Genomic DNA, 72089 nt, shown 5'->3' with positions numbered 1-72089 from the left:
CTGGATCTCCCGTGATCCCTTGGTTCCTTGGCTAAGGCAACAGCACTTTCACTATCACAGAAAATTTCCATTGGCTCTTTAATAGCTGGTACAACTCCAAGGTCTCCAATGAAGTTCCTCAGCCATAAAGCCTGCTTTGCCACTTCGCTAGCTGCAATATACTCTGATTCACAAGTAGAATCTGCCACTGTCTCTTTCTTGGAACTCTTCCAAGAAATTGCTCCTCCATTTAGGGTAAAGACCCAGCCCGACTGAGAGCGGAAGTTATCCATATCAGTCTGGAAGCTAGCATCACTATACCCTACAACTCTCAAGTCATCACTCCCACCGAGGGTAAGAACCCAGTCCTTAGTCCTTCGTAGGTACTTGAGAATATTCTTTACCGCAGTCCAGTGTGCCTTGCCAGGGTTCCCCTGAAACCTGCTAACCATGCTCAGGGCAAAAGCTACATCAGGTCGAGTACACGTCATAGCATACATGATCGATCCTACAGCCGAAGCATAAGGTACTCGACTCATTTCTGCTATCTCAGCCTCAGTTCTAGGGCTTTGTGTCTTACTCAACTTGGCGCTACTCTGGATGGGAAACTCTCCTTTCTTGGAGTCTTGCATTCCGAATCTCTTCAGCACCTTATCCAAGTAGGTACTTTGACTAAGTCCAATTAGTCTTTTACTCCGATCTCTCAAGATCCTTATCCCTAAAATATAGGCAGCTTCACCAAGATCCTTCATAGCGAAACACTTTCCAAGCCAGGACTTTACTTCCTGCAGGGTTGGAATGTCGTTTCCTATGAGTAGTATGTCATCCACATACAATACCAAGAAGCTAACTATACTCCCACTAGCCTTGACATACACACAAGATTCATCTTCATTCCTAGAAAAGCCAAATTCCTTGACCTTTTCATCAAAGCAAAGATTCCATCTGCGAGGTGCTTGCTTTAATCCATAAATGGATTTCTCAAGCTTACACACTCTATTGGGGTACTTGTTGTTGACAAAACCCTCTGGCTGACTCATGTAAACATCTTCAGCCAACTTTCCATTAAGGAAAGCGGTTTTGACATCCATTTGCCAAATTTCGTAGTCATGAAATGCGGCTATGGCTAACAGAACCCGAATAGACTTAATCTTGGCTACCGGAGAAAAGGTCTCATCATAATCCACTCCAGGAATTTGAGAGAAGCCCTTTGCAACCAGTCTAGCCTTATAAGTGTGTACTTTACCATCCATGTCGGTCTTCTTCTTGAAGACCCATTTGCACCCTACAGTCTTTCGACCTGGTACATTCTCAACCAAGTTCCAAATTGATTGTCATACATGGATTGTATCTCGCTATCCATAGCCTCTTTCCATTTAGCAGACTCGGGGCCTGCCATGGCTTCCTCGTAGCTGTTAGGGTCATCTTGACTTACTAGTGTCCCATCACTAATAAGTGTCTCACCTTCTGCAGTAATATGGAATCCATAGTAATGCTCAGGTGCACTCCTAACTCTCGTGGAACGCCTCAGAGGTACAGATTCGTCAATTGGCTCAACAAGAGTTTCCTCCTCAAGTTGAGGGCTAGAGTTTGAAGTTCCTTCACCACTTGACTCTTGAATTTCTTCAAGATCAACTTGCCTCCCACTGTCTCCTTGGCTTATAAACTCTCTTTCTCGAAAGACTCCTCTTCTTGCTACAAAGACCACATTGTCACTAGGTCTGTAGAAGAGGTAACCAAAGGATTGCTGTGGGTAGCCGATGAAAATACACCTCTCGCTTCGGGGTTCGAGCTTATCATGAGTCTCGCGTCTCACGAAAGCCTCGCATCCCCAAATCTTGATGTGGTCTAGTTTAGGTACTTTACCAGTCCACATCTCGTGAGGAGTTTTGGCAACTTTCTTTGTAGGGACTAGATTAAGGATATGGGCGGCAGTCTCTAAGGCATACCCCCAGAATGAGATTGGTAGCGAAGCTCGACACATCATGGAACGAACCATGTCCAACAAGGTTCGATTACGCCTCTCAACCACACCATTCAACTGCGGTGTCCTAGGAGTTGTCAATTGTGAGACAATCCCACATTCCTTTAAATAGTCGAGGAAATCTGAACTAAGATACTCACCACCCCGATCGGATCGAAGCATCTTAATGTTCCTACCCAATTGATTCTCGACTTTCTGTTTAAATTCCTTAAACTTCTTGAAAGTCTCTGACTTATGCTTGATTAAGTAGACATATCCATATCTACTGTAATCATCAGTAAAAGTCAAATAATAACGATTAGCATCTCTTGTGGCATGTTTGAATGGTCCACACACATCCGTGTGTATAAGGTCTAACAAACCTTCACCCCTTTCACACGAGCCTGTGAAGGGTGACTTTGTCATTTTTCCAAGTAAGCATGATTCGCAACTATCATTTGACTTTAGGTCAAACGACTCCAAGACTCCATCTTTTTGGAGTTGGCCTATGCGTTTCTTGCTTATATGTCCAAGACGACAATGCCATAATGATGCTTTATCCAAGTTATTATTATTAGTAGAATCAATACACAAAACATTATTTCCTAAGTTATCTACAATAGATACAACTTCATACACACCATCACAAGGTAATGCTTTAAAATAAAGTACATTATTAAAGAAAGAATTAATCGAACCAACTTCATTATCAAATGAAAAGGTGAAACCTTGTTTGTACAATGCATGAAAGGAAATAATATTTCTTGCCATTTCTGGCGAATAACAACATTTATTCAAATCTAAATTTAACCCACTACTTAGCGATAAAGTATAAACTCCAATCTTGGTGACAGGTGTAACTTTCCTATTCCCCATGATTAAGTTTATTCTTCCTTGCTCCACATTCTCACTTCTTCCTAGTCCCTGCAAGTCACAACAAATATGAATACTGCAACCGGTATCAAGGACCCAAGATTTCGAATGGGGTGAGTTATTAGAAATGATAGTGTAAATACCTGCATGGTTGGGTTTGACTTTCCCATTCTTCACATCTTGCTGGTACTTTGGGCAGTTCCGCTTCCAATGAGCTTTTTCATGACAATAGAAGCATTCAGCCTCTTTTGGGTCAGAAGAAGGAGTAATGAAACCTTTCTTGGTTCCACTTGAAGAAGAGCCATCAAGGGTCCGAGCCTTGGTACCCTTCGAAGATCTCTTTCTCTTCCTCCCTCGACTTTGCCCGATTGCCAAGACCGGAGTTGAGTCTGGAGTAGGAGTGATAGCAACCGACTTCCCCTTAAGACCTGTTTCTGCGGTCTTGAGAAGTCCCTGAAGTTTGCTGAGGGTGACCTCTTCCTTGTTCATGTGATATGTCATGAGGAATTGATCATAGCACGATGGTAAGGAGTGCAAAATGATATCTATTGCAAGCTCCTCGGGGAAGTTCACATTGAGCTTCAGCAAACGATCCACATACCTTTGCATTTTCTGCATGTGGCTCGTGACGGACTCTCCGTCCTTCATCATGGTTGTTATCATGCAGCAGATGACTTCGTACCTCTCTTGTCGTGCACTTTGATGGTATCTTTCCATCAAATCTTGGTGCATTTCATAAGGGTAGAAATCTTCATAAGATTTTTGGAGTTCAGCTGTCATTGTGGCCAACATGATGCAAGCCACCTTGGTTGCATCTCTTTCATGAGTATGAAAGTCAGCGATCTCCTGGGGAGTTGCAGTGGACTCGTCAATTTCCTTAAGCTCCTTGTCAAGGACATATTCTTTGTCCTCGTAGCGGGTAATCATCCTGATGTTTCTGATCCATTTGTTGAAGTTGGATCCATCAAAGGTGACTTTCCCACACAAACTCATAAGAGTAAAGGAGCCATTAGGATTCGAGCCAGAAGCATGATTTGAAGACATCTAAAGAGAAGAACAAGTTTAGTTTAGATTTAAGAGAGTCCTTAATAAAACACCCAAATGTAATATTAAGGCTAGGATCCAATCACAATATAATATATCTTAGAAGAGGTATGCCGTAATCTAAGCTATACCATATTTGAAAGGTAGGTGAATGACGATTCACCAATTTCCACCATGAAAACCGAAATATTAGATATTTAGTTTTTATTGGTTTTAGAAATTCCTAGATTCTTTGAGATCCAATGAACTTTTCAAAGGCATGTTTCAATCTCGGGAGTGCCCTCCAGGTTTTGTGACTGGGATGCCGAGGATCACAAAACGAGGTGTGAAGTAACCATGCAAATCACTTGGTACCCTTAAAGTTTATCACTCAATCGATGTGCCGGTAAACCACACACGCTCCACCGATACTATAATAAACCTTAAGTCACCCTTTACCTACCTTGTTAAGTCCAAGTTAGTGTGCCGGTTAACCACACACGCTCCACCAACGACTTAGACAAAGTGTAAAGTGTAATTTCATGGATTAGCACCTTATTCACATTTTTCCTAAAGTAACTAAGATTGGGAATTTAATAGACATTTAGTTACTTTATTATATTCATCATACTTTGAATGAGAATTTATAAGTCCTTGTCTTACCCGTTCGGCTAACGACCCTCCACCAGTCAAGCAAGCGGTGGGTGAGAATATACACCCATTAAGTCACCATTTTATAGGCAACAACCTTATACCCACCTTGTAGACCGGCTTCATGAATGAGGCGTACTAGCGGTAAGACGACTTTATTCTTATACATATATATATAATTATTAAATCATCATAATATAAGTATAAGGGTTGAATTTTAACTTTTAAAATTCTAGGGGTTGGAACTTAAAGTTTTAACTTAACTTTACTTGTTCCAAAACTTGAGGGCAAGTTTTGTAACTTTCAAAAATTTTCATTTCTTGTAACTTATGAGTTTAATAGAGTAATAAAATGAAGACTCTTCATTTTTCTAACTCTTGTGTTTTCTTAATGGTTTTAACTCAAGTGTCTCTTGGTTTTCCATAACTTAAGGATAAGTTATGGACTCCATTAAAACACATTATGATCAAGAATTAAACTACCAAATAGGTTACAAATAATTCCTATGATCATCTAAAACATCATAAGAACAAGAACATGAATATGAACACAATCAAAAATTACATAAAACTTTGTAATTTCTGATAACTAGTTGTTGTAAATGAATTAGCAAAGACATTACACCACCAAAAATATGTTTTCAATTACCAAAACAGTTTAGGGTAATGTTTCTAATTCATTTTCCAGCAACTGAATCGAAATTATGCACTCATTCGACCCTACTCACCGAGTGCATAAACTGACTCGCTGAGTTGGTTGAAGATACCCATGGACTCGACGAGTCCCCCCTATAGACTCGACGAGTCCATTCGCAGACAGCAAAATTTCCGATTCTGTTTTCAACTTTTAAGCACAAATAAGAGCAAACAAGCCTAGGCTCTGATACCACTGATGGGTTTTGAGCATTCTAACACTTCCTAAGTGTACATGCAACCCTAATAACCTTGGATCTATGTTTGTCTAATTGTCATGCAAAGTTGAATTCCAAGGTTATATTCCTATCTAGCATACATCGGGAACAATTTTAACATAAAGCATAGATAGAATAACTTACCTTGTTGTTGTTTGTGTTCCTTGAAACCTTGTGAGCCTAGCACCACAAGTGTGATGCCTCAAATGCTTCACACAACACCAAATGCTCTTGGAAGAACTTATGAGAGAATACTCACTTCTTCAAAATCGGCCAAGCCCTCTTGATTCTTAGTGTAGCCGATTTTTGGTGGAGAATATGTTACTTATATAGTGTTGACACATCTAGGGTTAAACCCTAATGTGTCATGACTCTTTATTTCCATGACCCATGGGTTTGTAACTCCCTTGGAGCATCCTATGGGTGGAACCCAACTTGATAGTCCATGGAGCCTTTTAGCCCACTATACAAGATATGGATGATTTACATAATCAACCCATATATTTAATTAGTTACCTTTTGATCACTTAATTAATTCTAAATTAATTCTTGATCAAACTAATCAAATAATATTATTAATATATTAGAACTTATAATATATTAATAATCTCCAAGTGTTATTTCTCTCATTTAGTCTATCCAATTGCATGGTGCCATGCAACCCAAATGGACCATGTCGGGTCGGGTGAAGTACATACCAGAAATAGTTATGGACTTAGACACCTTATCCAACAATCACTTCCATGGCTTGATTTGTATCCGAAGTCTCCTGGAAGGAGACCTGGAAGGAGAGCATGAATTTGCGTATAGATCTATACTGGATTGACTATCCTACATCTTGTTGCTCGCTACAGTGGGACCTGTAGGTCTACGGGTGCCAAATGTCATTACTTCCAACGTCTTTCATCATCGTGTTTTTATTCAATAGTATGGTATAATCAAATCACATTATACCTTTAGAAATAATCGATTTAAGGTAGTTAGTATAGCAGTAGTTACTATAATACAACACTACAATACTATCTTATTTTCCCATTGCATTCACTTTGTGATCTTCTCACATGATCGGTAATGTATAAACTATATTTTGTTAATGATAGCCATATTTGTGAAAATTACACACTTTTACAAGAAACGAACATACAAAACAGTAGGGCCTTGGTAGACTCTTTCAAAAGAATGCTTACAAACATTTTGATACACTAAAATGCTTATCAACTTACCAGCTTTAAAGTTGATAAACTCTTTCAAAAGAACTTGTATTCTCTGGTCATCAATAGACAGGTACCGATTCCAGCTTTTGAGAAGATGGAGCACATTCAAGACTCATCTTTTATTTTTGGTGTCTTATAAACTATACATAACACTTGTATTAAAATATATTATAAACTATACATAACACTTGTATTAAAATACATTATTAATGCGATGGTTGATGTTGTTTGCTTGTTTACTATTATTTTGTGCTGTGATATTGTACATGACGTCCTCCGCCCCAGAAGGTTTTCCGGCGTTTTAGTTTTGGGGTGTGACACACACACACACACACACATATATATATATATATATATATATATATATATATATATATATATATATATATATATCCTATGTGTTAGGCAATGGCTAGTTCGACATTTGAGTACAAGGATAATTTCCTACATGCCTCGTGGTGAGTCTTCTCACTATACTATGAGTGGTGATCTATGTCTGACCAGAGTATCATATATGTTTATATTGAGGGTTGTGATATCCTACATTATTTCTTTGTGATTTATGTCGTATATTATGTTGAGCTTATAGAGTTAGGATCGGAGGGTCCATCAAGGTTGTGGGACAGGATGGTCCCACTAAGTCACATTGATCGCAGGTTCTTATAGTGATATAGCCTCGAGTGGCTAATGAGCTGTGTGTGTGGTATTTTGGGGAACTCACTAAGCTTCGTGCTTACCGCATTATGTGTTATGTGTTTCAGGTTTTTATCAGAATCGCGGGAAGGCGCCAACTTGATTGTATATACCAGAGAAGGAGCTATATTTTGAGGATCTTGGATTTTTATCTAAATGATTATGGATTTGTATTTGGAAGATCAAATAAATAGGATTTTTGTAAAAGGTGTTGTGAGAATTATGTAGTTTTAAATCAAATTTTTGTTTGAAAATTTACTGTGTTACAAGTTGGTATCTGATGCTTGGTTTGAGGGATTCGAATACACCTTCTGGTAAGTCTATACTCAAACTGAGGATTTGAGAAATATTTTCAAAAAGAAAAGATTTTTCTAAAACGAGTAAGAGTTTGTTAGAGAAAAACAAGAAGGAGCAGAGTGTACAATCAGCCAGAGCCTGAACGGTTATTTCTCATAATACCCTTACTTATTTGTATTATGAGTTACTATTGAGATATTAGGGATGCATGTTAGATGATAGGTTAGGTATTTCATATGTTAGGGCTAGAGTTTCTTGATTTTCGATGCCTTAGCATAGGAATTGTTGATGTCTGTGATGTGCTTTGAGTATGTGCGCAGTAAGAGTATCTAGCAAGAATCTTTTAGAGAGTGCTTTGAGTAGAGGAGTAATCTAGGAGAGATACCTAGATGAGCATTAGAGGAGTCGACTGAGGCAGTAGTTAGATACATGCGAGAGGTAGGGTTCTTGAGTTTGTTGATACCTTTTGGGTGTGTAATGAGCAAATAGAGTTGTTGCCTAGAGTGGTATTAGGTGCTGGTGGAAATTATTTGATGTCTGAATGTTGTTTGCTTCGTGCTTGGTGGAAATCTTGATGATGAGAGTTAGCTACTAAGTGAATATGATGATATTAAGGAGGTAGATGTCAGGCATCGTAAGTAGTTCTTCAGCAGCTGATGGCAGAGAAGTGTGAGAACCATGGAAGAGCGTAGGAAGCGACCTTAGTCAGATGAGTATGTTGTTAGAGTAGAATATTCTCTAGGGAGCGACCAAGTTTATTAGTTTTGGTGATCGAGAAGGTTGAGTAGCTACTTAGGAAATCTAGGACGATTCGTGTAGAAAGTATGGGTAGATGTGGCAGGTTGTATGTGTCACACCCCGCTAAAACGGAAACACGAGGCGTGGCAGTATCAAGGGTTTCATAGTTGGTGAGTTCACAAGTTTATAAATGGGTTTGAAATCTTTTACAAGAAATTACAATGAAAATAGAAATACAACACATGCGAATGCTTCTAAAAGTGAAGTGTCCCTAAGTGCCACTTACTCGATAATTCCTGAAAAAGCATGTAAAACGAGCGTCAACTATAAAAATAGTTGGTGAGTTCACAAGTTTATAAAATCGAGCTTGAAATAAGGCCTTTCAAAAATACAAGTACATTGCTTTAATGAGAAACAAAGTTGATTGCTATTAATGAATACAAGTTTATTGCTATAACGAGAAACGAGTTTGTATGTCTATGAGCAAACAATGAGTCTCAACCAAACCTATGACTGAAGCTCTATCAAGATCTATGCTTATCGTTCCATAGATGAATATGGTATCATGCACTCTAACAATAGAGTGCGTGAGGAGTTGTCAATTCCTAATAACGCTATCCATAATGACCTTTCGCTCAAAGAGTTAATAGTTAGAGATAAGGGAAGGGCCTTAGTACGATAAGTTCTCATGTTTCGTGTTGCATAGACATACACAGAGAGACATAGCAATACAATAGCAATCATGTTTGATACAAATCAATTTAAATACAACATGTAAATAATAGTTTTTCCGGACATGCTTTTTGTAACAACCCGAAATTTCCGCTTCATTTCAATGTAACTTTTTCATAAATCAACTCGCGCAACCGATCGTCGTTCCGATTTCCGATTTCCGATTTCTCCGTTTAATTAAGTCATTAATTAGTACGCATCTAAAATGACTTAATGGGTGTCTTCATACATTTAGAAAATCAATTTAACACCCAACTTTAGTGATCGGAATAATTCAAAAATTTACCGTAGCGGGTTACGGTAACTTAATCGGGTACGACCAAAAACCCCGTCTAACGCCGGTATCGGGTAAAATTCCACCGTGTCCAAGAGTTAAACACTATATAAACGTGTTTAGGACTTCATTTGAAGCCTTTGGTCAAATTATCACTAAACATTACCCACCTCTCTCCTAATCCAAGTTTAAGAGATCAAAACTCAAAATTAAGGCTTCTAATCTCTAAGGTACCTTCCTAACCTTAATTTCTATCATATTTGGCATCCAAATTCGAGTTCAAATCTTGAAAGAGGCCAACATTCATGAGTTTACGGCCATGGAACATTCATGGGCCGTAAACTCACATTTCAAGGGTTTTTAAGCCCTAAAACCCTTCCTTTGCATAGTTGGACACTAGATATGGCTTAAGGGCTTAAAGGGATGAACTTATAACATGTAGAACATGGATTTAGAAGGACAAAAGTGAGTTTACGGCCAAGGAACTCTCTTGGGCCGTAAACTCATATACAAGGGGTATTTAAGCCAATTAACCCTTCCAAAACCTAGTTGGGACTTAGACATAAACCTTGGACTTGCTAATCTAGACTTGGAACACTTTAAACTTGATTTTTGAGTAATAAAGAAGAGTTTACGGCCAAGACACTCTCTTGGGCCGTAAACTCCTCTAAAAGGGTGATTTAAGGCCTTTAAACATGTTCAAATGCTTCCAAACTCAATATATGGCTTTGTGGTAAAATCTAGATGCATCTAAAAATGGTTTAAAGGATTGAAACACAACAAAAGTATGATTTATGAGAGTTTACGGCCTAGGAGCATACTCTTTGGCCGTAAACTCATAAAACAATGTTTAAGATGCATCCAACACACCCAATTGGCTTGTATAAAATTCTAGAATCACATGTGATTGTTTTAAGCACCAAAAACTATCTTTTTCAAGGGTAAAAGAGAGTTTACAGCCCTAGAACATTCCTCTAGGCCGTAAACTCCAACAAAGGTCTTAATTGATGTTCTAAATTCATAACAAAGCTTAGAAAATTAGTTTGAATCACATGTGATTGCCCTAAGTAGCTTAAATCAATTTTTCTTAGCCATTGTGAGTTTACGGCCGTAAACTCTATGAGTGTGGCCGTAAACTCATGTTTTAAGTGTCTTAAATCCATTTCAAGTGTTCCAAGGTGTTTATAAAATCATTCCTAGCAAGCCCTAAGTCCAATTGAGCCCTTAAAACACCAAAACCCCACCCACATGAGTTTACGGCCGTAAACTCATGTATGTGGGTGTTCCATTGTTGTAAACTCTTTAAAATGTTTACTTATGGGGAGTAAACTCAAGTCCCAAGTCCCTTGTGTCATTACAAATCCAAAGATGTCACCCGGGTCACTCCAAACGCTCGTTTTGAGGTGTTTAACCTCATTGGAGTGTAATGTTCCATATGATTAGTGAATATATCTCTAATTGTATATATATGGACATTATATCATTTTACATAGGGTCATCGCGAGTAATCAAACCCCGAACCGACGTCTAGCATTCAAAACCGACAAGTTTCCGAGTCCGGTGAGTTCATACCCCTACCCTTTTTCACTGTTTTCATTGTTTTCAGGGGGGAACACAAGCAAAGTACAAGGGAATTCTTGTACTCATAACATGTTTTCAAATGTGTGTTTCATATTCTTATGCTTTTATAACTGATAACAGATCGAACATACAGATCACGTAACATATATTTGTGAAATAAGTCTTTAAACTAGTATGTTTTAAATGTATTTCACAAATGGTTTTCCACATTTTATCAGTTAAAAGCATGACATTAAAACATTTGAATATAATACCTATACGCTTTTTTGTCCTCGGTAACACTCCACACACATACGCGAGTGGAGGACTTTCATATTATTACTAGTAAATTTGTTATTCCGGTACGATTGGAGACACGTCCTCGGAGAACACTCCACCTGGATTACGCGAGTGGAGGACTACACCCATAACCAGAATCTCTGGTATTTAGAGAGCGTGACTTGAGTGTATAGATCTATACGGGGCTGACTACCCCACACCTGGTTATTAGCTACAGCCGAACCGAAATGGTTCAAGGGTGACGAAAGTCATAAGTATGTGGACGACTTATTGCCACATGTGGACTACTTATTGCCACAGGTTTCAGTCTATTCTATGGTTATGGAACTCGCAATTAGGATAACAGAGATTTACTTACAGTAATAATGGATTTCTTTATACATCGTTTACATCGTTTACATCTTTTACATCTTTTACTTACTGTAACTAACATTCAGGAAGGTACGGGACCTTCCTGGGGAGAACATGGAACCTAATCACGATTACATCTTTTACATCTTTTACATCGTTTACATAAGATACATACATGCAGGAAAGCATGGGGCTTTCCTGGGTAACACTTACATAACTAGAAAGAGTCACAGAATGGATAACATTACATCTTTTACAATTTGTAACATACAACAAGGAAAGTATGGGACTTTCCTGGTAACACATGATAAGTAAACTAAACAGTTTAACCAGTCAGATAACCAACTATACATTTTCACATGAGTAAACATGTTTTCAGTGTACAAACTTACTATACTTTACAATTGTGAAACAATAACCAACTTTTGAGAAAATACGGGATTTTCTTGGTGTACATAACATTTCAGAAACAAAAAAAGGAAACCGATACATTTTCGTAAACCAAAACCGCTTATGAACTCACCAGCTTTATGCTGATTTTCAAACCGCTTGTGTTCTTAGGTCAGCGTTAGAACAGGTACCCGAAGATCCTTTTGCATGAAGACGGTGTTCATGAAGACCCGTTACATTTTGTCTATATATACTATGTATCACAACTGTACAAACTTTACTTTTGAAACAACTGTAAAACTGTTATTATGTAATGTAATGCTTGTTTTACTTTGCTTACTATGTACATTGGATTTGATACTCAACATGGTAGTCCACCCCGGAAATGTATTCCGCCTTCGGTTTTCGGGGTGTGACAGATTGGTATCAGAGCCCTTTTTATAGAGAATAAAGTATACCAAACCTTACATGGTATAAAACTATAAACACTAAAGGGCCTAAGTGCTCTGAATTAAAAGTATCTTCATACTACAAGTATTTTCAAAAGTATACAAGTATACCAAACGGTCGTCATCCGTAACCACAAGTAGAACAGAACATAAGTAAATGGGTGTTGTGTACTACGGTTAAACCTGGGCAGTTATGTAGTCGTGTCTAGGGTCAATATAGCCTGGCCAACTATATTCATTCGAGACACGACCAACATGTGCTTGGGAGTGATTGTGGTATGTGACATGCCTAAAACTTACCCTAATATCCCAAACATCAAATCATTATCGTGAATAATTCATGAAATACTATGGGAGTATTTCTCGATTCCAATCATCCGTAGTAATCCTCATTCGAGTAATTCTCTGTGATCACTTTTAGCGATAAATTATCTGTTCGATAACTCATTCCTGCTTTATCGCTTACTTGAATCATATAACTGTCATATCTATCGATTCAATGTAGAGGACTTACCATCCTCTTTTCCTTGATCTTATTAGATCAAGATGCCTCCCCGAAAGAGATCTAGCTCAAAGAACAACGACAATCCTTCTTCGCCGCCACCTCCTCCCCAGTTTGACCTAGCATCAGTTCAGACAATGATGACAGCTGCAATGGTAGCAACTATGTCACAAATGAACCCTAGTGGTTCGAGTGGCGGTACTCAATCTCAAAACCCTGAGGGTAGCCAGGGACACCAAAGAGGGGGTTCCTATAAGGATTTCATGAATGCAAAACCAACATCCTTTAATGGCGCTGGAGGTGTCATTTCTTTATCTCGATGGTTCGAGAAAATCGAGTCCATCTTTGAAATTTGTGTGTGTGCGGAATCCGATAAAGTCAAATTTGCAGCCTGTACCTTCGCGGATAAAGCTTTGACTTGGTGGAATGGCCGAGTCAAATCTCTAACCTTACCCGTAGCCAATGCCATGGGCTGGGAAGCTATGAAGGAACTTCTCATTGCTGAGTATTGCCCCCGTGGTGAAATGCAGAAATTAGAGCACGAGCTCTGGAACCTGAAGATGAAAGGTTCCGACATTGCTGCATATACTTCCCGATTTGATGATCTCGCACTTCTCTGCCCGGGGTTAGTCACTCCTGAAAACAAAAAGATCGAAAGGTTCGTTTGGGGGTTATCTCAACCAATAAAGAGTCATGTTTTGGCTGCTCGTCCGGATACCTATGATAGTGCCAAAACCTTAGCACAAATTCTGATTGATCACAACGACGATATTAAGGAAATCACTACCACTTCTGAGCCGACTCAAAGGAGTGGTGAAAAGAGGAAATTCTGGAAAAAGAAGAAAGGTCAATCTTCTCAAGGATCATCTAAGAAACAACAAACGGTAGCAGTCCATGCTGCTACTACTACTCCTGTTGTTGCTGTTTCTGCCATGGGATCCACAGCCTCAACTCCTACCAGTAAATATGCTGGTAACCTCCCTCTGTGTGACAAGTGTAAATACCATCATCATCCTGGTCCTTGTCGAGAATTGTCTTGCACCAACTGTGGTAAGAAAGGGCACACAAATCGGTACTGCAGAACCCCTACTCAATCAGCTAACCAATCATCGGGAGCAGGTGTTAGTCAAGCCTGCTACAACTGTGGCGAAGTTGGACACTTTAAATGGGATTGTCCTAAGAAGTCAACTGCTGGTAACACTGGAAGGGTCCTAACCATGGGACGGGAGGAAGCAGTTGCCGATCCCACTGTTGTTTCGGGTACGTTCCTTCTCGACAACTCATATGCTAGTATTCTTTTCGATTCGGGTGCTGAAAGGAGTTTTGTTAGTCATGCATTCAATCATAATCTAAAACCAAATCCTCAACCACTAACTGAAATGTTTACCGTCGAGATGGCTAATGGTGAGGAAGAAAGCGCTAACGACGTATTCATAGGTTGTACGCTTACCCTAAATGATCACTCATTTCCTATAGACCTCATGCCCGTTTCCATTAAGAGCTTTGATGTTATCGTTGGCATGGATTGGTTGAGTCCCAATCATGCTGACATTCTTTGTTACGAAAAAGCTATCCGTCTCAATCTTCCTTCGGATCAAACTCTCGTAATCTATGGCGATAAACCCAGTTCCAACCTTCATATCATTTCTTGCATCAAAGCTCGAAAACTCCTTCGAAAGGAGTGTGTTGCATTCTGAGCTCATGTGATCAACGAGAAACAAGAAGTTAGAGACCTTGCGAGAATTCCTGAAGTCTGTAACTTTCCCGATGTGTTTCCCGAAGAACTTCCAAGAATTCCTCCCGAACGTCAGGTCGAGTTCCGTATTGACCTAATTCCTGGAGCTACTCCCGTAGCAAAATCCCCGTATCGCTTAGCTCCCGCAGAAATGCAAGAGTTATCCAGTCAACTCAATGAGTTGCTCAGTAAAGGATTCATTAGGCCGAGTTCCTCACCCTGGGGAGCTCCGATTCTGTTTGTCAAAAAGAAAGATGGATCCTTTCGGATGTGTATCGACTATCGTGAGCTGAACAAGTTAACCGTTAAGAACCGATATCCTCTTCCAAGAATAGACGACCTCTTCGATCAACTCCAGGGAGCCAGTTACTTCTCTAAGATAGACCTTCGGTCGGGGTACCATCAGTTACGAGTCCAGGAGAATGATGTTCCCAAGACAGCTTTTAGGACTCGGTATGGACACTACGAGTTTGTAGTGATGCCCTTCGGTCTAACCAATGCACCGGCTGTGTTCATGGACCTGATGAACCGGGTGTGCCGTCCCTTCCTAGACAAATTCGTTATCGTGTTCATTGATGACATCCTCGTCTACTCCCGAAGTGAAGAAGACCATAAACAACACTTGGGGCTAGTGTTGGAAACTCTTAGATCCGAAAAGCTTTACGCGAAATTTTCCAAATGTGAATTCTGGTTACGGAAGGTAACTTTCCCAGTCACGTAGTAAGCGAGGAGGGTATTCATGTAGATCCTTCCAAGATTAAAGCGATAGAGAGTTGGTCGGCACCGAAAACACCCACGGAAATTCGTCAATTCTTAGGTCTAGCCGGCTACTATCGACGATTCATTCAGAACTTTTCCAAAATCGCCAAACCGTTAACCACTCTAACACAGAAAGGTGTACCCTTTTGTTGGAGTGATAAGCAAGAATCTGCATTCCAAACGTTAAAGAGAGCCTTATGCAGCGCGCCTGTTCTGTCTCTGCCGGAAGGGATAGAGGACTTCGTTGTCTACTGCGATGCATCTAATCAAGGCTTAGGCTGTGTGCTTATGCAAAGAGGAAAGGTGATTGCCTATGCCTCTAGACAGCTGAAAACACACGAAGTCAACTATACCACACACGACTTGGAACTAGGAGCAGTAGTGTTCGCGTTGAAGATTTGGAGACATTATCTCTACGGAACCAAGTGCACAATCTTCACTGATCACAAGAGCCTGCAGCACATCTTTAATCAAAAAGACTTAAACATGAGACAACGGCGATGGGTAGAATTACTCAGTGACTATGAGTGTGAAATCCGTTACCACCCCGGCAAGGCCAATGTGGTAGCAGATGCCCTTAGCCGAAAGGATAGTACAAGCCACAAAGTGAAGAACCAGACGATGACCATCCATTCCAACTTACCTACGCAAATCCGAGAAGCTCAGTATGCAGCCCTCAAACCTGAAAACGTGTCAGATGAAACCTTGAGAGGAATGGAAAAGAAACTTGAGATCAGAGGTGACGGAGTTCACTGTTTCATGAATCGAATCTGGATTCCCAAATCCGGTGGATTCAGGGAAATAGTCATAGAGGAAGCACATAGAACCAAATACTCTGTTCACCCAGGTTCGGACAAGATGTATCTGGATCTCAAGAAACAATATTGGTGGCCAAACATGAAAGCTGAGATAGCTACATTTGTGGGCAAGTGTCTGACTTGCGCCAAAGTCAAAGTCGAACATCAGAAACCTTCAGGTCTGTTCCAACAACCCGAAATTCTCGAGTGGAAATGGGAGATGATTACCATGGACTTCATCACCAAACTACCCAAGTGTTCTAGTGGGTACGACACCATTTGGGTAGTTATCGATCGTTTGACAAAATCCGCTCACTTCATCCCGATTAAAGAATCATACAAGATGGAGAGACTCGCACGAATCTACATCCAGGAAGTAGTGCGTCTACACAGAGTACCTGTTTCCATTATCTCTGATCGAGATGGTAGGTTTACCTCCAGATTCTGGCAATCTCTTCAGAAAGCCCTTGGAACCAAACTAGATATGAGCACGACGTATCATCCTCAGACCGATGGACAGAGTGAGAGAACAATCCAAACCCTGGAGGACATGCTTCGGGCATGTGTCATTGACTTTGGAAAGTCGTGGGATACACACCTATCCTTGATCGAGTTCTCATACAACAACAGTTACCACACCAGCATTAGGGCTGCTCCGTTCGAAGCCCTATACGGTCGTAAGTGCAGATCCCCTCTGTGCTGGGCCGAGGTGGGGGATACACAGTTAGCCAGGAGTCGAGTCCCCGACAGTACTCTCACTGGTCCTGAAATCATCCGTGAAACCACCGAAAAGATCATTCAAATCCGTAACCGACTGAAAGCCTCACGTGATCGTCAGAAGAGTTACGCTGATAATCGTCGGAAACCACTAGAATTCCAGGTTGGAGATCGTGTCTTGTTGAAAGTCTCGCCCTGGAAAGGCACTGTACGCTTTGGCAAGCGTGGGAAACTTAATCCGAGGTACATTGGACCCTTTGAGATCCTCTCCAGGATTGGTCCAGTTGCTTATAAACTTCATATACCTCACGAACTCAGTAACATTCATCCTGTCTTCCATGTTTCAAATCTTAAAAAGTGCCTATCCGATGAAACCCTAACAATTCCCTTAGACGAGATCGAGATCAATGAAAACCTCAACTTTGTGGAGGAACCGATCGAAATCATGGATCGAGAAGTCAAACGTACAAAACAACGTCGCATCCCGTTAGTGAAGATTCGCTGGAATGCCAAGCGGGGACCGGAATTCACTTGGGAACGGGAAGACTCAATGAAACAGAAGTATCCACAACTCTTTTCTTATCCATGATTTGTATCTTGTCTTATGTTCTAAACTTGAATTTCGGGACGAAATTCCCTTTAACGGGGGGATAATGTAACAACCCGAAATTTCCGCTTCATTTCAATGTAACTTTTTCATAAATCAACTCGTGCAACCGATCGTCGTTCCGATTTCCGATTTCCGATTTCTCCGTTTAATTAAGTCATTAATTAGTACGCATGTAAAATGACTTAATGGGTGTCTTCATACATTTAGAAAATCAATTTAACACCCAACTTTAGTGATCGGAATAATTCAAAAATTTACCGTAGCGGGTTACGGTAACTTAATCGGGTACGACCAAAAACCCCGTCTAACGACGGTATCGGGTAAAATTCCACCGTGTCCAAGACTTAAACACTATATAAACGTGTTTAGGACTTCATTTGAAGCCTTTGGTCAAATTATCACTAAACATTACCCACCTCTCTCCTAATCCAAGTTTAAGAGATCAAAACTCAAAATTAAGGCTTCTAATCTCTAAGGTACCTTCCTAGCCTTAATTTCTATCATATTTGGCATCCAAATTCGAGTTCAAATCATGAAAGTGGCCAACATTCATGAGTTTACGGCCATGGAACATTCATGGGCCGTAAACTCACATTTCAAGGGTTTTTAAGCCCTAAAACCCTTCCTTTGCATAGTTGGACACTAGATATGGCTTAAGGGCTTAAAGGGATGAACTTATAACATGTAGAACATGGATTTAGAAGGACAAAAGTGAGTTTACGGCCAAGGAACTCTCTTGGGCCGTAAACTCATATACAAGGGGTATTTAAGCCAATTAACCCTTCCAAAACCTAGTTGGGACTTAGACATAATCCTTGGACTTGATAATCTAGACTTGGAACACTTTAAACTTGATTTTTGAATAACAAAGAAGAGTTTACGGCCAAGACACTCTCTTGGGCCGTAAACTCCTCTAAAAGGGTGATTTAAGGCCTTTAAACATGTTCAAATGCTTCCAAACTCAATATATGGCTTTGTGGTAAAATCTAGATGCATCTAAAAATGGTTTAAAGGATTGAAACACAACAAAAGTATAATTTTTGAGAGTTTACGGCCTAGGAGCATACTCTTTGGCCGTAAACTCATAAAACAATGTTTAAGATGCATCCAACACACCCAATTGGCTTGTATAAAATTATAGAATCACATGTGATTGTTTTAAGCACCAAAAACTATCTTTTTCAAGGGTAAAAGAGAGTTTACGGCCCTAGAAAATTCCTCTAGGCCGTAAACTCCAACAAAGGTCTTAATTGATGTTCTAAATTCATAACAAAGCTTAGAAAATTAGTTTGAATCACATGTGATTGCCCTAAGTAGCTTAAATCAATTTTTCTTAGCCATTGTGAGTTTACGGCCATAAAATCTATGAGTGTGGCCGTAAACTCATGTTTTAAGTGTCTTAAATCCATTTCAAGTGTTCCAAGGTGTTTAGAAAATCATTCCTAGCAAGCCCTAAGTCCAATTGAGCCCCTAAAACACCAAACCCTCACCCACATGAGTTTACGGCCGTAAACTCATGTATGTGGGTGTTCCATTGTTGTAAACTCTTTAAAATGTTTACTTATGGGGAGTAAACTCAAGTCCCAAGTCCCTTGTGTCATTACAAATCCAAAGATGTCACCCGGGTCACTCCAAACGCTCGTTTTGAGGTGTTTAACCTCATTGGAGTGTAATGTTCCATATGATTAGTGAATATATCTCTAATTGTATATATATGGACATTATATCATTTTACATAGGGTCATCGCGAGTAATCAAACCCCGAACCGACGTCTAGCATTCAAAATCGACAAGTTTCCGAGTCCGGTGAGTTCATACCCCTACCCTTTTTCACTGTTTTCATTGTTTTCAGGGGGGGAACACAAGCAAAGTACAAGGGAATTCTTGTACTCATAACATGTTTTCAAATGTGTGTTTCATATTCTTATGCTTTTATAACTGATAACGACAGCTGATAACAGATCGAACATACAGATCACGTAACATATATTTGTGAAATAAGTCTTTAAACTAGTATGTTTTACATGTATTTCACAAATGGTTTTCCACATTTTATCAGTTAAAAGCATGACATTAAAACATTTGAATATAATACCTATACACTGTTTTGTCCTCGGTAACACTCCACACACATACGCGAGTGGAGGACTTTCATATTATTACTAGTAAATTTGTTATTCCGGTACGATTGGAGACACGTCCTCGGAGAACACTCCACCTGGATTACGCGAGTGGAGGACTACACCCATAACCAGAATCTCTGGTATTTAGAGAGCGTGACTTGAGTGTATAGATCTATACGGGGCTGACTACCCCACACCTGGTTGCTAGCTACAGCCGAACCGAAATGGTTCAAGGGTGACGAAAGTCATAAGTATGTGGACGACTTATTGCCACATGTGGACTACTTATTGCCACAGGTTTCAGTCTATTGTATGGTTATGGAACTCGCAATTAGGATAACAGAGATTTACTTACAGTAATAATGGATTTCTTTATACATCGTTTACATCGTTTACATCTTTTACATCTTTTACTTACTGTAACTAACATTCAGGAAGGTACGGGACCTTCCTGGGGAGAACATGGAACCTAATCACGATTACATCTTTTACATCTTTTACATCTTTTACATCGTTTACATAAGATACATACATGCAGGAAAGCATGGGGCTTTCCTGGGTAACACTTACATAACTAGAAAGAGTCACAGAATGGATAACATTACATCTTTTACAATTTGTAACATACAACAAGGAAAGTATGGGACTTTCCTGGTAACACATGATAAGTAAACAGAACATTTTAACCAGTCAGATAACCAACTATACATTTTCACATGAGTAAACATGTTTTCAGTGTACAAACTTACTATACTTTACAATTGTGAAACAATAACCAACTTTTGAGAAAATACGGGATTTTCTTGGTGTACATAACATTTTAGAAACAAAAAAAGGAAACCGATACATTTTCGTAAACCAAAACCGCTTATGAACTCACCAGCTTTATGCTGATTTTCAAACTGCTTGTGTTCTCAGGTCAGCGTTAGAACAGGTACCCGAAGATCCTTTTGCATGAAGACAGTGTTCATGAAGACCCGTTACATTTTGTCTATATATACTATGTATCACAACTGTACAAACTTTACTTTTGAAACAACTGTAAAACTGTTATTATGTAATGTAATGCTTGTTTTACTTTGCTTACTATGTACATTGGATTTGATACTCAACATGGTAGTCCACCCCGGAAATGTATTCCGCCTTCGGTTTTCGGGGTGTGACACTTTTCCACCCCAAAACCTAAAAACTGAAAATAGGGGAGTGCGTGAATACTCACAATCCATTGAGATGATGCAAATGGTGCTTTGACTATGTTCCACGTGTACCACTACCGATTCCTATAATATTGGTATTCACTAGTGAGTCTCTAATCGAAATGTAACACTAGTATAGCTACTACTACAATAGAATTATGCCAATACTGAGTCACAATTGAATATTGATAAATTATAAATATTTTTCTGTGGAAATTAAGTTTCAAAGAATCAATTGTCATATAACAATTTAAGCGGAAAATTTCCATTATTGAAATGTTAATATTTAACATTTTAGAGGTGTTCCAATGATTAAATATTCAAAACTAAATCAATTTAGTTCTGAAATTTCCCAAACTTTGCATTTTGGGTTTAATTGAAGTCGAAGACGTCAAGATAAATTTACTTGAATTTTTGATGTGTCAAACTATTTTTCACCATTTTAGTTTCTTGAATAACCCTAAAATTATGAAAAATACTGAACAGTTAATAAAAATTACCAAACTTCAGATTTTGGTTCTAAATGTGTTAAACGACTACTATATAATTTTTCATGGATTATGGATATGCATAACCATTTTTCATATATTTAATTCTCTAAATATATAAAAATTCATGAAAAATAGAAATCAATTAAGAAAATGCCCCAAACTTTTTATAGTAATGTCATTACACATACTTAATCAGTGAAAAATATAAAAATGCGTTTCTAAACTGTTTAACCAATTTTTATGGTTTTTATGCATTTATTCAAATAAAAATTGAAATAAATAGAAAATAGTTTCCAAAATTATCCAAAATTATTTTATTACTGTTATTAAATATTATTGAGCTGGGAAAAATATAAAAATCGATCTCTAAACTGTTTAACCCAACTTTATGATTTTTGAGCATTTATTCTAATAAAAATTGAAATAAATAGAAAACAGTTTTCAAATTTATCCAAACTTTTTATTTAACTATTATTATATATAGATAGGCTGGGAAAAATATAAAAGATATTTTTCAGTGGGTATTTCAATTTTTCATTGTTTTATCCCCTTAAATAATCATTAATTGAAGAATAAATAGTAAACAGTTAAAATAAATTACCAAAAATTTGTGTAACATCATTTACAGTGTAAGTAAGCTGGGAAAAATACCAAAAGTGGTTTTCATATTGTATAATCCGGTTTTGGGTATTTATGTGTATTTAAGTGTATTTAAGTGTATTTAAGCTTTAGAAAAAAGAGAAAAATAGTATACAGTAGAGAAAAATCATCAAAATTTTATGTAACCTCTTACTGTACAACATGATGTTCTGGTTAAATTTCATGAATTTTGGATAATCAGAACTATTTTTCCTATTTTTAGGCCATTATAGTTACCAAAAACTGGGAAAAATAGGAAAGCATAATGAAAAATTCTGAAATTATTGTTCTGAGTCTCCCACCACAGGTAAGAGCTGCGAAAATTGTTAGATACAATTTTTACACTTCCTAAAGTGGTTTTGTGATTTATTATACCCAAACAAAAAGAAAATGGAAAGTCATACTAAACAACAACATAAATCGATGAAATTTAATGAGAGGTCATTATTCACCATAGGGGTCATCCACAAATTTATTCCGGATTTATAGACCTATGGAAGTATTTTATATGATTTATTGCCTAATTTTATTGCATCAACTATAATAATTCGAGAAAAATGAGTTATCTTCTGGAAATTTACAGAGCATATTATTTTGTTGATGAGAATTTGGGAAAAATCAGATTTGGTCAGAAAACTATTTTTATATATTTATTTGGAAATAAATCTTTCATTAACATATTTGAAAGCTTTTTAACAACAACTTTGATCATCATGCATCTAAGCTTGAAGATCATTACATGCATGTTGTTTTGAAGACCATTCATGAGTTTGAAATGTTTAAAAATCGTTTTTCATAGAAAACTTTGGATGAATGTGGTGATTTTTACCCAAAACTTGTATAAAAGGGCATTGTGTTGATTTTGACTTAGGTTTTGGTCCTTGGATTTCACCATTAACAACATGCATGTTGTTTTTGTGTGAAATCCTACCACCATCATCATCAAAACCATGAGTTTGTGTGTGTGTATGTTTATGTGTTCATGATCTTTCATTAGAATGGTGTAGAAGAACAAAGAAATGCAAGAAAATCCATGAAAACTTGAAGGAAATTGAAAGGAAATCGTGTTCTACCTTAATGAACACCATTAGATGATGAAGATTTTGAGTATCTTGAGTGTTCTTGGACATGTTGGCTGTAAAATTTCGTGGTTCATCACGGGAGGAAGAGAGAAAATGTGTGTGAGAGTGTGAGAGAGAAATGAGAGAAAATGAGGGAAGATGTAGTGTGAGAGAGAAGAAGAATCATTTTGTGTTGGGAAGAGGAGAGGCATCTTGGAAGGAGGGAGTCCGACTTTGGAGTGGAGAGAGGGTCTCCCTCTCTTAAATTTTATAAAATTATAACTTTATTTTATAAAAATATCAAGTTTTTATAAAATATGCACCTTATTTTAAATTTTCATTCACAATACCTTGAATTTTTTTTTTTTTTTTTTTTTTTTTTTTTTTTTTTTTTTTTTTTGCATAGAAATAAGGTTAAATACTAATGACTTAAATTTTATTTTTCTTAAATGCATTCTCATATTTTTTATTATTAAAATATCATATTATAAGTTTCATAATTATTTTTATAGAAATTTTTAAGGTTAAAGATTATAAATATGAGTTTTTAGGGCATTTAGGGTTTTTGAGAGTTCGTAAGTCTTTGGATATCAAAATTAAATAAATTTTGAGACTTCAAACTAATTTATAGTTTCATAACTCTTATTCAAGTTAGAAATAATGTTTGTAATATTTTTTTATCGGTTTATTAGCATTCTATGTAGTGATTCCGAGATTCAAGCGAAATTGAGGAATCAAGTATACTAGTCCTACTCTTCAACTTTGACTTAAGTTTCTATGAGACTCTGACCTAAATTTTACTTCTAGGTCAAGTACATGATGTGTGTATATGATTCATGAAATGGTGTTCAAGTTAAAGAGTGACCCTAATATAGATAGTCACTAAATTTAAGTAGTAGTAAAATTCACATATCAATGTGAAATTTAAGTACACTATCCATTGATTCTAATTGTTTCCAAGTTTGTAGTAGGTTATAACTTAGCTTCTAGTTACAAAGTCTAGTACGTGTAGTGCCTATATGCGCAACTAAGTCTAGTCAAATCTAGAACTAACTCGAATTTTGATGGTTGTCACAGTATGGCCCCGTACTACTGAAAACAGAGGACCCGTACTCAAAACTGGGAGAATTCTAGAAGTTCTAAGTAGCAGATTGAGAGGAGATAACATGGTTCGGGTACCATGATTCGTAGCAGATCGACAGATGATCACATGGTACAAGTACCATGATTCATGGTGGTTAGTGCTTCGGGTTTTACCAGTTATCCAGTGGGATTGATTAGTCTGGGATTAGATGTGATAGAGTGTAGGGTCTGGGGGCTATGTTGGATGAGTCTCATTGGAGCATACCTTGAGAGGGAAATCGAGTCAGTTTCTGTCACACCCCGAAAATCAAAGGCGGAAACATTTCCGGGGTGGACTACCACGTTGTGTATCAAATCCAATGTACATAGTAATCACATTACATTACATATATATGAAAGTTTACATTTGTTTCAAAAGTAAAGTTATACAAAATATACATATGCATCATATTAACAAAAGTTGAGATGAGTCTTCCACGCACTCCGTCTTCATCAAAGGAGATCACCGGGTACCTGTCTAACTTGGACCTGAGAATACAAGCGGTTTGAAAACCAGCATAAAGCTGGTGAGTTCATAAGCGGTTTTGTTTTATGAAAATGTATTGATTTCCTGTAGTTTCCGAAAAGATTTTTTATCCAATAAAATCCCATATTTTCTTATGTGAAGTTGGTTTAGTTATCATTTGTTACCAATTCGATTACGTATTGTGTTTTACCCCAAGAAAATCCCATATTTTCCTAATTGTAAGATCGGTTATATATCACAAAGTATAGTTTAATACACAAAACTATATGATGAAAATCTTGGGATCACTATCCCGAAAGAGGTATAAGATAGTTTGGCACATATGAAAGTATAGATTTACGATCATGGGATTACCATCCCGGACTAGACACGAGATAATTTGATATATATGGAAATATAGATTGAAAACCATGGGATCACTATCCCGGATAAGATACAGATTTAGAAAACCATGGGATCACTATCCTGTATAAGATATAGATACAAAACCATGGGATCATTATCCCGTATAAGATATAGTTAAAGACCATGGGGGAAAGACATCCCGTACAAGTTACAGGTATAAAACCATGGGATCACTATCCCGTATAAAATATAGTTACAAAACCATAGGATCACTATCCCGGACTAGATATAAAATAGTTTGATAATACCATGGGATCACTATCCCGAAAGAGATACAAAATAGTTTGATAATACCATGGGATCACTATCCTGAATAAGATACAGATTTGGAAAGCCATGGGATCACTATCCCGTATAAGATATAGATACAAAACCATGGGATCATTATCCCGAAGGAGATATAGATTCGAAAACCCGAACTGTGAATAAACTAATATTAATACATGTTGTGAGTTGGGTAACCATACTAATACGACAACGTGACCTCCTTGACGTTTGTCAGACATCGAAACGATATCCAGAAATTTGTCACCCCAGGCGTGCCCGCCTAACTGTAGCTAGCAGTTAAGGTGTGGGATTGTCAGTCCCGAATAGATATATTCACAAATTCCGCGCTCTCCCTCCAGGAGACTCTGGTTACACTTTCGGGGAGGATTTATTGATCATCGATAAAGGGTAGTGACTATCTCACAAACCAGTACTAAACTATTCACAGGGCTCTCATAAGATATCGACATACAGAAGATTATGAAACATAGTACAGTAAATATAGATACATACAATGAAATTATCTGATAATACATTCAAATGATACGGAGATAAACTGAATCAGATATAGTTTATCTAATAACTTGATATAGATATCGACATATGATAGAAAGAACAGTAAAGACCCCCAAATTATTCCCATAATAATTTGATTAGTTTGATTGTTTCCTTAACTAAAATTCTTTTAGTTGTAATTGATAAGTCATTCCCTATGCTCATCATAATACATAAGGAGTAAAAGAGTTTATAAGTTTGTCAGATATAATTTGAAACATATCAAAGTTTTAATTTGAAAACAGTTGTAGTTTGCTTGTATTCCCCCCTGAAAACATTGAAAACAGTGAAAAAGCCATAGGGGTATGAACTCACCGGACGAGATATGAGACGGTTTGGATGCTAAAAGTTGATCCGGAACTTGTAAACACACGAGGTTCCTAATTATGATGTAAAGATACACATTTGTATCTAATTAGGACTTCGATTGACTGTTGGATAGGGACAATTTGCTTCAAGTCGCGATAACACTCCGATACAAGTATTTGGAGGGACCCGGGTGGCGTTTAGGGACATGAATGATGCGAGGGACTTAGGAAATGAGTTGGGACTTCAAAGGAACACCCCCTTTAGGGAGTTTATGGACACAAGACCCATTCCCCATGAGTTTACGGCCGTAAACTCATGGTGGGGTCAAATATGGGCAAAAGTGACTTCAAACACTTAGGGATAATTTCTAGACTTGGTTTAAGGACTTGAAATGATTGTAAAACATCAAATAGACCCACTTATGGGAGTTTACGGCCTAGCATGGCTTCATGGCCGTAAACTCCTATTTTCTCATGAAAATAGTGTTAAATGGTGCTAGAACAAATCACATGTGATTGGTAGAATTAATCCAAGGCCTAACATGAGTTTGCATGGGACATTTGAGGGGTTTATGGAGTTTACGGCCTATGAGACCCCCTCATGGCCGTAAACTCTTCTATAGGGTGCTACAAGGTGTTTCAAGGTCTAAAACTTGCATAGATGGGCTTCTAAAATTCATCTAAAGGCTTTAGGGGTGTTTAGTTTGCATTCTAACACCATGAATCATGGAGTTTAAGGCCCAAGCACATGCCTTGGCCGTAAACTCACATAAGTCCCCCAAAAATCATGTTTCAAGTGTCCAAACGCTAAAACCAATGTTCTGTAATTCATATCTAAGCCATACTAGTGATTTGGAAGGGTTTAAGGGCATGAAAAACCCCATTTACATGAGTTTACGGCCCAAGCTTATGCCTTGGCCGTAAACTCCTTCAAAGTCCTCAAAATCAAAGTTTTTAATGTTCTAAGTCCATATCTTGAAGCCCCTTAGCCATATCTAAAGTCCAAATGAGTTTAGGAAGGAGTTTAAGGGCTTAAAACCCTTCAAAATGGTGTTTACGGCCTAGGCAGCCTCCTGGGCCGTAAACTCACATATGATGTCCTATTTTATGATTAAATTTCGAATTTGGAAGCCAAATATGCTATAGATTAAGGCTAGGAAGGTACCTTAAGGATTTGAGGCCTTAAAATTGAGTTTTGGACCCTTAATCTTTGGATTTAGGAGAGAGGTTAGAGAGAGAGTAGAGAGAGAAGGAAAAAGCTTCAAATGGATGCTAGAACACATTTATATAGGTCTTAAAACTTGTACGCGGTGGAATTCTACCCGATACCGACGTTAAACGCGGCTTTTGGTCGCACCCGATTAAGTTTCCGTCACCCGGCGGGGAGATTTCTAAAACTTATGAAATAATTATTTTCGGGCTAATTACGTGAGTTCCTGAGTGATTTAGACACTCATTAAAATAAAATAAACATATAAGTTTATATAATTAACTCCAAAGAGAAAACGGAACGAATCTGATAACGGCGACTTTCCGGGTAGAACGGGTTTTGGCGACGAACAATTTCGGGTTGTTACATTATCCCCCCGTTAGAGGGAATTTCGTCCCGAAATTCAAAGAATACGATATAGATCATGAGTTTGAAATGAGACACGAATGAATTTGTTACTTTGGATCTTCACTTTCTCAAGTGGAATCGGTTCTCTACTGGGCGTTCTAGTGAATTCTCACTATCGGGGCGTGTGTTCGTTTCGCATCTTGACTCTCTCTCAATCTATGTTATCAATCGGTTTTCTCATGGAAGTTCCTGTTGGAATAGTGTCTAAGGCTATAACTATATTCGGTGGTGCATGGTCCTTTTGGGTTGCCTTCACCATAGCAACTTGAAGGATGATTTGTTAAGAGAGAGTAAATATTATAAGGAATAATATTTAGCTATTTGATTAATATAAGTCATAAATTAATTGGTATTAATTTGGTGACTTAAAGAGATTAATTAAATAAGAGGGTATAAACTGTCAATTGTTTGATAGTCAAACTTTAGACTATAAATCCATTAGGATACACCTTGGACGGATTCTAAGAGCTTTAGGATAGCTCAAAATCGTCCATAGGGATATCTATGGAATGGATTTGGATAGCTTTAAGAGAAGATTATCCACTTAGGGTTTAGGGTGAAACCCTTAAGGAGTCTAAAGGTATAAATAGGCCCTTGGGATGGGGAATTCGTGTACAACCTTGTAAAACCTGAAAAAGGGAACCTCTGGTCGAATTCCATCCCCTCTCCTCTCTCCTAAATCATCTTGCTTGCTATTGGTGTTTGTAAGCCATTAGAGGAGTGACAATTGTGACTCTAGAAGCTCCAAGACAAACAAGATCAACAAGGGATTCAAAGGTATGATTCTAGATCTGTTTTAATATTGTTGTTTAACCTAATTAGCCATTAGAAGTCTTGGATTCAAAAGCATGTTTATTAGAAAGCCTAGATCCAAGCAATAGGGTTTTGCATGCGCACATAGGAAAGTTCTTATGGCTAAAACCCAACAGTGGTATCAGAGATTAGATTGGTTTTCTTTAAATTGTTGCTTGATTAACTGAAACAAACCTGCAAAATTCGATTTTTTGGGTTTTGAGTCACTGACTCGTCGAGTTCCAAGGTGGACTCGTCGAGTAGGCCTGACTCGGCGAGTCCCCTTGTGCACTCGGCGAGTCCAGGCGTCAGGAAGGGCCAGATTCGGGATTTTTTCATAATTATCTTATGGAAACTTACCTTAATCATATTAGATCAATGTAAATCCGATTTTTTGATAAATATGACTATTATCTTGATCTAATTAAAGATATTTATCATCTAATAAAATATTTAATTTCCTTATATGATAATAATTAATTATTTTGGTAATTATCTTCAATGAAATCAAGATAAATCAAATAAAGATAATTAGAATATTAATTGTTAATTAGAATTATTTGTTATTTGATCCTTCATGTTTTAAATGTTTAAAACCTACCTTAAAGTTTTGAAATTTATATTTGTGATTAAAAGTTTTAATTTAGACAACTTAAATTTCAAACCCTAGATTTTGAAAAGTTTAAAATACAACCCTATACTTATATGATATTACTAGAATAATATATATATGTATAACTGAATGCTAGTCTTACCGCTAGTAGGCCTCATTCACGAAGCCGATCTGTAAGGTGGGTATAAGGTTGCGGCCTATAAAATGGCGCTTAATGGGTGTACACTCACACCCACCGCTTGCTTGATTGGTGGAGGGTCGTTAGCCGAACGGGTAGGATAGGGCAACTTCATCCTCTCATTAAAAGTATAATAAGAAATACGAAGTAACTAAATTTTTTTTAAATTTCCCAATCTTAGTTTCTTTAGGAAAAGTGAATTGATGCAATCCCATGAAATTACACTTTGCACCTTGCTAAGATGTTAGTGGAGCGTGTGTGGTTTACCGGCACACTAATTGGTTCTAAGCGAAGGTGGAAAAGGGTGATTCATTGTTTATCATAGTTCGATGGAGCGTGTGTGGTTTACCGGCACATCGAATAGGTGATCGTTACAATGAAGGCACCATGTGAATTTGCATGGTAATTCACACCCGCTTTGTGATCCTCGGCATCCCAGTCACAAACAAGAGGGGCATATCGAGATTTAAACATGCCATTGAATAGTTCAATGAATCTCATCCGAATCTAGGAATTCTCAAAAACACTTAGGACTAAAAGTTTAAGTTTTGTGATGGAGAATTAGTGAATCGTCATTCACTTACCTTCAATTTATTTGCATGTTAGATTACGGCATCCCTTTTCTAGTATGTAAATGTTATTGTTGGATCCTAGCCTTAATTTTTCTTATTGGGTGATAATTAGGGATTCTTGTTCTAATCTATCTTTGTCCTTTCTATAGATGTCAAACGCAAACAATGCTGCTGCTAGTTCTTTCACGTTGATGAGCCTTTGCCAAAAGGTCACCTTCGATGGAACGACCTTTGGCGAATGGATAAGATACATTCGCACCATTGCTCGCTATGAGGATAAAGAGTATGTCCTCGATGAGAAGCTCGAGAAAATCAACCCTGAAATTGCTACTCCCGCCGAAATCACCGCCTTTGAAACTCATGAGCGAGATGCAACGAAAGTACATTGCATCATGATCGCCACCATAAACTCCGAATTCCAAAAGTCCTACGAGGACATGTATCCATACAAGATGCATCAAGACTTGTTGGAGAGGTACCACCAAAACGCGAGACAAGAGCATTACGAGATTTTCACTAACATGATTTCCGCGAAAATGGGTCATGGAGAATCTCTTACCGTGCACTTGCAAAAGATGCAAAGGTATGTCGACCGCCTTCGCAAGTTAAATGTTGACTTCGGCGAAGACTTGGCGATCGATATGGTGCTTCACTCTTTGCCTCCGATGTATAATCAATTTAGGATGACCTACCACATGAACAAAGAGGAGGTCACTCTAAGTAAACTCCAAGGTCTCTTGAGGGTTGCTGAGAGCAACTTCAAGGACAAGTCTGTTGCACCAACTCCCAATCCATCCGCTGCTCCTGTCTTGGCTATTGGTCAAGGGAAGGGAAAGAAGAGGAAAGCTTCTTCAAATAACTATCGAAAGGTGAAAGCCCGAGATGGTTCCTCTTCTAGTGGGACCAAAGTTGATCCCTCTAAGCCCTGCTCTAACCCGAAGGAGGCAGAGTGCCACCACTGCCACAACATAGGACATTGGAAGAGAAGCTGCCCGGATTACCTGCAAGCCATCAAGGAAGGAAAGATGAAGCCATCTTTCGCAGGTATATACACAATCAAATCTAACGATTCTAATCATGCTATTTCGTGGGTTCTTGACACCGGTTGTGGTTATCACATTTGTTCTAATGTGCAGGGACTAAGAAGAAGTAGGGATGTGGAGCAAGGAAGGATCAATCTAATCATGGGGAACAGAAGATCATCGCCTGTGACCAAGATTGGAGTGTATTCTTTAGTGCTTAAGAATAGTTTAGTTTTGGATTTGAACAATTGTTGCTATTCACCAGAAATGGCTAGAAACATCATTTCATTTCATGGTTTATATAGACAAGGATTTAGATTTTCTTTTAATAATGAGAATGGTTCTATTTTGGCTTATCTAAATGATGTCTTTTACTTTGAAGCTATACCATGTAATGGAATATATGAAACTGTTATGATTGTTGATAACTTAGGAAATGATGTTTTGAATATTGATTCTTCCACTAGCATGGATAAAGCATCCTTGTGGCATTGTCGTCTTGGACATGTCAACAAGAAACGCATAGCCCAACTCCAAAAGGATGGAGTGTTGGAGTCATTCGACCTTAGGGAAGATGACACATGCGAGTCTTGTTTACTTGGAAAGATGACTAAGTCACCCTTCACGAGTACTTGTGAAAGGGGTGAGGGGCTATTGGACCTAATACATACCGATGTATGTGGACCCTTTAGATCAACCACGAAGGATGGGAACCGCTTCTATGTGACTTTTACCGATGATTATAGTAGATATGGGTATATCTATCTAATCAAGCAAAAGTCAGAAACCTTTGAAAAGTTCAAAGAGTTCAAGAATGAAGTACAGAATCAATTGGGCAGGAAAATCAAGATGCTTCGATCCGATCGAGGAGGAGAGTACCTAAGTCTTGAATTCCACGATTATCTCAAGGAGTGTGGAATAGTTTCGCAATTGACGCCTCCTAGGACACCGCAGTTGAATGGTGTGGCAGAAAGGCGTAATCGAACCTTATTGGATATGGTTCGCTCTATGATGAGTCGTGCTTCACTACCTATCTTCTTTTGGGGGTATGGCTTAGAGACTGCCGCCCATATCCTTAACCGAGTCCCTACTAAGAAGGTTGCCAAAACACCTCACGAGATGTGGACGGGGAAAGCTCCCTCATTGGCACATATCAAGGTTTGGGGTTGCGAGGCTTTCGTAAGACGAGATACTCACGACAAGCTTGAACCTCGAAGTGAGCGATGTAATTTCATCGGCTACCCGCAAACTTCCTTTGGATATCTCTTCTATAGACCGAAAGATAATGTTATCTTTGTTGCGAGGAGAGGAGTTTTCCGAGAGCGAGAACTCATAAGCCAAGGAGACAGTGGGAGGCAAATCGAACTTGAAGAGATTCAAGAGTCGATAGATGAAGGAACCTCTACCGCTGGCATTCAACCCGAGGAGGAAACTCCGGTTGAACCAATTGACGAATCCTTACCTCTTAGACGTTCCGATAGAGTTAGAGTTCATCCCCAGTTTTATGGTTTTCATATCACTACCGAAGGGGACACGTATATTAGTGATGGTACACTAGTAAATCTTGATGAACCTAATAGCTATAAGGAAGCCATGGCAGGCCCGGAGTCTGCGAAATGGAAAGAGGTGATGGATAGCGAGATCCAATCCATGTATGATAACCAAGTTTGGAATTTGGTTGATTACGTGCCCGAACGTAAGACCGTAGAGTGCAAGCGGATCTTCAAGAAGAAGACCGACGTGGATGGGAACGTACACACATATAAGGCGCGATTGGTCGCGAAGGGCTTTACTCAAACTCCTGGAGTTGACTATGATGAGACCTTCTCACCAGTTGCGAAGATTAAATCTATTAGAGTGATGCTAGCAATTGCCGCATTTCATGATTATGAGATTTGGCAAATGGATGTCAAGACCGCTTTCCTTAACGGAAAGTTGGCTGAGGATGTTTACATGGCTCAGCCAGAGGGGTTTGTGGATCCGAAGCATCCGAATAGAGTGTGTAAGCTTGAGAAGTCCATTTATGGACTTAAGCAAGCGTCTCGCAGATGGAATCTTTGCTTCGATGAGAAAGTCAAAGAGTTTGGATTTGTACGAAGCGAAGACGAATCTTGTGTATATGTCAAAGCCAGTGGGAGTGTAGTAAGCTTCCTCGTTCTATATGTCGATGACATATTACTCATAGGAAACGACATCTCGACTCTGCAGGAGGTTAAGTCCTGGCTCGGGAAGTGCTTCGCTATGAAGGACCTCGGAGAGGCTTCTTACATTTTGGGAATAAGGATAGTAAGAGAAAGAAGTAAGAGACTAATTGGACTTAGTCAGAATACTTACTTGGAGAAGGTACTAAAACGTTTTAGTATGGAAAACTCAAAGAAGGGAGAACTACCGATACAAGGAAATGCCAAGTTGAGTAAGACTCAAAGTCCGAGTACCGAAGCTGAGATAGCAGAAATGAGCCGAGTATCATACGCTTCCGCAGTTGGCTCAATCATGTACGCTATGACTTGTACTCGCCCTGATGTAGCCTTCGCTTTGAGCATGGTTAGCAGATATCAAGGGAACCCTGGCAAAGCACATTGGATTGCGGTGAAGAACATCCTTAAGTACCTTCGGAGGACGAAAGAATGGTTCTTAGTCCTTGGAGGGAGTGATGACTTGAAGGTGCGAGGGTATAGTGACGCCAGCTTTCAGACCGACAGGGACAACTACCGTTCGCAGTCGGGCTGGGTCTTTACCCTAAATGGAGGAGCAGTGACATGGAAAAGTTCCAAGCAAGAAACCGTAGCTGATTCAACGTGCGAACCAGAGTACATCGCAGCGAGCGAAGCGTCGAAGGAGGCAATATGGCTGAAGAACTTCATCGGTGATCTTGGAGTTGTGCCGGCCATAAAGGAGCCCATGGAGATTTTCTGTGATAACGAAGGTGCGGTTGCCTTGACCAAGGAACTGAGGGATCATGGTAGATCTCGACATATCGACAGAAAATATCACTTCATTAGACATCGTGTAGAAGAAGGACAACTCGTAGTGAAGAGGATATCATCAGAAGATAACCCAGCAGATCCGCTTACGAAGGGACTGAGTAGGGTTAAGCACTTGCAGCATGCTAGGAGTATTGGGCTGAAGGATGATATTAGCATAGATTAGATGGTATTAGAAACGTATAATAGATAAATGTAATTGACATTTGATGATTAAATAAAGGAGTTTTATTTATGAGTAAAGTTACTATCACATGTTAGTTGTTTAACTATTGTTTCACTTTGCATGTTTTGACTTCCAGAATAATTGAGTTTATTAGGAATAATCGAATTATTCAAATGGTCCACAATCGTTCATATGTTGGGAGTAGATATGAATGAAGATTGTCATGAATTGGTGTGTAGAGTGTCAAAATGGTGTTAGACATGGCAAGGGTTGCTACAACGTTCATGAGTGCTTATGAACTAGTTTTGAGCATTGGAATAAACCCGCGCTTGCTGGAATCACCTTATGGAATACGATATAAAAGGTGATCGCAAGACGATAATATCATATGGTCTTAAAACCTAGATATATGGTTTATTATTTGTTAATTGATTGTGCATTGATAATGCGAAAACGCATCAGTAACTTGATGTTATAAAACGACTTGTTGTGTATAGTTGGTTAATGAATAAGTAAATGCATATAAGTCGAAGTTTATCTGTAAATTTTATCCTAAGAGGATAGAAGAGATATCTTGGCCACTCGATGATTTGATTTGACTTATGTGCCGGGCCCGGTCAGAACTGAATTGATGTGTTCGATTAAGTTCTATGTCAAATAAATCGGAAATCGAGAAATCTAAATGCTAGACTAACCATTCCATAGGATTGTCAGCATGATATCTAACAGAGGACTGTACGATCCCTTATCTAAAGGACAAGATTGATTAGATCAGAGTTGATAGTGTCTTTGAGAGCTACGATTGCAAACCGTATTGTACTTGTATAGTTACTAGACTTATCCAAGTGGGAGACTGTTGGAATAGTGTCTAAGGCTATAACTATATTCGGTGGTGCATGGTCCTTTTGGGTTGCCTTCACCATAGCAACTTGAAGGATGATTTGTTAAGAGAGAGTAAATATTATAAGGAATAATATTTAGCTATTTGATTAATATAAGTCATAAATTAATTGGTATTAATTTGGTGACTTAAAGAGATTAATTAAATAAGAGGGTATAAACTGTCAATTGTTTGATAGTCAAACTTTAGACTATAAATCCATTAGGATACACCTTGGACGGATTCTAAGAGCTTTAGGATAGCTCAAAATCATCCATAGGGATATCTATGGAATGGATTTGGATAGCCTTAAGAGAAGATTATCCAATTAGGGTTTAGGGTGAAACCCTTAAGGAGTCTAAAGGTATAAATAGGCCCTTGGGATGGGGAATTCGTGTACAACCTTGTAAAACCTGAAAAAGGGAACCTCTGGTCGAATTCCATCCCCTATCCTCTCTCCTAAATCATCTTGCTTGCTATTGGTGTTTGTAAGCCATTAGAGGAGTGACAATTGTGACTCTAGAAGCTCCAAGACAAACAAGATCAACAAGGGATTCAAAGGTATGATTCTAGATCTGTTTTAATATTGTTGTTTAATCTAATTAGCCATTAGAAGTCTTGGATTCAAAAGCATGTTTATTAGAAAGCCTAGATCCAAGCAATAGGGTTTTGCATGCGCACATAGGAAAGTTCTTATGGCTAAAACCCAACAGTTCCAACCCTGGACGACTTCGGTTTCCTCAAGGAATCACTAGGGTTTCGTTGGGTAGAAGCTTCTATGGATTCGAGACGTGATGTACTGGATAGATGTTAACAAGTTCTACGACCATCTGAACCCTGAAGATCGTAGAATCAATCTCTACGAAGATCTCGAAAAGTATGGCATGGAACTAAAGTTGACGTTCGAATGAAATTCCCGGAAACTCTTCGGGACAGAAATTTAGTAGGAGGAGCTACTAACTTCTCGTTTCTCAATGATCACGGAAACGAGGGATGTGGTAATTCGTATCAGGAAAACTCTTGAGTTTTAAAGCATGACACAATACGAAAGTTTGATGCCGAAGATCATGAGAGTTTGGTCGAGGAAAAAGATATAAACAGGCGACCCTCTCGAAATCAGGATAACAACACGAATGAGACTCAGTCATTCCATGTTAAACGTAGCATCAAGGCATTCTCGTGAAAAGTTCTCATTTAACCAGATGGAACAGAATAGTCCTCTGGACCGAGGATTCAATCTATAGGTACGAAGTTAGTGTTCTCTATCTCACTGGTTATTTGTCTCGATGATGCATATTTCGATCACATACGAAGGATTGAGTTTAGAGAACATTCGAATAGATAGATAACAGGTTTCCCTCCAAACACGGGAATCGAAAAGAGTTGCAGGTATAAGAGTTATCAAAGAGAAGTATACATGCGGCGATAGAGGGATCAATGGTGGTAGCTGCTTTTGGACAATTCCTTTTGAAGTGCCCTGCTTCAACACAATTGTAGCAGGCTGGACTGATTCCTGCTCCCGATGATTGCTTCGTTGATTTGGCTGGTTTTCTGCAGGTTCGAGACAGATGGCCCTTCTTGCCACAGTTGTCGCAGATCCTTTCGCGACATCGACCAGGAATGCGGTGATGGTAGTTGCACTTACCACACCACGGAAGACTTCCAGTGTATCCACTGGTGGGAGTTTGGGCTGTGGATCCAACAGCTGAGACAGCAATAGGGGCAGTAGCAGCATGGACCGCTACCGTTTGCTGTTTCTTGGAAGACCCTTTCGTACTCGGGGCCTTTCGCTTGTTCCAAGATTTCTTTTTACTTTCACCTCCACTTGTGTCTGACTCAGGAGTGGTAGCTTCCTCATCAGAGTTGTCTTCGTGATCGATCAAGATTTTCGCGAGGCATTTAGCGCTGTCGTAGGTGTCTGGCTTAGCAGCCAAGACATTCCCTTTGGTTGGCTGGGTCAATCCCCAGATGAATCTCTCGATCTTTTTACTCTCCGGGGTAACCATTCCCGGACAGAGTAATGCCAGGTCATCGAATCTTGAAGTATAAGCAGTTATGTTGGAACCCTTCATCTTAAGGTTCCAGAGTTCGTGTTCTAGTTTCTGAATTTCGCCCCGAGGGCAATACTCTGCGAGAAGAAGCTCCTTCATAGCTTCCCAACCCATGGCATTTGCTACAGGTAAGGTTAAGGATTTGATTCGGCCGTTCGACCAAGTCAGGGCTTTGTCAAGGAAAGTGCAGGCGGCGAATTTGACTTTGTCAGACTCCGAACAGGCACATATTTCGAAGATTCACTACTAGAAAAACAGCCTTTTACGACGTGCAATTTATGATACGCAGTGATTTACGATACGCAAAAGTGTGTGATCTAAAAATAATGTCATCTCTGTATAAATTTTAAGGATCTAGGGCGCGCATTCTTGCGAGCCCTTAAATTAGTGTCTAAAAAGAAAACATGGAAGGTGCCTATAATAAAATGTGTATCGTCTGAGGATGTCGCTTTATAAATTTTAATAGAAACGTGCGTTCCATCCTTTAATAGTTAGGGTAAAATGAAATCCGAAAAAATTAAAAACCCCACCTTCCTTTTTCTTCCTTTCCCTCTTGACCTAATTATCAACACTCCTTCCTTACCCCTCCCGACATTGACTGCCGCCTACTTCTTCCCTCACACTTCCTGGTCGTCGACGTCGATCAAGGCAGCACGCCACCAGCCAACAACCTTCATTCTCTCCTTCTCCTTTTCTCTGTAAACCCGAATCCACCTCCACCACTACCGAAACCCTTTTGTTTATCCTAAAGGAATAACACAACCAAGCTCGTATCTCAGATCAAGTACTCCGGTGTGGAGTTAAAAATTGAGGGCCCGCTTCAGATTCACATCCTCGCTGACGTGCAAGTATCATTATCTAGGGCTTTTTCAAGGAGTACTCTACCTGAACTCACCTGTGACCTCGGATCATCTCTTTCCACCGACGACCTCGGGCTCACTTCACCTCACCAGAGACTGCAACGATTGCTCAAGTTTACAAGCCCTAGATTAGATTAAGGTAAATCTTGGTTTACCAGCCCTACTCTATCATGACCTCGACACTCCTCAACAACACCACTAATTGGATCTCCGGAAATGTATAGGGCCTTGGTAGGCCCGTTTGATTTTGTGCTGATAATGATGTTCACTATTAAAGACGCTTCTAAATGGTGGAGTATATTAAATGTCTACCCTATTTGGCAAGATTGAATATTCTACCTTCTCGCTCTTCTCTGTAGCCTCACTGCGATTGTCGCTATGGTGATTTATCTTTTTGATTTTGTTACAATTTCCATGATTTGTTGAGTTTCATGTTTTTGTTCCTAGGGTTCGTTTTAGAGCGTTACCTTTTTTCCTATCAGTAAAACTGAGAAGTTAAGTTGCTAAATTCGATTGATTCATAACAGATTCTGATCTCTATATTTACTCTTGTAATAATTGATTAAAATGAGTAGTATGAAGAAGATTACTCATAAATTTCATGATTTTGTGACATCTACAGATGCAATTGATTCAAATTTAGCAAACAGTACAAGACTATGCTATCAACAAAAGTATCATCTACAACATGTATTTCTCGCTATTATTTTGTGTAAAATAGAATAATCGAATTCAGCAAACAATACACTTTTTTTTTATGTATTTACCCTTTTGCAGATTCCTGTGGACAAAGTCAAAACATATTCCTTTCAGCTTTTCATTGAGTAATCAAATTGCATTGGTTAACCATAATCTTCACAACCAATGACATCATTGTGAACCATATTCGGTTCATGAATACTTTTCCTCTACAAATAAAAGATCATCTTCCTCTTTTAGTGACTTTTTCTAGAGAAAATTGTGCTTTTAACTTTGTTACATTTTTATATTTCATGTTCCAAAATTTATCATTTTTTTTGGTTCAACAGGTCAAGTTGTGACTGTAGGGTGAGACAAATAGATAAAATGTTGGGATTCAAGGTCAACAAAGACTCTTACCGCTGTAAATACTGTTAATACAGGGGTCAAATCTATATCACTAAGTGGTCCCTTTTCTTTATCCTCTGCATTTAAAGATTTGATATCTTCATCTTGCAGTGCCAAATTCGTTAACTTTGTGATGATGTTTTTTTTTATTGTGTAGATTATTTGATTTTAAAGGTGATCAAGGTTCTTCCACAAGAGATTGAGACACTAAGAAAACCAAAATGGGATGCTGTGTTGGTGAGCCAATATTTTTCTGATCTAAAAGAAGTCAAAAAACAGGGGCGAAAAGAGAGAAGGAACAAGGAAGCTCAGGGTGTTCTTGCAGCTTCAACTGCTGTTGCTGCAGCTTCTTCCAGGATTTCATCTTTCTGGAAAGATACACTTAAAGAATCCGCTCACTATGAGGTAGTTGACTCTCATTCTGTTAAAAAAATAGTAGAATTAGATGCAAGAAGTAGCAACATACTTTCATTGATCTGTTTTCATAATGAAATGAAGTTATATTGATTCTTATTTTGTGTTCAGAATAAGTTGAAGATAAAAGCTCTTGGAGGGAGATCTGCAGTTCATTGATTCTTCACCATCAACTTTAGATTACAAAGGGCATTCTAGAGTTTGTGATGTTTTCAGACAGGAGGAAACAGTTTTGAATCCGGTTATTATATGTTCTAGTTGCAAGGTTAGCTTAACCTTCAATAACGGAAATGAATAGTTCTAATCTCTTTTTTTATCCTCCTAACTGTATTTTAATATTTTATCTGGTAACAGGTTCCAGCTCACATAGATTGTTATCGTAGTCTGAAAGATTCTACAGGTCCATGGTTTTGTGACTTATGTGAAGATTCATTGTCTTCTAGAAACAGGGGGGCGGTCCCATCTTTCAGTTACTCACAGAAGCCGTCTTGTGTAGCGGAATGTTGCTTATGTGGTGGCAATACTGGTGCTTTTAGGAAGTCAACTGATGGTCAATGGGTCCATGCCTTCTGCGTTGAGGTAATATTCTTTGATTGTGATTCTTACTTGTGTTCCTTTTGTATTATATGGTGATTAATAGTTCTTTGTCAATTTTGTATGTGAATCCTAATGCCCCTCCTGACCTTGGTAGTATGCTTAGTTTCTGATACAAAACAAAACATGAATACTTATCACTTGTCAATTGTCATACTCAATTGGAATCGGAATTCACGATACCATTCCATGGTAAAAATCTTTACCTCAACCCGTGGTTGTCCTGCAAGAAGCTTAGAAACAGCTGTGCTACTGCATGACCAGCTTCATGTCGAGCCACTACTGCTTTCTCAGTGCCTTGTAACTTGGCTGTTTTCTTTTCAATCCCCTGTTTATTATCAAAAAATAAATCATATAATGCATATAAAATCTTTTTAATTTACAAGAAAAAGAATATAATTGCAGCAATGGAACTCTCCACTTCTTGGATAAAGTCCATTTTCTCCACCACTAGTTTACTTTGTCTCCCTGCCAACAAAGCCGCTTCATTTACTAAATTAGCAAGGTCTACCCTGCATACCAAACCAAAAAATATATTTCAAAAAAAGAACAAGGGTAGTTTTGGAAATAAAAAAAAGATGATTTTTTTATTACCCGGTGAAACGGTGGTCATGGAAGCAATTTTAGCAAGGTCAACATTCTCTCCCAAAGGGAGCTCTTTCTTGTTAACATGCACATTCAGAATAGCTTGTCTTCCAACCCTATCCGGTGTTTCTACCTAAAATAACAAAAACTTAAGTTACCATTTTTGTTGTTCTTTTTAAAAAAAAATAATACGATGTTTCCCTTGTTTGCAGCCACAAAGTTGGCGCATGTAAAGGTTGGTGAGATTAATACGAGTTTCTTCCATCCCATTTTTTATTTTTTTCTTTTTTCATTAAACTTTATTTTTAATAAATAATCGTATCCTATAGTGCAATTATGGTCACTGTCAAAGCACATTTCATCCTACTTGTGGCAAAAGTACTGGATTCTTTATGAATGTGAGAACAAGTGGTGGAAAAATACAACACAAGGCTTACTGTGAGACGCACAGGTGGAGAGGACAAAGGTGATATATTATTATTATTATTTACCATAACATTAATCACTATCAACCTTCTTGTTTTTTTGTTTCTAATTTTTATCAAATATTATACTAGTTTCTTACAATACTTTATTTGTTGCTTATTCTAGTCCGAGACTCAAAAACATGGAGTTGAAGAATGGAATTCTCTGAATAAAGTTAGGGTAAGTTATATTGTTGTTTATAAAAACATTATTTGAATCCAAAATCATAATTTTTTTTTCTTAAAATTGTCATGCAGGTTGAATTGGAGAGATTATGCCTCATCTGTGAGAGAATTATCAGACGTGAGAAATTGAAGGTAAGCCACATATTTGATTATACATACATACATAGACTAACTGATGGGATTCTGTTGATGATTGTAGCGTGCATTGGTGATTTGTTCACATGACATGCTTTGTTGGAACAGAGAGTCAATATGTTTATCTTCTTCATCTATACCCCCCCCCCCCCCCCGGGTGGGGTTTGCACTGGTTGTGTGTCACCAGATGTTAGTTCAGAATCAGCTACAACTTCCTTAAGAGGAGGATACACAAATAGCTACAAATCATGCAGTGAAACCATCATCCAAAGATCTGATGACAGAGCTTGGACACCAAATTCTTTTCTTTACAAGTAACTATCTTTATCTTCTGGTATATGCATCTCACAACCATTTGTTTCTATGACCTCTTATGTTTAGAAAATAGAGAAAAGTGGAGCTGTTTGTTTGGATAAACTCATTATGACATTATGTGTGATTTCCTTCTTCAAAACTCAGTCAATTTTATTGCACCATAACTAACTGTTTCCATCTACCAAATTGTTATCATATCTTGAGAAATATACAATCTTTTATGTAATAGGTAGAAAACTAGATCTCATGCTTATGCCTTTTTGTTGTAAATGACATATTAATTACATGTCTTGTGGTTTATTGTAAGTTACATATAATGATGATGAGATTGTTTTATTAATTAACTAGTTGATTGTTCCTAATGCAATTTGATTTTCACTGATTAGGTGCGAAACAAAAGCTGGCAGAATTTATCTTTGAATCGGGTAATATGTGCTGTGCAGATTGTGGAACTCCAGATCCAAAATGGGTGTAAGTCCTAATTTTCAGATGCATGCTTGTAGTTCGACATCAAAAATAAACCCTCTCCTCTTTCTTCATAAACTCCATGTTTGGGTGTCCAGATCTATAAGTTTTGGAGCATTTATATGCATCAAGTGTTCACGGGCACATAGAAGCCTTGGGGTTCATATATCAAAAGTAAGCCCTTGTTTCTTAATTTCTCAACTTTCTCAACTTACAACATCAATTATATACCAAATATTTACAATGAAGTTGACTCCACACTCCACACATAGGTGTTATCAGTGAATCTAGACGAGTTGACACATGAAGCACTCAAACAATGTCCTTATGCCAAGAAGCACTCAAACAGTGTCCTTATGCCAAGTATCAGCCATGCATTTTGCAACAGCTGTAAAAAGAAAGACAATGAACACAAACCACCTCCTAAGACTAGCAACTCAATGGTAATTACTAATTTGTTTGTGTTAATTGTTATAATATTATATATATATATATATATATATATATATGTCTGATAATTTGTGTATAGGCAGGTATGATTCCTTCTAGACCTTTAAAACTTCTCAACACTTCTAAGTTTATCTTCTAAATTCCCATTGCATCAACAGAAAGCCTACACCCAACAATCCCATCTATACTTCCATCAGAAACCATAACAGGAAGCTCCCACACAGGCAAAAGTAGCCTTGAATCACACAAACAAACCCCTTCACGAGCCCCTGAAAACATCGGTTCAACTTCTTGTACAACTAAACCCACCAAGGGCAGCTTCACCAGATCCTCAAAAGCCTCATTAGCTACATTAACACATAGCAGCAACTTCACCAGATCCAAATCGGTTAAAAAAGTGTTCCAATATTTCCCTTGGTGTGTTGGACTCCAACAATTGAATACAAATCTACTTAGGCCAACTATTTTGAATAACCCGCACTTAAAGGATTGTGATTGACACAATGTGTATACACGGGCTTCAATAATAACGCAGGCCAACTATTTTGAAGATATGGTCAAATTGACTTTAAAATTCAAACTACTCCCACCTTTGTATAAGCATAAATAGTCATTAAACTAGTCTTAATACTTTGATTATTTAAACTATCTTTTGAAATGAACATAAACGTTAATCAATGGGCCATGGATTTTGATTCAATGAAAAAAGATCCCATACATTCCATGGGTCCATGGGCCCATTAATTATCCTAAACAGGGCTTATAAAAAAGTTCATTCAATTATTTATAAAAGTACTAAATAGAAGCATTATGTTGTGTGCAGAGAAATAATGCAAGTTGTAAGATTCTCACCTTAATTTCAGTGAGGTCATTCCTTTTTCTTTTTGTCTGATTGTGTTTTTTTATTTTATTTTAGTTTTAGTACTTAACTAATCATTTTCTTTTTATTATGTTTCACTTTCTTCTTCATTTTTTTTATAAGTTTTTGGTCTTGTTTGATATGATGGAATGGAATGAGCATAGTAATGGAATGGATTGTTACATTCCATTATCATATTTGGCTTGATTGATAAAATGGAATGAGACATTCAAACATGTTTTTTGTTATGTACAGTTAGATAAGTAAATGGATATAAATTGGCAGATAAAGAAAAAAAATTAGTATTTTATAAAATTGAACTTTATTCAGCTAAGGCCTTATTGTTTTGTTGTGTTTTGCAGATAATTCATGATTTAGATCATCTAGCCACAGAGGTTTGTAGGAACTACATCGATAGTCTTCTCGGAAACCAATTTTGGGAAAGGATCTTGCTTCTCTTTATCCCCTCTGGCAGAAGATACAAGTAAGTTCTTTCATTTTTTGAGTATTAAGATTAATCACAATTCTACAACTTTTTTTGTGTCATCTCAACTCTAACTTAAAAACCCAAAAATCTTTGTATCTTCACCATAAGAAAACCTTTTCCTCATGTTAGTCGTCAATGGGTCCAATCCCATTATTATGCTCATTCAATTCCATCATATCAAACAGAACCCAAAACCTATAAAAAAATGAAGAAGAAAGTGAAACATAATCCTATTGGAATTTGGTTTAGTTTTTATGTTGACACATATATTGAAGCTGCATACAGTCAGGTTAGTTATAATAAATTTCATTTCAATGAATGGATCTTCATTAGTGTCTTTTCACCAATCATGTCCCAATGGTAACCATTAAAGCACCTCTACATTAACAGTTGATCTGTTGTGAACCAAGCGTTGTTGTGGAAAGAGAAGTGCTTTTGGAAGACTTATCACTTTGAACTAGAAACTCATCCCTTGCACCACTTTCTGAATGCAACATTCCATACTATAAGTAGAACCCCACTAAGCGTACATCAATACAAGGTCTTTTTTAACACCTAAACATATTAAATTTCATAATTATTTTTTATTACATTAATGCTTTTAATTTGTTCTTTAGTTGCTTACACCATCAGTTCTCATTGGTCGATTGGTTAATGCTCACCAACATCTCCTAGCACTAAGGATATCAGATTATCTTGGAATACACCAAGTTTTGTGATATTTCCAATACCAATGATAAGGAAGAATTACAATCTGATGTTATGGAAGGAGTCAATCTCTTTGGGAAGTAATGGAGCCAAAAGAAGGTAGTGTACTCTAGGTGCAGTTTGTTATTATTCTATTGGTGATTTGAAGCATGGATTTGATGCCTCCTGCAAGTGAAGTTACTTAGTTGGAATTTGATGTACATAGTAGATTAGATGCAAATTTATATATGGTAAGAAATAGAATTGTATGACATTAAATTTATGCAATGGATTCTATTTTCTGTATATGATATTTTATTTTCTATTATGAAATATTAAATACAAATTTAATTTGAGAATAGGTAAACCGATAAAAAATATTTTTTTTAAACATTTAAATTATGATACGCAAAAATGTGTGTCATCTTCATTTATGACATGGCCTTTCTTGACAGGGGCTTTCTTGATACGCATTGCGTGTCATTAACACGCGCGTCGTAAGGTTACGACACGCGAATGTGTGTCGTCTTCCTTTATGGCAGGGCCTTCCTTGATACGCATTGTGTGTCGTAAACGCGCGTCGTAATTGCGCGTCGTCTATGGATGACGCGCAAAAGCGCGTCGTCTCTCTTTATGACAGGGCCTTCCTTGACGCCCATTTGCGCGTCGTCTGAGCCTTTTACGACGCGCAATGAGCATCGTAAAAGGCTGTTTTTCTAGTAGTGATTGACTCGATTTTCTCGAACCATCGAGTCAGGGAAATGACACCTCCAGTGCCATCAAAGGTTGTGGGCTTCACGTTCATGAATTCTTTGTAGGAACCCTCTCTACGGTGTTCCTGGCTGTCTTCTGGATTTTCGGGTTGAGGACCACCTCCGGAGCCACCGGAATTCATTTGTGACATGGCTGCCACCATTGCAGCAGTTAGAACTGTTTGAAGTGATGCGAGATCAAATTGAGGAGAAGGTGGTGGCGGAGGAGGATTGTCGTTGTTCTTCGAGCTGGGTCTCTTTCTTGGAGGCATCTTGATCTAAAAAGATCAGGAAAGATAGGATTATAAGTCCTCCGAATTGAATCAAGAGATATTGAACAGGGGATATCTCATCAAGACAGATATAGCATCATACTAAGCGATAAAGCAGGAAAGAGTTATCAAGACAGAACATTTTATCGCTAGAGGAATGATCAAGTAACATCGCGTGTACGAGGATTTTCTACGAAGGATTGGCTCGAGAAATACTCCCATAGTATTTCATGGTTCGCTGCAGCGACGATTTGTTGTTTGGGATATTAGGTAAGTTTTAGGCATGCTGCGTACCACAGTCACTCCCAAGCACATGTTGGCCGTGTCTCGAATGAATATAGTTGGCTAGGCTATATTGATCCTAGACACGACTACATAATTGCCCAGGTTTAACCGCAGTGTACAACACCCAATTACTTATGTTTTGTTCTACTTGAAGTTACGGATTTCGACGGTTCGATATACTTGTATACTTTTGAAAATACTTATAGTTTTGAAGATACTTTTAATTCAGAGCACTGAGGCCCCTTAGTGTTTATAGTTTTATACCATGTAAGGTTTGGTATACTCTGTTCACTATAAACAAGGGCTCTGATACCAATCTGTCACACCCCGAAAATCAAAGACGGAAAAATTTCCGGGGTGGACTACGACGTTGTGTATCAAATCCAATGTACATAGTAATCACAGTAAACAAACATTACATTATATATATATGAAAGTTTACATTTGTTTCAAAAGTAAAGTTATACAAAATATACATATGCATCATATTAACAAAAGTTGAGACGAGTCTTCCACGCACTCCGTCTTCATCAAAAGAGATCACCGGGTACCTGTCTAACTTGGACCTGAGAATACAAGCGGTTTGAAAATCAGCATAAAGCTGGTGAGTTCATAAGCGGTTTTGTTTTATGAAAATGTATTGATTTCCTGTAGTGTCCGAAAAGATTTGTTATCCAAGAAAATCCCATATTTTCTTATGTGAAGTTGGTTTAGTTATCATTTGTTACCAATTCGATTACATATTGTGTTTTACCCCAGGAAAATCCCATATTTTCCTAATTGTAAGATCGGTTATATATCACAAAGTATAGTTTAATACACAAAACTATATGATGAAAATCTTGGGATCACTCTCCCGAAAGAGGTATAAGATAGTTTGGCACATATGAAAGTATAGATTTACGATCATGGGATTACCATACCGGACTAGACACGAGATAATTTGATATATATGGAAATATAGATTGAAAACCATGGGATCACTATCCCAGATAAGATACAGATTTAGAAAACCATGGGATCACTATCCCGTATAAGATATAGATACAAAACCATGGGATCATTATCCCGTATAAGATATAGTTAAAGACCATGGGGGAAAGACATCCCGTACAAGTTACAGGTATAAAACCATGGGATCACTATCCCGTATAAAATATAGTTACAAAACCATAGGATCACTATCCCGGACTAGATATAAAATAGTTTGATAATACCATGGGATCACTATTCCGAAAGAGATACAAAATAGTTTGATAATACCATGGGATCACTATCCCGAATAAGATACAGATTTGGAAAGCCATGGGATCACTATCCCGTATAAGATATAGATACAAAACCATGGGATCATTATCCCGAAGGAGATATAGATTCGAAAACCCATACTGTGAATAAACTAATATTAATACATGTTGTGAGTCGGGTAACCATACTAATACGACAACGTGACCTCCTTGACGTTTGTCAGACGTCGAAACGATATCCAGAAATTTGTCACCCCAGGCGTGCCCGCCTAACTGTTGCTAGCAGTTAACGTGTGGGATTGTCAGTCCCGAATAGATCTATTCACAAATTCCGTGCTCTCCCTCCAGGAGACTCTGGTTACACTTCCGGGGAGGATTTATTGATCATCCATAAAGGGTAGTGACTATCTCACAAACCAGTACTAAACTATTCACAGGGTTCTCATAAGATATCGACATACAGAAGATTATGAAACATAGTACAGTAAATATAGATACATACAATGAAATTATCTGACAATACATTCAAATGATACGGAGATAAACTGAATCAGACATAGTTTATCTAATAAATTGATATAGATATCGACATATGATAGAAAGAACAATAAAGACCCCTAAATTATTCCCATAATAATTTGATTAGTTTGATTGTTTCCTTAACTAAAATTCTTTTAGTTGTAATTGATAAGTCATTCCCTATGCTCAGCATAATACATAAGGAGTAAAAGAGTTTATAAGTTTGTCAGATATAATTTGAAACATATCAAAGTTTTGATTTGAAAACAGTTGTAGTTTGCTTGTATTCCCCCCTGAAAACATTGAAAACAGTGAAAAAGCCGTAGGGGTATCAACTCACCGAACGAGATATGAGACGGTTTGGATGCTAAAAGTTGATCTGGAACTTGTAAACACACGAGGTTCCTAATTATGATGTAAAGATACACATTTGTATCTAATTAGGACTTAGATTGACTGTTGCATAGGGACAATTTGCTTCAAGTCACGATAACACTCCGATACAAGTGTTTGGAGGGACCCGGGTGGCGTTTAGGGACATGAATGATGCGAGGGACTTAGGAAATGAGTTGGAACTTCAAAGGAACACCCCCTTTAGGGAGTTTACGGCCACAAGACCCATTCCCCATGAGTTTACGGCCGTAAACTCATGGTGGGGTCAAATATGGGCAAAAGTGACTTCAAACACTTAGGGGATAATTTCTAGACTTGGTTTAAGGACTTGAAATGATTGTAAAACATCAAACAGACCCACTTATGGGAGATTACGGCCTAGCATGGCTTCATGGCCGTAAACTCCTATTTTCTCATGAAAATAGTGTTAAATGGTGCTAGAACAAATCATATGTGATTGGTAGAATTAATCCAAGGCCTAACATGAGTTTGCATGGGACATTTGAGGGGTTTATGGAGTTTACGGCCTATGAGACCCCCTCATGGCCATAAACTCTTCTATAGGGTGCTACAAGGTGTTTCAAGGTCTAAAACTTGCATAGAAGGGCTTCTAAAATTCATCTAAAGGCTTTAGGGGTGTTTAGTTTGCATTCTAACACCATGAATCATGGAGTTTACGGCCCAAGCACATGCCTTGGCCGTAAACTCACATAAGTCCCCCAAAAATCATGTTTCAAGTGTCCAAATGCTAAAACCAATGTTCTATAATTCATATCTAAGCCATACTAGTGATTTTGAAGGGTTTAAGGGCATGAAAAACCCCATTTACATGAGTTTATGGCCCAAGCTTATGCCTTGGCCATAAACTCCTTCAAAGTCCTCAAACTCAAAGTTTTTAATGTTCTAAGTCCATATCTTGAAGTCCCTTAGCCATATCTAAAGTCCAAATGAGTTTAGGAAGGAGTTTAAGGGCTTAAAACCCTTCAAAATGGTGTTTACGGCCTAGGCAGCCTCCTGGGCCGTAAACTCACATATGATGTCCTATTTCATGATTAAATGTCGAATTTGGAGGCCTTAAAATTGGGTTTTGGACCCTTAATCTTTGGATTTAGGTGAGAGGTTAGAGAGAGAGAAGGAAAAAGCTTCAAATGGATGCTAGAACACGTTTATATAGGTCTTAAAACTTGTACGCGGTGGAATTCTACCCGATACCGACGTTAAACGCGGCTTTTGGTCACACCCGATTAAGTTTCCGTCACCCGGTGGGGACATTTCTAAAACTTATGAAATAATTATTTTCGGGCTAATTACGTGAGTTCCTGAGTGATTTAGACACTCATTAAAATAAAATAAACATATAAGTTTATATAATTAACTCCAAAGAGAAAACAGAACGAATCTGATAACGGCAACTTTCCAGGTAGAACGGGTTTTGGCGACGAACAATTTCGGGTTGTTACAGTTTCTAAGAGATTTTTGGTGAGATGCCAGTTGGAGTCGCAAGACTCAAGGATGAGTATAGATGGTGCTTTATGGAGGATTACGGTCTGACTTGAGAAATCAGCCAATAGTTGAGATGTCACTTTCTATGACCAAAATTGTGCTATTTTCGTTTTTCAGTGAGAAGCAGAAGGTACATTCATCTTCCGGGTTTTGAGCTTGGAGGTTAAACCTATGGGGTAGCATTGGTTGCGATCTTTCAACAGAGTATCTGTTGGATTAGTGTCTAAGTTCATAACTATTTTGGTATGTACTTGACCAGATGGTGCATGGTCCTTTTGGGTTGCCTTCACCAAAGCAACTTGATAGGATGAATTATGGAGAAAGAGGATTAATTATGATTTATTAATATATTATGAGAATAATATATTAAAGGAGAAATCATATTCGTTAATTAATATTAGTCAATAATTAATTAAGAATTAATTTTGTGACTAAAAGACATTAATTAAACTTAAGGGACTAGAACTGTCAATTGTATGATAGTTGAATATTGGGCTAATGGACTCCATATTAGAGGGTGGACAAACTCTATGGGGAAACCCATTAGAAATCATCCAAGGCATCTAAGAATGGAGTCCTTGGGTTGCTTAGGGCCTAAGTAGTCAAAGTATGGTTTCCTTGTTAGATAACCCTAATAGGCTCACTATTTAAGGACCCCTAGAGCACCAAAAACGTGGAAAAGAGTTTCCTTAGGGTTTCCACACGTTTTTGGGTGCGTCCTCTCTTATCATTCTTCATCCTCTTGCTCTTGGTGTTTGTGATCCATTAGAGGAGTGACACTTGTGACTCTAAGATTTCTAAAGCCATTACAAGGAGGATTTGAGTTGTTATTACTATATAACAACAAAAGGTATGTATTCTAATCTTCTTGGTGAATTTTGAAATTAGTATGACTCATTAGGGTTTTATTATGTGTTCATAATGTTGTGTAACTAATAGTAAAATATAGATCCAATTCTAGGGTTGCATGCACACATAGGATTGTTTGTATAAAACCCAACAGTGGTATCAGAGCCTTTGGTTAACTTGTTTTCAATAAGTATTATACAAATGTATGAACTTGACATATTAGGGTTTATGGCTAATAAACCCTGAAGGCTAGGTAATTTTCGCAATTAGGGTTGCAAAACCCTAGTTGGCGATTATTGCTAGGGTTTCCCAAACCCTTTCCTTAGCCTCCAAGATTTTGATATCTAGGATTATCCAACCCTTGGATTTCGAAATTACCTCCATCCCCAATGTTAGATCCTAAATTTTAGGGATTTGGATTATCCTATATCTTGTAGTTATCCTTTAATAGTTAAATATGGTAATTAAAGATTTTGGGATATCCCATCCTTTATTTTCAAAATCTATGTAGAAGTTTAAGGGATTAGGATATCTTAAATATATAAATGGTAATTATCCTCATGATTTAGATAATCGCTTACGATTTGATAATTAAAATTAATAGTCTAATTCAAGAGAATTATTAAATCAAGACTTTTAATATTTAAAATTTTAAATGAATTGTCTTAAATTCGAAAATTTTAAGTGAGATTAAAACCTAATTGTTTTGAAAAGTTTCAAACTTGCCCTCAAGTTTTGGAATTTAAATTGTTGATTAAAAGTTAATTTTGAAAGTCTATATTCCAAAGCCCTAATTTTGAAAAGTTCAAATAAAACCCTTATGGTTTTATTAAATTAATTAAGTGTATGATTAAACGAGAGTTAATAAATCCATAATGATTTTGGTTAATTAAAAGTATAATTTAAACCACATAGTATTTTAAAAGTGTAAAATACACCCTTATACTATGTATAACATTAAAAGTTTAATATTATATATGTATAACTAAGATGCTAGTCTTACCGTTAGTAGGCCTCATTCACGAAGCCGATCTATAAGGGGGGGGGGGGGGTATAAGGTTATGGCCTATAAAATGGCCATTTAATGAGTATCCACGCTCACTCACCGCTTCCTTGATTGGTGGAGGGTCGTTAGCCGAATGGGTAGGATAGAGTAAAACCTTTCCATTAAAAGTATAATGAAGTATAAAGTAACTAAAAGTTTTACAAAATTCCCAATCTTAGTTACTTTAGGCAAAAGTGAAATTGATGCAATCCCATGAAATTGCACTTTGTGCCCTTGCGAAGACGTTAGTGGAGCATGTGTGGTTAACCGGCACACTAAATGGTTCTAAGCAAAGGTAGCAAAGGGTGACTCGATGTTTGTCATAGTTCGGTGGAGTATGTGTGGTTAACCGACACATCGAATAGGTGAATGTAGCATGTGGGGGCACCATGTAAGTTTGCATGGTTATTCACCCCCGCTTGGTGATCCTCTGTATCCCAGTCACAAACTAGAGGGGCATATCGAGATTTAAACATGTCATTGAAAAGTTCAATGAATCTCAAAAGGATATAGGAGTTTTCATAGATTTAAAACTTAAATTTATTTTTCGTTTTTCATGGTGGAAATTGGTAAATCTTCATTTACCTACCTTCAAATATTCTACAACTAGATTACGGCATCCCTTTTCTAGGTTGTAGCGTATTGTGTTGGGTTCTAGCGTTAATATCTCATTTGGGTGATTTATTAAGGACTCAATCAATCAACTAACTTGAATTTAGTTTCTCCCGTTTTGTATATGTCAAAGTACGACAACTATGGTATTCACAAATCCCGCAGAACAAGCTTTTCATATGAAGATGATATTCTACGATTCGATCGAGGAACAAGAGATCATGCCTCACTTCCTCCACCTCCTCCAATTATTCTCCCTAACCCACAAGTTCAAAGGCTTAAAAAGTTCAACCTCACTCAAGCCCTTTTGGCAAGTAAACATGGGAAACCTGTGTGTGTACACGTCTTAGTGATGAAGTCACACATTGAAAGGTTAAGGATGTTGGGTGTCGAGATTTCAGGTAAGTTGGTTGTTGACTGGGTTCTTAAGTTGCTTCCTGAATCATATAGTGAGTTCCCAAGAGAGTACTATATGATGGATCATGACGTGACCCTCATTGATTTGACCTATTTGCTTATAGCTGACAAATCAGAAATGATTTGGCGAGCTGGTCGAGCAATTTTGTCTGGTAAATCAAACTCCCAAACTTCAATGGATATTGAAAATGGTGACATTGGAGATCCAGAAAAGATAGATTCTGAGATAGTTCCATGTGCCATTTCAAAGGAATCCATTTGCTTTTATTGCCAAGAGAAGGGGCATTGGAGACGAAGCTGCCCTATTTACCTAAGACATCTAAGAGATGGGAGAGTCAAAACGTATGGCTCTAATTTAGGTAAAATCCATTAGCTAACTCTTTTAAGTTCCTATTCTAGATTCTTAATACATGATGTGATAAGATTACATTTGGTGTTTTGTAGAATCGAAGAAAAGAGAGGAAGCTTAAGGGAAGAAGTGAGCGGAATCTAATCGTGAAGAAATGGATTTCGATCACAGTACTTGAAGATTAGATTCTTGAGCTACTACTTAGAGTTAGAATAAGAGTGCTAAGAAATATGTATTAGCATATTTTTTCAATGAATTGCATTGTATGGACAAATGTTTCCACAATAAAATAAAATTTTGATTTTATATTATTTATTTATCCTTGCGATGGCGTGTATGAAAAATTGATGTTTTGAATGTTTCTATTATTAGCAATAATGGATTTGATTCTTAATTATCCGGAAATGTCGAGAATGTACCAAAGAGGGAGAGTTTCTCATCACCCAAGTTTCAATTGGACAGAAACTTGGAATCATGCAACTTGGTTGCATGATGAATGAGAAATTTCATATTTGGAAATTAGACTAATTCGTTGACAAAGTGTCAAGTGAAGAACTAGGAGATCGAATACACAAATTTGTTTGTTGATCAAGTCCACCACAAGAGTAACAAAGATAGTCGTCATGATTTACTAAAGGTTTAGTAAATATGATTATACTTATAAGATTAAGTGTGATACTGAATTGATTGAAAGAGTTTAAATCAATAGCAGAACGAATAAGAAGAATCAAGTAGGCAGAAAGATAAAAGTTTCTCTATTCAAAGAAGAAGGGAGAGTACCTTTTATTATGTTTTTTGATAGGTCTTAATGATTAAGAACCATATATCAATTGATTCTCTAAGTGAGTCTTAGTACAATTGTATGTCTGAGAAGAGGAATCAAGAATTAAAGAAATGGTTAAATCCCGAAGTCAATCATACTTCGTTCCAAAATTGTGAATTGAGTGACACGCATTCATCAAATGTGAAGTAGAAAATTGTTTCCCTACTCCTACACATTTGAATTTGGTATGTTGTGATGTCTTGAAAAAGCCAGAGACCAACTAACACCAAATGTGTATAATGTTTTGTCTTGATATAGACACACACTAACTCTTGGATATTTGTTTATCAAGAAATGTTCTTGATAAGAGAATCTAATATGTAAAGAGGTCAGTGGGAGTCTGAAGATCTTGAAAGGATTCAAGAATTAATCAAGAATAAACCTTATCGATCATCACTAGCACACGACTTGAGGTTTATAACCTATCGTGTTGACGTTATTTTTCTGTGCCATTCCAATTGAGTTAATTATGCATGTGAGTTCTATGAGTTCTCATTTGAATGCATAAAAGGCAAGGACCTTGATCAATGAAAAGTACATTGATAGGAAAGGGTGAGCTGCATAACTACTTCGAAGACATGGTGGGCACTCGTGTTACCATAAGGCAAGAAATCAAGATCAAGAGTTTGGTCCATATGAATTTGGATTTGTCGCAATCTTTGGTTTTGAAAAATTCGCATGGATAGGAATACATACGCCATTAAAATCTAAGTGTCATAAGATTCCCTCCTTCACAGAAATGATTGTGAGGAAACGATTTCACTAAGAGAGATTTTAAGAAGATAGTGATTGTGAAAATCGCATTCTTAAATTTGATTATGGTTACGGTATCCCTTTCCATGATTCGAATTATGAGATTTGGCAATTAGTCTAAATTGTTTAAGAGACACATATGAGCTATCTAAGGCAAAGGTGTATAAGCTTAGATAAAGGATTATCAAAGCATTAGGTATTAGAAATATGAACTTAAGAAATTCAATAGGTATTGTTTTTCTGGAGGTTAAGTTGTTTTCTGAATACATGTCAAAGCTAGTGGGAGCATAAGAGCTATGCTTATATGGTAATAATCATCATGATAGTCGAAGCATAAAAGTTGTGCTTGTATGATTATTATGGCAAGTATTGCAAGTTAGCAATATTAATTATAGAAAACAAGAGTTATACTTTGCAAAGTCGCAAGGGTTGAAAAGTTGTTTTGCTATAATTAAGGGAGATAATATTATGCTTCATTTCAAATCTAAAGGCTTAGGTTGTGGAATGTTAATAAATTTAGTCAAGGATACATAGTGCGTTCTCAAAATTTCGATTATGATTATGGCATCCCTCTTCATAGTTCAAAATGTGAGAACGTGACACATTAAATATTATGGTAGAAGATTGATAAATTATCGTACTTTTATGTAAGACATTATGCGTCGTGTACCATACGCTTTGGGTATAGGATCGATCGCAAGTGCTATAATATTTAACCATTCTAAAATTTTCCAAATGTCTAGCGCATTTAGAGGGAAAAAGGACAAGAATCGGTTTTGACTAAGATAATTAAACAACTATCAAAGGATGATCCAAAGCTCGCTGAGATTGGTTTCTTGTGAGTAGTTGGAAGTATGGTATTGGATGGACCATATTGACATTATTATGAATAGATAAGATTCTATTAAGAATGAGTTGTCATATGGAAAATATGGAAATGTTTCCATATTGGGAGTTGGATATTGAGAATCTATATCTAAATTAGAAACTTTTATGCAAGAAAGGATGTTCAAAGGAATGTACTTTGAGACATCATATTTATAGAATTGTTTCTTATCGAGATTGGCCAAGTCTTGATGATTTTGAGCTATGAATTTACGAAAGAATCATTGCATAAAATGTTAGAATCTAGCATAAGTAACAAGAATTTGATATTCTTACACTTGTGATAGGGATTGGGAGTTGTGAAATGAGTATGATTGGAAATGTGTTCATTTGATATATTTCACAAAGGACCATAAGTGAACATTGTGTGCATGCTAAGAGCATGGGACAAGTGTAGTAATAATTCAAGAAAGAAGTTGATTACCCGAAACAACAAATAATGAGTAATCAATATGGTGATTAAGTAAAATGTTATATTTATACCCAGAGTTTGGGGCCATATGGTATTAGTATTATTCTTGTGTTTTACTTTGCATGTTTTGACTTCCTGAATAATTAAATTGGTTCAGAACAATCAAAGTATTCGAACGGACCACAGTCGTACATATGTTGGAAGTAAGTATGAATGAAGACTATCATGAATTGGCTTGTAGATTGTCTAAAGTGTATTAGACATAACAAGGGTTTGCTGCAACTTTCATGAGTGCTTATGAATATGAATTTGAGCATTGGATTAAACCCACACTCACTTGGATCACTTCATGGATTTTATCACGAGTGATTGGTGAGACGATAATATCTTATATTCTTGAAACTGAGATGTGTGAGTTGTATCTTGCGAGTCTATTACACATTGATAATGTAACAACCCAAAATTTCCGTACCACTTCTTGTAACTCTTTCATAGTTCAATTCAAGTAACCAATCGTCGTTTCCAAATTCGATTCCGATTTTCTTGTTTAATTAAGTCATTATCTTGTACGTATCTAAAATGACTTAATGGGTGTCTTAATACATTTAGAAATCATTTTAACACCCCATACTAGTGATCGGAATATTTTTAAAATCGACCATATCGGGTTACGGCAACCTAATCGGGTACGACCAGAAGCCTCGCCTAATGCCGGTATCGGGTAGAATTCCACCGTCCAAAACTTAGACACTATATAATGTGTTCTAAGCCTTCATTTGAAGCTTTTGGCTTCATCTCACTACTCTCTCTCTAACCTCTCTTCTCATCCAAATCAAAGGTCCAAAAATAAAGATTTAAGGCTCCAAATCAAAGAGGTAACATCCCTAACTTGTTATCTAACCTCTTTAGCCTTGAAATTGATGTTTAAATTAGGATTTAGGACCTGGAACATGTGTTTACGGCCAAGGATGAAACTTGGGCCGTAAACACACAATAATGGGGTTTTTGAGCCATTTAACCCTTCCAAATCATAGTTGGGACTTAGATACGACCTTGAGGCTTACGAACCTGGACTTGGAACACCTTAAACATGCATATTGAGGGACAAACAAGAGTTTACGGCCAAGGCATGTTCTTGGGCCATAAACTCCTCAAAAATGGGGATTTAACACCTTAAAACATGTCAAAATGCCTTGTAAATTAACCAATAGCCTTGTGGTAAATCCTAGATCCATCTAAAAATAGTTTGGAGGTTTGTGACATATCAAAATGACACATATAAGAGTTTACGGCCTAGGCACATACCCTTGGGCCGTCAACTCATAAAAACATGCCAAATGATGCACCTAATTCACCCCAAAGGCTTGGAAAAACTTCTAGAATCACATGTAATTGTTTTATGTGCCATAAATTAATTTTTTTTCTTGACCCTAGGAGAGGTTACGGCCGAAAACTCCAAGTTAGCAGCTGTGAACTCCCTTTTAAATGATATTATTTCATTCAAACTATTCCAAGCCATTTTAGTAAGTCACTGCAACAATCCCCAAGTCCAAATAAGCCATTAAACCCTCAAAAACCACACCCACAGGAGTTCACGGCCGTGAACTCATGTATGTATGTGATATGTGGTTGTAAAATCACTTAAATGTTTACTCTTGGGGAGTAAACTCAAGTCCCATGTCCCAAGTACCAATACACGTCCGTAGATGTCACTCGGGTCACTCCAAACGCTCGTTTTGAGGTGTTTAACCTCGTTGGAGTGTAATGTTCCATATAATTAGTGATTGTAAATCTAATTAGATATATATGGACATTATTACATTTTACATCGGGACATCGCGAGTAATCAAGACTCGAACCAACGTCTAGTGTCCGAAACCGTCGCATTTCCGAGTCCGGTGAATTCATACCCCTACCCTTTTTCACTGTTTTCACTGTTTTCAGGGGGGGAACACAAGCAAAGTACAAAATGTGTGTTTCACATTATTATATGCTTTTAGCACTGATTATTACAACTGATAACCGCTTGAACATGCAGATCACGTGTGACAACTGCCAATTCAGGTCATTCTTGGACTCATGCATCTTTATAATAACCATTCATGCACAACATGCCATGACCTAGTAGTATAAATTAGGTCAAAAATCTTGCATAAACTAGGATCCAACTAAGGTCTAGGACTAATATACTTGATACTTACAATTCTAGTAAGTTGCTTAGCTACAATAGGAAATGCCAATACTATAATTAGAATAAAGCTTCAAGCTTTGTTATAATTGAAATAGGGTATAAAACTCTAAAAATAAATTAAAACATTCTAATTATACTTCAACATGTTGTTGAATATCAAACAATATTCCAAAAACCCTAAAGAGCCAAAAATCAAAAGTTATAAATTATAAAGCTTAAAAACTTTATAAAATTTGGCTATAAACTTCCTAATATCAAATTTTATTAATCAAATTATGGATTATACCAATGAACTAGAAATATAAATTACAAGTATTAATCATAAATTATTTGTTGAAAACAAGATTTTAAATAAATCAAATTGCTTAATAAACATTTTATAAAAATGAATGTTTTTATATAAAATATAGGAGGGAAGTTTATAAAGTTTAAAATTTAGGAGAGAGGAGGCCAAAATGCATGCAAAAACCGGCCATCACCTCTCCCCATGCCCTCTCTCTTCCCCAAAACACAATCATTAAGCTTAAACCCTTACTCCACCTCTTCCCTCTTCACTCTCTCACTTCACTCTCTTCACACACTTCACTCTCTTCTTCCCTCTCTCTAAACTCACGAAAATCCCTCTCATTTCTCTGCAAAATTTCGAGATTGTGAAGCCCTTGAAGTGTTCTTACTTCTCTCAAGGTCAAAACCAAGGTAAACAACAACATCTTCTTCCATAGTTTCATGGTTAAACCTCTTTTTCTTCTTAGTCTTCTCTACTTTTCGGATTCTATGCCTTTCCATGGCTAGAAATCTTTATTCTCCCCTTGTGGTTTGTAGATTCTCACCATAACACAATGCATGTGTTAGAGATGGTAAAAATCCGGGATCAAACCCATGCAAGGAGTGGAAAAGATGCACATATGATCATGTGACATCAAAACCTAATATTTCATGTTCTTCTCCATTTCTTTTGTGTTCATGCATGAAAAAAAGCATTTAAACCATTTCTAGTACATCTTGGATGCTCATTCATTCTATGCATGTGTTAGAAATCGGGCCTTACCAAAGACATGCATGATGTTCTTGTTGAAATACCCTAATAATGCACACAAGCAAACATGCAATCTGCCAGATTACTTTGTTCGACTTTGAACAGTCATAACTCAGTCATTTCTTAACCAAATCATGATATTCTTTTTGTATTGGTTAGTTCCACGAGTTAACGTTCAAACCCAACTGGTCTCACTATAAAATATTAAATATACGATTTTTAGCAGATTTTACAAAAAGGTTGCGCATACAGCTCTGTTTCTGTGATCACTATTTTTATCTTGCTTAAACAATGGCCTTAAACCCAACCATAAATCTGAGGAAAAATATCTTAGAAACTTAACATATCTAGTGAATTATGGTTGAAATTTCGTGGCTTAAAACCTCACTGAATGGGCTACACAAATTCATGAACTTCAGCCACATTTACACTTCATGCATTATTGCATGCAACTTTTCTTAAATTGTTTGGAATCATTACCCTCATTTCTCTTCTGAGTACATTTTTTTACATTTTTCCTTTTGAAAGCCCTTGAATGCATGAGATAATCTGGAAAATTTCAAGAGCTTTTGTTATTTCTTTGATTTATTAGAATTATTGTTAAAACCAAGGGCATAAATCATATAAAATACTTCTAGAGGTCAATAAATCCTAAATAAATTCATGGATAATCCTTATGGGGAATAATGACCCCTCACCAGATTTCAACAATTTTTGTTACTGTTTCATATGATTTCTAATTTTCTTTTATTTAGGACATGATAAATTACAAAACCACTTTATAGGATGTGAAAATTGTATCTAACAATTTTTGTATAACTTACCTGTGATGGGTGACTCAAGAAAATAATTTCAAGATTTTCCATCATGTTTTACTATTTTTCCCAATTTTTGGTAATTATAATGGTCTAAAAATGGGAGAAATAGTTCTGATTATCCAAAATTCATGAAAATTTACCAGGATATAATATTATAGAGTAGGAGGTTACATAAAAATTTTGAATATTTTTCTCTACTGTAAACTATTTTTCTCTTATTTTCTAAAGTTAATTGCACTAAAATACACTTAAATATACATAAATACCCAAAACCAGTTTATACATTATGAAAACCACTTTTGATATTTTTCCCAGGATATTTATACTGTAAATGATGTTACAAAACTTTATGGTGATTTATTTTAACTGTTTAATATTATTTCTTTAATTAATGACTATTTAAAGGAATAAAGCAAGGAAAAGTAGAAATACCCACTGAAAAATATCTTTTATATTTTTCCCAGCCTATTTATGTATAATAACAATTAAATAAAAAGTTTGGGTAATTTTGGAAACTGTTTTCTATTTATTTCAATTTTTATTGAAATAAATGCTCAAAAATCATAAAATATAATTAAACAGCTTGGAAATCCATTTTTATAATTTTCCCAGCTTAGTATTGTGTAATAACAGTTAAATAAAAAAGTTTGAGAATTTTTATCCCTCGAATGCTATTTTCGTGAATTTATGTTGTAATAAGGACTTAAAAATTTGGAAAGTTTATATTCCAAGGTTGTAATTAATCGCCTGATATATAGAATTTCATTACTTCAGAAAAAGTGTAACTAATTGATATAAAATCCAATACTAAAACATAAATTGGCATTTCCCTATATGTAGAGTTTAGTATATTAGCATTAGATATCGACATGGAAACTCACTAGTGCGTGTGTTTGATGTCGTAGGATCCCGGTAGTAAGACGTTGGTGCATCCCGAAGTACCGCTTGTGTCTACACAAAACATCGTGAGTATTCACACACTCCCCTATTTTCGGTTTTTATGTTTTGGGGTGGAAAAGCATGTCCAGAAAAACTATTGTTTGCATGTTGTATTTAAATTGAATTGTATCAAACATGATTGCTATTGTATTGCTATGTTTCTTTATGTATGTCTATGCAACACGGAACATGAGAACTTATCGTACTAAGGCCCTTCCCTTATCTCTAACCATTAACTCTTTGAGCCAATGGTCGTTATGGATAGCGCTATTAGGAATTGACAACTCCTCACTCGCCCGAATCGCTGGAGTGCATGATACCATATTCATCTATGGAACGATAAGCATAGATCTTGATAGGGCTTCAGTCATAGGTTTGGTTGAGACTCATTGTTTGCTCATACACATACAAACTCGTTTCTCGTTATAGCAATAAACTTGTATTCATTAATAGCAATCAACTTGTTTATCATTGAAGCAATGTACTTGTATTTACGAAAAGCCTTATTGTACGCTCGATTTTTATAAACTTGTGATACTCACCAACTATTTTCAAAGTTGATGCTCGTTTTACATGCTTTTTCAGGAAGTAATTAGTAAGTGGATGTAAAAGTTCATCATCATAGAGCATGCTGCATCGTGTTGAAGCTATTATGAAGCTATATTTTGAACAATGTTATTTTGAAAAACTTGTATTTTGTTTCTTTTGAAGCTATGGGTTGTAAACTTTTAAATACTGCTATGGTGATGTATCTTTATCTTTTGCATCGAAACCGTTATCGCTGTCATACCTTGCGTTTCCGCTTTAGCGGGGTGTGACATCACGTAACATATATTTGTGAAATGGGTTTTAAACTGCTATGTTTTACATATATTTCACAAATGGATTTTGTAACACCGTAAATTTCAAGACAAAATTTTCATTTAAAATAATCATTTTATTCTTAGAAACACTTGTTTAAAATCTCATTGATAGTCGATTTACAAAACATGACTCCATTTTCACTTGCATAGAAAACCAGGATCCTCCAAAATATGACTCTTTCTCTGGTGTGTACAATCAAGCCGGTGCCGTCTCGTGATACTGAAAGAAACCTGAAAAACATCACACAAAACACTGTAAGCACGAAGCTTAGTGAGTTCCCCAAAATACCACACATAACACATATTAGCCACTCGAGGCTATAACTCTATGGTTCCGTGCACCCAAACTCTGTGAACCCTTGGGTTCTAACTCTGGGAACCTTCTGGTTCCAACTCTATAAACATGCACAACATAAATCACATAGAAGTAATGCAGTACAACACATCACATACATATAGTATACAAATACTCTGATCACATAACTCTGGTTACCTACTCAAGGTAAAGTATAGTGAGAATACTCACCTGGCAAGCAAAAAGTAGATATCCCCACACTCGAATCTCGAACTCACCACCGCCTAACACGTAAGGCAAATACTCTCATGAATATAACTCTCGAGACTAGAATAAATCCTCTCATAACACCCTCTTATGGGTAAAAGACTATTTTACCTCTCTCTTGGCCCAAAGGCCACATCGCTGACCAAACCCTAAAAGTCAACGGCCAACCCTTGGTCGAAATCAAAGTCCTCAGTCTAAGTCAACCCCTGACTGACCCTACTCGCCGAGTCAACCCTGTGATTCGTCGAGTTCCCATAATCAGAACTTCACTCAATCTGCGACCTAACTTGCCGAGCACCCCGAGACTCGCCGAGTCCAACAACTCTGATTCCACTCGCACACGACTCACCGATTCTCGACTCAACCAGAGAATATTTGGGACTCTTCGACAAGACTCGTCGAGTCCAAGAACAGACTCGCCGAGTCTATGACTATCTTCAGCCTACTCGCCGAGTTGTTCATACAACTTGCCGAGTTCCAGGCCATCTTCATCCAACTCGTCGAGTCCACCCATGTGACTCGCCGAGTACCACCGGTCTGAATACATTCCGAAGCATTCCAGGCCATGCAACTGCTTCCAAGACATAGATCTAGTCTCCTACCACTCATCTATCACGTAAAGTGGCAAACTTTACGTGAATCCAAAGAGATCTAAGCCGTTTGCACATTGGGGATAGGGTTTGGGACATGTAAGCTTCACTAAACACTTCAACAGAAGGACTTTCATGCTCTCTGATTCCTCTCCCTTCCAGATCTGAGGTAGCAACCTCAGATCTAACCTCTAGACTACCCATTTCATCCATAGACAATTTCTCACAAACTCCAAAATGAAGAAACAACATAACAACAGGTCAATAACGAGATATTACCTCTAAGTGATGCCCCAACTGCAATGCAATTCGAATCCAAGCAAAGCCCCTTGCTCCAAGCCTTCAATCTTCCCAAAATTCCTTCAACCATTACTTCTCCAAGCTCCAAGCCACTCAACAATGGTGCTTCTCCGTGATTTAGGGTTTTCTGGGGCTCAAGGGGTGATAACGAGGCTGGGAGGAAAACATACTGATCTTTATATAAGGCTCAACCCCGAGAATTAGGGTTTTCTCCACTCAGCCCCTACTCCCCGAGTCCGCACATGGACTCGCCGAGTCACTCTTTCCCAATTTACTCTTTTAGCCCTTCACTCTACTCTTGATATTTCGGGATGTTACAGATTTCCTCATTTTATCAGTTAAAAGCATGGTATCAGAACATTTGAACATAATACATGTACACTGTTTTGTCCTCGGTAACACTCCACATATATACGCGAGTGGAGGACTATCATATTAATCCTGTATGATTAGAGACACATCCTCGGCGAACACTCCACAGAGATACGCGAGTGGAGGACTACACCCGTAACCAGAATCTCTGGGATTTAGAGAGCTTGCCTTGAGTGTATAGATCTATACGGGGCTGACTACCCCACACCTGGCTTCTAGCTACATCCAAACCGAAATGGTTCACGGGTGATGAAAGTCATAAGTATGTGGACTACTTATTGCCACATGTTTAGTCGATTGTATGGTTATGGAAGTCGCAATTAGGATAACAGAGATTTACTTATGGTAATAATGAACAACTTTATACAATTCACAAGATAACCAGGTTTCGGTATACATCTTTCACATCGATAACAAACATTCAGGAAAGTATGGGACTTTCCTGGGAAACCTAGTACATAACCAGGTCTAACATGAATACATCTTTTACATACGGTAACCAAAATTCAGGAAAGTATAGGACTTTCCTGGGAAAACATTTACATAATCAGAAAGGGTAACAAACCAGATAACCTTACTTTACATCTTTCACAATTGGTAAAACAATCAGGAAAGTATGGGACTTTCCTGGGAATACATTGGTATATAACCAGAACAATATGTCAAACCAGATAACCTAACTGTACATTTACATTAGATAAAACATGTTTTCAGTGTACAACCTTACTTTACATGTTGACAAACGATAACCATCCTTTTAAGAAAATATGGGATTTTCTTGGTGTGCATAACATTTCAGAAACAGAAAGGAAACTTGAACATTTTCACAAACAAAAACCACTTATGAACTCACCAGCATTATGCTGATTTTCAAACCACTTGTGTTCTCAGGTCAGCGTTAGAACAGGTACCCGAAGATCCTTTTTGTCGGAAGACGGAGTACTCAGAAGACCCGTTCCATTTTGTTCATATATATATATATATATATATATATATATATATATATATATATATATATATATATATATGCTATGTAACACAACTGTACAAACTTTAATTTTGAAACAACTGTAAAACTTTTCTTATGTAATGTAATGGTTATTTTACATTACTTACTATGTACATTGGATTTGATACTCAACGTGGAGTCAACCCCGGAAATGTTTCCGCCTTCGGTTTTCGGGGTGTGACAGATTGGTATCAGAGCCCTTGTTTATAGTGAATGAAGTATACCAAACCTTACATGGTATAAAACTATAAGCACTAAAGGGCTTAAGTGCTCTGAATTAAAAGTATCTTCAAACTACAAGTATTTTCAAAAGTATACAAGTATACCGAACCGTCGCGATCTGTAACCACAAGTAGAATAGAACATAAGTAATTGGGTGTTGTGTACTACGGTTAAACCTGGGCAGTTATGTAGTCGTGTCTAGGGTCAATATAGGCTGGCCAACTATATTCATTCGAGACACGGCCAACATGTGCTTGGGAGTGACTGTGGTGTGCGGCATGCCTAAAACTTACCCTAATATCCCAAACATCGAACCAATGTCGTAATCAAATCATGAAATACTATGGGAGTATTTCTCGATCCAATCCTCTGTAGAAATCCTTATTCGAGTGGCGTTTTGTGATCATTCTTAGCAATAAATTATCTGTTTTGATAACTCTTTCCTTCTTAATCGATTATTCGGAACATATAATTGCCATATCTATCAATTCAATGTAGAGGACTTATCATCCTCTCTCTTTATTGATCTTATTAGATCAAGATGCCTCCCAGAAGGAGACCCAACTCAAAGAACAACAACAATCCTTCTTCGCCACCACCTCCTCCTCAATTTGACCTTGCATCGCTCCAGACAGTCCTGACTGCTGCAATAGTGGCAGCCATGTCACAAATGAACCCTGGTGGTTCAGGAGGTGGTCCCCAATCCCAGAACCCCCGAAGATAGCCAGCGACACCAAAAAGGGGGTTCCTATAAGGATTACATGAACGCGAAACCAACATCCTTCAATGACGCTGGAGGTGTCATTTCCTTGTCCCGATGGTTTGAGAAAATGGAATCCATCTTTGAAATTTGTGCCTGTGCGGAGTCCGATAAAGTCAAATTCGCAGCCTGTACCTTCATCGATAAAGCCTTGACTTGGTGGAATGGCCAAGTCAAATCTCTGACCCTACCCATAGCAAATGCCATGGGCTGGGAAACCATGAAAGAACTCCTCATAGCCGAGTACTGTCCTCGTGGTGAAATACAGAAACTAGAGCACGAGCTCTGGAACCTAAAGAAAAAAGGTTCCGACATTGCTGCGTACACTTCCCGATTCGATGATCTCGCACTTCTCTGCTGTGACAACCCGATATTTCAACTCTTTGTATTGGCCTAACAGGTCAAGTATTGTAAACATTTTTCAAGTTAATAAAATTAACTTTGATAATAAAATGTCCAAAAAGTTTCTATTTAAATACCTCTATGTTTAAATGTCATTAAACCATGATCGTACGTAAAAACAACGCCCAAATCCAACTTCGTATATTGAAGTTATGATTTTTCCAAGTCCAGCTTAGCAACAGACAGCTAAAAACTCGAATCGGAGATCAAGCTACTTTTGGCCGAAATGACCTAAACGAGAATCGAAGGTCCCGTCAATGGTATTTCAGCGGTAAAAAGTCTGGCAAAAACCGACGTCAGATAAAGAAGTTATGAATTTTTAAAGAAATTCCTTAATCACGTCATTTTAATAAATAACTAATAAAAATAATTTCGGAATTTGCCAACGTAATCTAAACGAAAGTTGTAGATCGTAGTCTCACCTTTGCGGGGATATAAAGAACGTCGAAAACGGAGTCCGTATGAAGAAGATATGATTTTTTGATGTTTATTTAATAAATTATAATTAAATTTAAATAAAAAATGTTGGTAATATCCGAAGAGGAGTCAGCCTAGGGCCGAGGTACGTGCCGCGTACCCTCGTACGCCCCGCGTACTTGAGGCCACGGCCTCGGATCGTCCACGTCGCCCTATGCGAAGCTACCCGACCCGCCGTCCCATCCGACCCGCCCCATCCGAAATACGTAAGCGATGACGTCGCGTACGCGCTGCGTACGCCAGTACGCCCCACGTATGGAGGCGGTTCAGCGCCCCTATAAAAGGGGTGCGAGGGTTCCGAAAAATTTTGCTCATTTTCTCTCTTTCTCTCATGATCTTGCCTCGATTTCCGTGCCCGTTCAAACCCGAAGCTCTGGTCATTTTGCTCAAGTCCCGAGGGTCGATTTTACTCCCGAGATTCTCGAGAATCCCGAGAAAAATCCATTTCCCGAGACGAAACTCTACCCGGTTTTCGATCTCGCTATCTTCAAACTTCCAAGTGAGTTCATACCCCTTTAATCAATCATTGAAATGCTTTTAAACGTTTTAAATACTTTGTAGGGGGGGATGCAAGTTAAACACTTACAGTTATTACATAAATCACATGTGATTGATTTAATCACATGTGATTAATAACTAGAAAACCAATGATTTTATCACTGTTCAAACTGTTTATCAAACTGTTTCACTTCAAAATGTTTACAAACTCTTCTACCTATCAAATGCTTTCATTAAACTTAGTTTTACTTCTTATAAATTGCATGCCCATATATGTATAAATATATAAGAAATGTTTAAAGGGCTTAGGAAGGCCATCCGCCCTATTTCCTTTTCGCGCACTGAGATGTGGTCTGGTGGGATTTCGGGTGACCATCCGAGGGTCGTTTCAATATTAGTTATATATCATATATACATGTATAGACATAAAAGTACTTCCATATTCATACTTATCAATACATCAATAGCTAGTTACCATCGGGGTAACACAGAACATATACAACTATACTAGAAACAAGACATATACAACTATACTAGAAGCAGAACATATACGACTATACTAGAAATAGTATATATGCAACTATACTACGAGAACATATACAACTATACTAGAAACGAGAAACATTTCATTACATATACACGAATACGTTAACAAATGTGATCCACTGTATGGGAGCATGTCTTAATTGTCATGACCCGAGTTGTAGCCAGAGTCTCTTGGAGGGAGAGCGTGAGTTTGCGTACAGATCTATACTGGATTGACTATCCTACACCTTGTTGCTAGCTACAGCGGGACCGGCAGGTCTGCGGGTGCCAAACGTCATACCTTATTTTTCGACTATACGTTGTCGTTGTTACTAGTCGATAGTATGGTGCAATTTATCACATGATACCTTAATATAAACCCGGTTCATGGTAGTTAGTACAGTGGTAGTTTCTATAATACAAAACTACAGTACTACAATGATTTACCCATTACATTTTTAGTGATAACCTCACTTAAACTTTAATGTACAAACTATATTTTGTTAAAAGATAGTTACATTTGGGAAATTACACACTTTTACATCAAACGAGCATACAAAACAGTTAAGCCTTGGTAGAAGGCTACTTTAATAGATTATATAGGTTTTTCTGAGAGATTCAAACTTTTACAAACATTTACATACAATTTACAACTTATACTTACGACAGGTTCAAACGTTTTGATAACAACATCGACACTAAAATACTTATGAATTCACCAGCTTAATGCTGATAAACTCTTTCAAAATAACTTGTATTCTCAGGTCATCAGTAGACAGGTACCGATGCCAACTTTTGAGAAGATGGAGCGCATTCAAGACTCATCATATTATTTTTATTTACATTATATTTTTGGTGTCTAAAACTGTACAAAACACGCTTGTATTAAAATTATATATTTAATGCAATGGCTGATGTTGTTTGCTTATTTACATTTCCTGTGGTGTGATACTTTACATGATGTCCTCCGCCCCAGAACGTTTCCGCCATTCTTGGTTTTGGGGTGTGACAGATTGGTATCAGAGCATTGTTTATAGTGAAGCAAGTATATCAACCCATAAAAGATATACTAAACTATAAACCCATTTGGGATTTAAAACACTCTGACCAAGAGTCTATACTTTAAATACTAAAATAGTTAATTAAGTATACTAGTCTGCATTCATACTAAAACCAATGTCACAACGACAAGAACAAAAGTATTACGATTGTTAAATATCACAGGTAAGCTAGGGGATGTATGGTCAGTCCTGGGAATGGCATAGCCTGATCAACTATGCTGGTCCGAGGAGTGATTAGTATATGCCCTAGAATGGTTGTGATGTGTTAACAAGTCTAAAAACTTACCAACAATGCCACAAAAAGATCAGTAGAACTTAAACATTAAATACTATAGGTGTATTTTGTACTACTAGTTACACGTATACAATATTATTATACCTCTCTTCTCGCGTAGATCTAAATGGCTGGATTCCAACACGGCGACCCATACTTTCCAAATGAAGGCAATGACGGGTGGATCGACGAAGAGCCCGAAGTTGAGCATCCAATCCCTTTGGATGATCACCTCGCAGAAGGCTTTTCTAATGGATCCGACTCCGAACATGAAGTCAACAACCTACCGCTCGTAGGCCAAGCCCCGAACAACAACCCTCGGCCAGCTTTTCCAGGTACTACTCCCTTGTGGGCAAACAAGTTGAATCGCTGGAGTAATGAACAGGGTCAACCCTTACCATACTTTGGGGACCGAAGCTTTTTACAACGTCAGCGATGGTGGCTCTGCTGACCGAGCTCTGCCTGTCATTATCCGCATAATAGCTCGTAATGTCGAGCAAGGTCATGCAGCCATCGACTGGATCGTAGAGATTGATGCCAACTCTGGTGTCAACACAGTCCGTATTCTCCATCTTGAAGAAGACATGGAAAGGACCCGGAGAAACAATGAAACCCTACAGCAACATCTGGTTGCCTCTCAAGCAAAAGTCATGGAACTTCGAGCTCGTGAAAGGGCTCATGAGCGACACCTTCAAGAGGTGGTCCGTCAAATGAGAGACCTTAGGGTTCTCCCGAGGAATTCCCATCGCCGTTAGATGATGTTTAGTACATCTATGTCTTTTGATTAAAGAATAGCCTTTAACATATGTGCTCTAGGTAGCACTTGTCTGTAAAATATTCCTAACTTTTAGTACTCTAATTAGGAATCTAGGAACTATCAAACTTTTCTATATGGTATGATGTAAGTGTTGGGTTATGAGCATTCTAACACTCCTAAGTGTACATGCAACCCTAAATACCTTGGATCTATGTTTTCTCTATTATACATGCAAATATGAATATCCAAGGTATTATCCTAATCTAGCATACAAAACTATCAATATAACAAGATAGAATACATACCTCTTTGATGTAGAATGTCTTCATGAAGCTTGAGTGCCTAGTGCCCCAAGTGTGACACCTCAAATGGTTCACAATCATCAAAACACTTAGAATAACTTAGAGAGAATCCTACACTTCATGAAAATCGGCTAGCCCTTTCTTACTCTCACTAGTGGCCGATTTTTCCTCAATAATAAGATGCTTATATAGTTATACAATTAGGGTAAACCCAAATTGTCATGACTTTCCATTTCCTTGGATCCATGGGTTCAAATACACCATGGAGCATCCATGGAGCATCATATGGGTTTTGGCCCAACTAGATAATCCATGGAGCATTAGCCCACTATACAAGTATGGATGATTTACACAATCAACCCACATATTTAATTAGTCTTCTTTTGATCACTCAATTAATGCTAGATTAATTCTTGATCAATACTAATTAAATAATCTCATTATTCTTATTATTAATATACTAGAACTTATAATATATTAATAAACCATAAGTGTCTTATTTCTCTCGTTTAGTCTATCCAAGTGCATGATGGTATGCAACCCAAATGGACCATGCCGGGTCGGGTCAAGTCTTACCATCTATAGTTATGGACTTAGACATTAATCCAACAGCCTCCCACTTAGATAAGTCTAAAACTATTATTGCGTATGACTTCAGGAACCAACTAGCAATCGTAGCTCTCAAAAGCTTCTGTCGAACTCTGACCTTGTAGATGAACTCTGATCTTGTCAATGACTTGTCCATTAGATAAGGGATCATATATTCCTCCATTCTAGATATCATATGGCTGAGACATGGATTATAATCATTCTCTCTGTCCGTTAGTTGTTTCCCGATTTCCGATTTATGATGACTGACTAATTGAACAAATCAAATCAGTCCTGGCCCGGCCGAGCACTTCCATTTGTCATCATCAAATCATCGAGGGGCCCACAGATATCGCTTTTATCCTGAAGGTAAAAGGAATGGATAAACTTCGACTCATATGGCTTGTTCTACTACTTGTTGAATCATACACAAAGGCACGTTTTATAGCACCGAGTTACCAAATGCAGTTTCGTGCAATCAATGTACAACCAACTCATAGTAACAACTCATATCTCTAGGGTTTGAAGAATATAAGATATTATCATCTCATGATCACTCGTGATAAAATCCATGAAGTGATTCCAATGAGCGCAGGTTGAATCCAATACTCAGAACTTATGAGCACTCATGAGTGTTGTAGCCATTTGTCCAACACCTTAGACCTCTACAAGCCAACCCATGACAGTCTTAATTCATATCTACTTCCAACATATGACCGACTGTGGATGGTTTGAATAACTTAGTCATTCCGGAAGAATAACCTAGTTTATTTTGGAAGTCAAAACATGCAAAATGAAACACAAGAATAATTGAATCCAATATGGTATCAAAACCTATGAACATAAATAAAACATCTTTTATTTATCACCATGTGATTACACATTATTCATTGTATACTATTTCAGCTATCAACATTATTCTTGAATTTAAAACAATAGTTGTCCCATGCTCCAAGCATGTACACTATGTTTTTTTAAACACTAGTCATGCCATACACCAAGTATGCATACTATGTTTGTCTATGATCTTTACTTTGTGAACTAGATCAATTGAACATAACTTCAATGATTCTCTTTTCACACTCCCAAATCCTTACTGTAAATACAAGAATTCCAAATTCATGTCATTTACTGAAATCTGTTAGATTCTAAACTTATATGCATTGTTACTCTTGTAATGATTATGCACAAAGTCAGAAAGACTTGACAACAATCATTACAGAGTATTCCAAAGGAGATCAGCTCCTTGGAAACAACCTTCTTGCATTAAGTTTCCTAATCTTAAACAGATTGAAAATTCTAACTTTGAAACATTTCCAGATTCCATTTTGACTATCACTTCTGAACAAGAGTTGCCTCCTTACAGATTATGTCAATATGGTCCTTCCAGAATTATCACTATACTTCCAACTGTCCTTGAGCAATCAATCTTTGGTAAACCTTAGATTTTCCTCGACAATTGTTTAATCCTTTTAGTCATATCCAGTTCTAAACCTTTTCCTTTCTTAACGCCCCAGGCATTTGGAAAATTTTAGAAAGGATGAATATAGCACATGTAATCGATCCTATATCCGAAGCATATGGGACACGATTCATGATGTCTCACATAAAGACTAAACCAGTCTTTTGCGATAACATTTCCATTTCTATTTGCCAAGTTCTCATAATTCAGATTATGAAAAGGGATGCCGTAATCATAATCGAATTTAAGAACGCAAATAATGGAACCATATACAGAATTTCCTTATGTTGAGCCATTCCAACATGAAATTCATATATATCCTTGACTAAAT

General features: G+C 37.5%; 5 long non-coding RNA genes across 5 annotated transcripts; all 5 read left to right on the top strand.

Annotated features, from left to right (window-relative positions):
* The first annotated feature begins 38533 nt into the window (after positions 1 to 38533).
* On the top strand, positions 38534 to 39064 carry LOC145038951 (uncharacterized). Its single transcript, XR_013679657.1, has 3 exons — positions 38534 to 38597; positions 38685 to 38731; positions 38954 to 39064. It is a non-coding gene; the product is annotated as an uncharacterized LOC145038951 (long non-coding RNA).
* A 117-nt stretch (positions 39065 to 39181) lies between these two features.
* LOC145038950 (uncharacterized) lies at positions 39182 to 41018 on the top strand. Its single transcript, XR_013679656.1, has 4 exons — positions 39182 to 39398; positions 39519 to 39672; positions 40799 to 40821; positions 40916 to 41018. It is a non-coding gene; the product is annotated as an uncharacterized LOC145038950 (long non-coding RNA).
* Positions 41019 to 41528: 510 nt separating this feature from the next.
* Positions 41529 to 42327, top strand: LOC145038949 (uncharacterized). The gene is made up of 3 exons (XR_013679655.1): positions 41529 to 41685; positions 42073 to 42157; positions 42250 to 42327. It is a non-coding gene; the product is annotated as an uncharacterized LOC145038949 (long non-coding RNA).
* A 207-nt stretch (positions 42328 to 42534) lies between these two features.
* LOC145041593 (uncharacterized) lies at positions 42535 to 43851 on the top strand. The gene is made up of 3 exons (XR_013680298.1): positions 42535 to 42594; positions 43425 to 43468; positions 43823 to 43851. It is a non-coding gene; the product is annotated as an uncharacterized LOC145041593 (long non-coding RNA).
* A 55-nt stretch (positions 43852 to 43906) lies between these two features.
* On the top strand, positions 43907 to 44753 carry LOC145038948 (uncharacterized). The gene is made up of 3 exons (XR_013679654.1): positions 43907 to 44236; positions 44321 to 44488; positions 44565 to 44753. It is a non-coding gene; the product is annotated as an uncharacterized LOC145038948 (long non-coding RNA).
* The last annotated feature ends 27336 nt before the right edge of the window (positions 44754 to 72089 follow it).

The sequence above is a fragment of the Lactuca saligna genome, chromosome 4 (genome assembly GCF_052625555.1).
Source record: "Lactuca saligna cultivar CGN05327 chromosome 4, ASM5262555v1, whole genome shotgun sequence".
In the NCBI taxonomy this organism is placed as follows: Eukaryota; Viridiplantae; Streptophyta; class Magnoliopsida; order Asterales; family Asteraceae; genus Lactuca; species Lactuca saligna.
This window is presented reverse-complemented; position numbering and strand designations above follow the sequence as displayed.